Below are 71,280 nucleotides of genomic sequence, written 5' to 3' on the forward strand. Positions count from 1 at the left end.
AAACCAACTTCTCAGGGCAGAGTCAAATGTTCCCATGGTCTAAAGCTGTCCACACTTCTCTAAACACATCCCTAATTGGTATTCAACCTTAAAAAATGTCTTTCATTAAAAATATAATTTGACCAAGTAATTGACTTGCATTTGATTAAGTCACAATCTATTGGATTAACTTGATTAATAGATAAAATTATAATCAAACAGAGCAGCACAAAAGGTGAATTAAGTCATGGGTCACAGTAAAATACTAAATTTAAGAAAGATTGATATTGGCAGGAATATTCATTTCACAGTATCAGGCTGTTCCCTTACAGACAGTGATGTCATTCAGATGGATTTGGGTAGTCAGGGCTGCTTCAAAGGGCTTTGAAGTTGGTGAGAGTTAGGCCAGAGTTCTGTTTACAGCACATAACACCCACAGTGTACATATTCACTGCTCCCATAATGATAGCAAAATGTGGGGTTACTAGTAGAAGAATTAGTTCTGAACTGCAAAAGTGAAAAAACAGTTTAATGATCTTAGAATCAAAAAAATCACTTAGCCAAAGAAGAACTGCTGTAAGACTCCCTGTTCCACAGCACTGGAATACAGTGTAGCATTTCATTGTACATATCTATTAGGAAGATAACTTAAAATTTGTTATGAATTTTGACCCACCAATACATAGGACACTGCATTGACTGAAAAAAGGTTATTCAGAATAAAAATTCTAGTATTCAAGTCTTTTAAGTGAACAAGTAACAACATAGCAACTGACAGCAGCCACATCTTAAGATAACTGTAAAGTTGCAGGTAAACCATTAATGCTGCATGGTCCCCACCTGGATAAACTGTCAGCATTAATGTGTGTATCTGGCTTGTACTTTACTTTGAAAAGGCAAAATAAATTAATTAATTTTTGTCTAGCAACTAGAGTACTCCTTTTCTGAAGCTAAATGTTTTCCTTCGTGCCCACCATGGCATGTCATTTTAGTGCTCCCCTTTTAGGAGTGCCAAGCTAACAGAATGGTCTGTGTGTGGTGCATTAAAGTAGTCATGGCTTGAAATGCATGGAATGCCACTGGGTGCGGTGGGCAGCTAGCTGCACCTTGATTTTGGAATTATCTAAAGATAATGTTTTCTCTCAACCTCTGTTTTATTTCAAAACCATAGAGCTAGTGGAAATAACTGTACTTACAGTTACCTAACCTTCTTACACTGACAGCTGGTCAGTAATTAGATCAGATTAGTTAGTAATTAGATCAGCACTTGGTCTGCTACTGAAGTTAGTGTGTGTGTGGGATCTGCTAAGTTCTTTGAAACAAAAAATTGATGGCTAAACTGAAGATACTGGTAAAACATAAGCAGAAAATTCCCACTATTGGAAGACAGACTACTGACTGTTTCAAATTTAATTTGCAATAGTCGTGTTCATTGAGGCGCCTGTAAGATAAGGAGAAACAGGTGAATTACAGACTTTATTATAAGCATCTGAGTTCAGGAAGCAATAAAATCTTTAAGCTGTCTTCAGCATTGTCTCAAGATTCACTAAAACAGAATCTAAGTCCAGTAAATATATTGAGCATCTCAACAAGTTCAAAGTACCCAGGGAGTTATGGGATCTAGTTGCCTATGGAGCCCATCCAGGGAGTGACTTTGTGTTTAGAGTCATGATTGCTTTAGCCTAGTCAAGTGGGGGATGATGATGCCAAAGCTGTCGCTGCAAGTAGTTTTCTACTGGTTGGCTCCCAGTATCCCAAATACAGAGACAAATGAGAATGTTTGTTGCCTAAAGGAGAATTTCTTGTAGTCTAAGTTCACATGCTCTAATAAAATGGAGTGCAAAAAGACTGCCAAATATTTTCCTGACTGTTCCAGCAGGTGCCAAATGATTTAGTTGTGAAACACAGCTGTATTTAACATCCTCTAAATAGTTCCACAAAGTAAAAAAGTGTTATTGTACCAGTGACACCACACACCAGAAAACCTGCAGTAGGTTGGAAGTGCTCATAATAACCTCCACAGAGACTCCATGCTCAGATGGCACAGGTCCCACTGCAATTGTGCCTTTTTTTTTGCATTTCTTTTTCTTTTAGTTAGAGTCAGCTCTAGTGCTGTTCTGAGAAGAAATGGCATGCTTATTTTTCTTAACTGAGGATTCTGTAATTGCAGCCATTTAGTGGCTGCTGCCTCTGATAGACCGGATTTCTAAAATCAGGAAAGTGGAATTATAGAAATGGCACAAATAATGCTCCCTTTCTCCACAACAGCTTCTGCTGCCTCAGGAGCCTACTTCCACCATACTGAAATTTGGCTTTAAAAGAGCCACCAAAAGCAGAATAGTTATTATTGTTTGGTCATTCTTGTTCAGCATTAGACAGCATGGCTCAGCCATATGTGTATTTGCCTATTAAAATACAAAATAAAAGAAAATCTTATTTCACTTCCAACTTTACTTGAAATCTCTTGAACAGTTGGCACATGATATCAGTGTTTTAGTGCCAAAGCTAACAAATTTTGTGGTCCTTATGACAGGTTTGGGAATAGCTTTAGCATTAGAAATGGAAGGGCTAAGCTGGACTCTTCTCTCTATACTAGGATGGTCAAAAATTAACAAAAATTAAGAAATCAATAGAATTTAGCAGACGTATTTTTCAGTAATTTCACTATTGTTTTCTGGATACCCTGAATTTCAGAATGTGTCTGAAATTACCTCTGTCCTCACTCATGAAGCAGAGTACTTGCCAAGGTAAACTTTCAATTAAAATAAAAATTAAGTTAAAAAATTAAAATTAAATTCTACACTTTTGTACAGTGCAAAATGGAAGAAAACAAAAGAAAAAGGAAGACTATGCTGTTTCCAATGTCATTAAACTTAGGCAGGACACTTTACATAACTTTAAATTGTTGTTTTGAAAGCACTTGTTCTGTTTACTGCAGAAACAGTGTTTTGTTATGGATGAACTTAGCAATGACCAACGAGGGATCCCTGTATATTGATTTTTTTTGTTTTATTTAAGAATAAATTTAGATGGATGGATGAATTTGGAATGCTGTTGCTTCATCTTTATCCCTAATTGAGATAGTACCATGGATTGTAAGGCTCTGGAGTATAATGATTTGTCAGCACAGGACACAGAGTGGACCAATTTAATAGTTGCTAGAGGGGTTAGGATTCCTAGCGCCTTTGATGAAATCTTTTTTAGGTCAGTAACATTTAGAGATATAGGGAAAAAAAATGAAGTAATTGGAGAGAAATCAGATGGTTTGTGGCTAATTTGGAAAAGTACAGATTATTGTTGTGCAGCATCTTATTCATTAAATGAAAAGGCCTCAAGATTTTATAAGGGATAGATTAATATTGATATCACGTTATGATTCACACTGTTTAGTGTGCAAACATCAGCCATCCCTTATGTTTTTCTGCCCATGCTCAGTGCTATCACTGAAGCCACTGTATGAGGAATTGCCATGGTGAGTCAGTAGGTGACAGCCTTACATGTATATTTTTCATTTATGTTTTCCTACTATGGAAAAAAACCCACATTTGCGTGCTGTAAAACACATATTCAAGTATTACAGAAGCAGTCAAATGTATGCTTATCATGGAAGTACATGGGTGAGTGAAGTGTCACAAGCATAAGCTGATCTCTGCATTCCCTGCCATTTTTTCAGAGTATCTTGCCTTGCAATTTGCACAGGCTTCTCTTCATTACAATTACATGATTAAATATATGTTAATTTTTAAGTTTCTTTATTGTTCCATTCTGAAGTAATACAGGCACACCAGCTAGGAACTGAGGTGTGCTTATTTTAGGATAAAGGCAAAATGTTTACCCATCTCTAACTGGGTAAATATTATTTTACTCAGATTTATTACAATAATGTGTAGGGACTCTAAAAGAAATTGCTGAGCCATTCATAGGTACTGCAAGGGGCAATCTTTGCCTCACACACTTTGTAGCAAAAATTAGCAAGACAGAAAAAAGATGAGAGTGCGCACACAGCCTGGTAAGTGACTCTTTTAGAGACGCTTTATGAGAGAGAGGTGGAATGCTTAGGAACAGTGTCTGCTGACTGAGCTGAGAGATGCTGATCATACACACGAAGGGCCCACATGGCCCAAAAGATATGCAAGTGAAGTATTTTTAATTGAGGAGCATGTGTCATATAATATATATTTAATACATGAATATATTTTTTATTTGTGTATTGATATATATCTGTGTCTAATTTTGTCGTATTTCAAGATGTCATTACAAATTGTTCACTGTATATTGCAACTGGTATAGGGGATTTTTTGGCTCCCATTAGCTTACACAGTGTTCTTAAGGCCTTAACCTTCTGTTGTGGGATGAAGAGATTTAAACTTCACAGCCTCTTGCTGTCACTTGCTGGCATAATTGAGAATATTGTCTCAGATTTTTGGAGAATCCTTTCCATTTGGCAGAGATGTTTGGACACGCTTGTTAGGAACTGAACACTACAAAATAGATGGTCAGCTCTGGAGGGGATTCTTCAACAAGGGAATAGCTGTAAGAAAACAGTGCCAAACAAGCAGCATTTTGCTGAGAGGTTTTCAGAATAACATTCTTGACTTAGAGCCCATTATCTAACAGATGTGTATTGATTTAATAAGCCTCCCTACTGTTTCACTGTAAGCACTTAGTTCTCTCATCTTCAGTGGAGGACGTGAAACAGGAATCTATTAATAAAAAGTCTCTTATTCCTGCAAAACATGTTGGTGACCATATTTGTCAAGGACAGTTAAGTATTTCAAAGTTAATTAAAACTTCATTTTTTTGATTGGGACACTGTGGGCAAGACCCTTAGCTGGATATAGTGCATCATATATATACACTGCTGTCCTTTTTCTTGACCAAAGAATAACATTGCAAACGATTTAATCTACAATATTTTTTCCTGGCACACCTCAAAATGATCTTACAAAATAATATGATTTCCTGTATCTACAGAAGAAAGAACTTGATAACTTGCCACTGTCGAGTCGTTAATTCATTCTCATTTCTTTTTCTGGACACATTTTAATATTTTTTTCTTGATGACTTTTACTGACCAAGAGCAAATAAACAGGAAAGATTAAAATAGGTGTGATTTGGCACAAAATCTGTTGAAAGGATGCATAAGTGTGGGAGGGAAGAGGGAGGGCCAGCTCTACAGCAGCTGCAGAGTTCTGTCAGGTTTAGCAAGAGATTTGGTTTCTGTGACAAGGCTTTGGTAGTGGGAGGCTCCAGGAGTGGTGTCTGTGAGAAGGTGCCAGCAGCTTCCCCCATGTCTGATAGAGCCAATGCCAGCCAGCTCCAGGATGGACCCGCTGCTGGCCAGGGCTGGCTCAGCAACAGCGGATGGGATACGAGTTTATTTCAGAAGTGGGGGAACCTGCACAACAGCCATTGCAGCTGGGGAGATGAGTGAGAATACAGGAGGAAAACTCTGCTGACACCAACTTTAGTGGAGAAGGGGAGGGAGGAGGTGCTCAAGCACCAGAGCAGATTTTCCTGCCACCCACGGAAGTTCATGGTGGAGCAGAAATCCACCTGCAGCCCCTGGAGGGAGACCAGGTCAGAGCAGGGTGCCTGAAGGAGGCCATGACTCTATGGGAAATCAGGACCAGCCTGTCAGGACCTATGGAGAAGAGCCCACGCTGGAGCAGGTTTGGTGGCAGAACTTGGGACCCTGTGGGGACCCACACTGGAGCAGGATGTATAGAACTGCAGCCTTGGGAGTGGACTCATGTTGGAGAAGTTTGTGCAGGACTGTGTTCTAGGGATCCTATGCTGGAGCAAGTGAGAAGAGCGTGAGGAGTGGTCCCCCAGAGGAGAAGAAGCAGCAGAGACAGATGTCTCTGTCTCCTCAGCCTCTTGAAGAGTACTCTTAATGTTTCCCCATGCACATCCCAAAGCAACAAGTCACTTTGAAAGTCTTGTTCAAATGTTATATCCTTTCTTACAGATGCCTCAGTTAAAAACACTGGATTTGCATTCCTGTATTTCATGTTTCTGTCATGCATACAATGTAAAGCACTCTAAGTCCACCAGAGGAAGCATTCTATACAACACAGCTTTTTGGAGGTAAGGTGTGAGTAGTTCAGCAGCTGTTTTGAACATCGGATCTCTTCTTTCACAATCTATTACTACTTTCTGTAAAGTTTCAAGTAATTTGCTTCTCTGAATCAGGCTATAAAATCTTTAACTGTATAACTGATCTCCTCATATGTTCTAATGCTGTAATTACCTGAGGCCTGATCTTCCAACCCTTGACAGCCTAAGTAATCTGTACTTGTGTCTAATCTTTGTGATTGAATACAGGGAGAGTCAAGTGATTCCAGAATATCTACTAGGTCTCTACTCAACTTTCCTAAATCACATTTTGTTTTCATACAGATAAGTGATCTAAGTGAAGGGTTAACAGTGTTCTGTCTCTCTTAATTTGAGATTTGGAAGACAATTATAATTCAAAATGTTTCTTCTAGTTGAGACTCCTTAGGAAAGACACATGCATAGCCTAGAGCTAGAAGTCCAACTTTGCTTTTAAATGCAAATATTTTAACAAGTATAACACACAGAAGCACGAACTATCAATTATTACTACTAGGCATATGTAAAACATCTTGTTTATCACAAAGAGACCAAATTAGGCTAAAAATAAAATAGAAATTTGTAATTGAAATGTTGCCTGTTCTCCTTTAAAACTGCCCATTGTTCTTCTCAGAAGTAGCCTTCAGGTTGTCTTGATGCATCTAAATAGATCTTTCAATAAGAAAAGATGGAAACTGCCAGTGTTGGCAGACTGTTTGTCATGCAATGAGACTTCCTGGGAATGGTGTTAGAACAGTGCATTATTTACAGCACCAGCCTGTCATTTAAGAGTTAAGGCTTTGTTTCCCCTTACTTTCATTCTCTAGAGATCTTACGGTACTTACAGAATGACAGGAGGAAGTTTCAAGTCGGGGAGAGGGCATTTCCCAGCTGAACTACCAATACAGGAATGTAGACAAAAGTCCATGGAAATTTTGAAAGTGTTAACTTCAGCACATATTTTGAACCCAAATTTAACAGCATTCAACTGAAGATGAAACAAGTGCAAGTTTCAACAAATGTTGGATTTTTCAGTGTAATACTGTCTCAGCCTCAGTCAAGTCAAATTCTACTGTCTATCTCCAATGCCCAGAAGACCTTGTTCTGAGGCAGTAATACCTTGAGGGTTTGGTTGATTTGTTTGTTTGTTTGTTTGTTTTTCTAGGCTACGACTACTTATCTTTTAAGCTTATGGCTGCATTGAGCCCTAGAGGTGATTTAGTCGCATCACTTTGTAGACATGACAGTTTTACCAACACTTTCCCTTTCTCCAGGGTAGTTGGTAGGTTTTGACCAGAAGATAACTGTCTTAATCACCCTCAGTGCACTTTCAGGATGTTCCCTTGAACAGCTGGATATGTGCTCAGTGCTGTGACTTGTGTGCTCAGGGAACAGGGCCTGAGGAGTTATTCCTGGAACCGCTCTGGGAAGTCAACCCTGCAGTGCAGCAGGCTGTTACTTCCCCTGTCCCCATGTCTGTGGAGCTCCTCTGGGACTGGAACTCTCTAATCACTCTTGGTTACTGGACTGTCTTGTTTTGTCCTCTTTAGGTTTTGGTACAAATTTCTGTACATTGGCCTCACTATGGAGTAAATTCAGAGCTCCCCGTTGCTACTGGGGTTCTGTATATCACACCAGGCCCTCTGATTTGCTTGAGGTATTTATACAGGTTATTTCTACTACATCAGATACAGTTTCACCTGGGAATTCACAGTGGTCATAATTGAATCTATTTAACGTTGACAAAATTGGCATTGTTGTTTAATACCTATTTTACAAAACAGTATGTCTAAGTACTATTATTTAAAGATGTATTGTCTGCATTGTTTCACGGTCTCTTCTCTATTACTGATGACTTCTATGCTTTTTCAGGTTCTGAGGGCTTAGATGTCAGAACACAAACTTTTTTCCACTCTAGACTTGTTGGAATAAAAGGAAGGCTACCGCTAAACAAGGCTGTCTCAAAAAAGTTGGAATATTTTTGTTTAGTGTACGACCCCCCCCCATCATCAGCTGCTTCTAATTTCTCTAAGAGCATACAATTAAGGAGACTTGGCTCAGCTGCAGAGACTTTCACTTCAACTCATTAAGTGGATAACAGCCCAAATAATATTTACCTCTATCAAAATAATTGGTCCTCTACTAGGTGGTGATACATATTTCTGGTGGTTTTATATATATACACAGCTACTTCTGTATTTATCAGACACCTTGGACATGTATATACAGCATCTGATTTTGCATTTTAGTACAGTCCAAGAGAAGAAGTCAGACCATACCCTCTGTGTCAGTCCAGCTTCAAAAGGACATAAAATAGCCCTCACATCTCCATATCACTACCCCAAGTCTCTTCTTTTTTGTTTGGTTTCTTGCACCAGAGAGAAAGGAGTGTACCTGAGGCAGTCAGTTGTTTCTTGTCTCTGTATTGTTTGATGTGTGATGAGCTTGGTTATCAGATCTCAGTGTGCAATCAAATATGGCTTCACTTGCTACAGAAAGTGCTTATCTACAAGGAGACAAATATGCCCTCTACTGACTTCATCTGTGGCTAGAGTTTAAAAGCTGCTGTCAGAGAGTACACAATGGAACTGTTTGCAAATAAAGCAAATTAAAATAAACATCTTTTATCATAAGAAAGCAATTAGTGTTGACTCACAGCTTCACTTGGTTTTCTTTCCTGACCTTGACTACATTGTGATGGTTTTGTGCTTCCTCGGACAGTTTCTACTTGCATCTGCATTGATTAAACCTTGATCTCATTTATTATCTCAGGAAATGGTCTCAAGGTCACAGGGCTGGAAATTTAATTATGGTGGCAGTATATTAAGTGGCACATTTAAAGATGCTGAATCGTAGTAATTAATTTTTTGGATGGTGGTCTCTAGGGAACAGGTTTTCTCTACACTGGGTGTTTAGACATCCATCATGGCCATTCAGCTTGGCAGCTGTCTTTTAGCTTTAAACTGCATCATTATTCATCTTTTATGACTGACTTTAAAAACACTAGACAACTATATCCTTTTTTATTGTAATATATGTCAGATGCTTGTATTAAGCTATACTTCACCTTTGCTATAAAACATTAACAGAGGTTGCTAGCAGCTACCTAGTCTGGCCTCTAAATTGAGACAACAATTACCCTTCGCTGACATCTAGTGTCAAGACATGAGATATAGCTGGAGTGCCGAATCCATTGGCCTGGAAATCCTGCACTTCCCCACTGATTCAGGCTCACCCAAGAAGCTGCAGCACTGGACATAATTAGTGGACACGAGGGATTAACTTGGCACACAATGTTGACTTTGTAGCAGCACTAGGTTATAGGATGAAATGCAGCACTGTCAAGGTCTTAAAAAGCTTGTAATGTTTAATGAAGGAATGGTCATTAAACTTGCTGGATCAAATATTAGGCAAGATGGAACTGGGAGGTATTTAATAAAGAGGCCTGAAAATATGAACTAAATCACATATATTCATTTAAACTGCTGGCTAAAGCCCAGTATATTTCAAAATAATTCACTGCTGGTTTAAGCTAGATGATATGAACTGGGAAGAAGAGTAAGCAAGTTTTAGCTTTCTGCATAACTTTACAGATTTTTTTTCTACTGTAGATTTATTTTTCGTAAATGAAATAAAGTTCACACATTCTGTTGGGACTGCAAAAAATAAGTTCTCTAGGGAATGGGTGTTAGAGTTCTCAAAGTGAACAAAATTTTCAAGTGAGGCCTTTCATACCCTTTGTCAAGCTGAATCTTCCAGGATCGATACCAAAATATTAAACAGTGGATTTAAAAAGTATTGTTACAAGAGTTGGTCCTAATACCAGTATATTAATAACACTATTTTTTTACAGGCTGAGGTGAAGGTGATCTCTTAAAGCAGCTGGGGCATGGAACGGAATTAAATTCTAGGTACAGAATACTGGGTGTAGCATTCCTCCTGCACCTTGTCACCGCCTGAATTTTACTGGAATAGTTTTTCAGCTGTAAAAACCTTTGAGCTTTACTGTTGAAGTATTTTACCTTCTCTTTAAATTTGTATTGGGAACCCATCTTGTGCTATTTGGCCTTTCTGGTACAGTAATCTTCTGGAGAGATGAGCTAGATCTCCTTTTTGTGCTGTGTTTTGTCATTAGAATTATATGATTGTGGGTGAGATGTTTAAATGCAGTGGGGCTGAGAAAGACTCATCTTCCCAGGTGTATGTGTCATCTGAGTGCACCTTACTTCCCTGGGCAGTTCCATATCCTCAGCCCATGAAGGCACACAGTGTTTCTCACTTGGGTTTGATCAGAGTGACTGCAGAGGACATCTCCCAGCAGTGTCACACAATGTAGATGGTCTCAAGGCTGGAGAGTGAGCACAGCAGACAATTTGGATCAGGTCAATCAAGCCACAGACAAGCCTGCTTAGAAATGGAAATGAGTGATACCACAGTGAATTCTTACAGAGCTGCATATGGAGCTTTGGAGGTGTCCACATTTCATTGAATTGAAGAGGTGCAGAGAGGTGGGAGATGGCCAATATCTAGTCAAGAGTCAATTTAAACAGGAAATGTTTGCAAGTATAATGTTCAGTCTGGTTTCCATGTGGTTGAAAACTCCTTGGTAATTCCCTTATAAAAACAGACTATAAGCTTGTAAATTAGCTCTCTCCTACTTTTAAATATTGCAACAGAACACAGAAATGGGAATAAGGTATCCTTATCACTCCCATGGATCATCATGGTTATGTTCTAAGTGCCCTAGTCTGTTCTAAATTATTAAAATTGGATAAATTGCAGGTATGTATGGTTGCACATCTAGCCAAGCAAATCAGCAAAAACCTGAAAAAACAGGGTAGTTAAACCAGCTTTTTTTCCCCCGCACAGGTTTCTGAAGAAGCCCCTTTGTTCAAATCCACTGGATTTTGTGAAGAAACGAGCAAATCACAATGTAGGAAATATCGTGGAATTGCAGTATTTCATGGATATTGGTGGATACTGATACCTGGAGCATAGTAAGTGCCAAAAAAATTCAAGAGGATATATGGATATTCTTTTTCTCAAGTTTGTTTTCTGTCTTCTTGTAACCCATTTTAACAAAGACCATGTAGATATTTGGGTTGTAACTCTCTATGCCATTGGCCCACTCACAAATGGTTTGAATATATCTGCATGTAAATATTGCTGTCCATATGTACATATGTGAATATTCACAATGGAGTGTGGACCAGCTCTTTAGAAAAGTTTGAATTTTGGAGCATGTAGAAGAGATACAATCAGTATAGCTGAGGCAGCAATGCTGGAAGAGTGATAGGTGTAGAGTGATAAATAATCCATAGTTTAAGATAAATTAATACAAGTAATTAGATGAGTAGCTTTGAACAACAAATAGAGAAACAGAATAAAAAACCCATTAATGCTAACTTCAGAAGAGGCTTATGATACCAAATCACATATTCACCATGACCTGCTTCTTCTGCTGCAGTCATGACACATTCTATTCAATTACCTTACTGCTCGATTAAGTCACCAGCACTGCTATTGAAATCAAGATAGCAAATGTTTCCATAAATCATTTGCAATTTATAAATAACAAAATTAGTCTGTTTTGTTGGTTTTTATGTCAAAAAGCTCAATAAAACCACTTCTTTCTCCTGTCTAGAGAATTTTTAAAATAAAATGCTACAGCAGAAGACCAGCAGTGAGAGAAAATTGTTGCACTTCAGCACCTTTTGCAACAGACTTGCAGATGTTTGGTAAATTAGAACTTCTGCTGAAAGGTCGGATTTATAACCAGTCATGAGAGGTTTGGATCCAATCTGTTGTAAATCATCTGAACTTTCAAATGACATATCAGGGTTTTTCCTCTGCTTTGAAAGCCTCTCTTACATTAAAACATCGTGTTATTCTTGTACTGACTTCTTGCAAATGCCTCGTTAGAGTAAATATTTTTTTAAAACATTTAAAGCCATTACTCAGTACACTTGCTTTACTTTTATGGTAGTTCTGAATGCCACAGTTTTAGCCCTTATCAGAGAAAGTTCCTTTCAGATGAGGTAGGCAATAATTGGATTTCTATTTCAAAACTGTTTCGGTGCATACTCACATGACTGATATCCTCATAACCATCCACCCTGAACTACATTCAACTTTCCTAAATGAGATTTTATTGGAACTGATTATGATTAGATAAATGGGTGACTTCACTAATGTATAATACACTTTTCAATTATAGCGTATGTATGATAATTTACATTTCTTGTTTGATAGTATGATATTTATGTGACATATTCTGGATGAGATCTGCTGCTGTTTATATAATGGCCTTTTCTTTTAAATTAAATCTGCTTTCAACTTCTTTCAATATATTTAATTTTTTAGGATAAACAAAGACATTACAAATCCACCTTAATTTACCCTTCAGTGGAATTAAATCCCTTGGTGGATAAATTCTGATCCCCAAATTTGTTGCCTGAGGAGATAAATTCTACCATCAGATGAACATAATGTGGCTTGGAAGTTCCCCAGTTAAGTGACTGCAGAATCAAGCAGCCATTATCAAACTAGCAGCTGAGAGACTGTTAGAGAAAAATGGAACTTGATGGAGAAACAGGGTTTCTTCTTTCTTGCAATAAATCTGATTTATGCTTCCTGGGTTAACAGTTTTCTTTACATGTAGAATGCTTTGCTAATTTTGAGGTGAGAATTAGAGCATCTTCCCTGGCAAAGAACCTCTGGGCTGGGGAAATAAAAAAAGTTTGTAATGTACTTTTTTTCCCCCTGCTAATAGCCTTTACAAGTTTTTATCTGGTGTGAACACCCAAAAAAATAGCATTCAGTCAGAAAAGAGACATTGTCTACAGGTATATCAATAAATTGTATTGCTAAATAGTTTTTAAACTTTGTGTTAAAAAAAAAAAAAAATTATCAATGTGCTTTTTTTTTTCCCTGCTAATAGCCTTTACAAGTTTTTATCTGGTGTGAACACCCAAAAAAATAGCATTCAGTCAGAAAAGAGACATTGTCTACAGGTATATCAATAAATTGTATTGCTAAATAGTTTTTAAACTTTGTGTTAAAAAAAAAAAGAAAAATGTTAGAGTTGTGGTTCATATATGTAATAAAGAATTTTAAAAACTATCATATCACCAAATTTAAAGCGGTCAACATACTAGAGGAATACATTTTTCTAATTTAATATAATCTCTCTGAATGTTTTCAGGAGTTCGCTGATGACACAATGCTGGGAGGAGCAGCTGATCCCCCTGAGAGCTGTGCAGCCTTGGGAGGGACCTGGACAGGCTGGAGAGACAGGCAGGGTGGCTGAAGTTCATCAAGGGCAAGCACAGGGTCCTGCAGCTGTGCAGGAACAATCCCAGGCACCAGCACAGGCTGGGGCCGACCTGCAGGCAGGCAGCTCTGCAGAGAAGGACCCGGGGCTCCTGGTGGAAAATGAGCTGTCCCTGAGCCCTGTAGGCCAAGGAGGTCAATGGGATCCTGGGTGCCTCAGGAAGAGCAGTGCCAGCAGAGCAGGGAGGTGATCCTGCCCCTTCCTCAGCCCTGGTGAGCCCACTCTGGAGTGCTGTGCCCAGTTCTGGGCTCCCCAGGACACAGAGATGTGGAGCACCTGCAGCGGGTTCAGTGGAGGGCACAAAGGTGATGAAGGGACTGATGCACAGTAAGTTCCACTTCAACATGGGGAAGAATTTCTTCACTGTGCCGTGACTGAGCATTGGAACAGGCTGCCCAGAGAGGGAGTGGAGTCTCTCTCATATTCCAGAACCCTCTGGACACAATCCTGTGCCATGTGCTCTGGGATAATCCAACTTGAACAGGGAGGTTGGACCACATAACCCACTGTGGTCCCTCCCAACATTTAATTGTTCTGTGATTCTGTGATCAACAAGATTTCTTGTTGAAAGAAAATCACTCAAGATGTAATAGAAGTAAAAGAAAGTTCAGGATAGAAGCTGATATGTCAGAAATCCATTAATGCCCCACAGTAGCCTTCCCAAAAGGAGAAACCCCAAAAAACCAGATAAGCTGTGCAGTTGTAGTGAGGTGATCCCTTTGTGTTCCACTGCTCAGTACTGGTTTCTTTTGGAAGTGATAGTTTTCCAGTCAGGCACTATGGCCAGTTGCTTACATGGGACAATACTTACTGATAATCTCTTTGTGTATTTTTGTGTGTGTGTACATATTTATATATCTATATACAGTGTGCATATATTTACATGCACATAGAGTGCCCTAAAAACTGATAGGAATTCCAGCATCTCTATGAATTTATGTTTAGTCAGTATCAAACTGTCATCTGATACCAATACTTGGCTTTTAATTCCTCAAAGGGTTTTAAAAAAACCCAAACCTGATGTTTTTGCAGAAGCTTTGCAAAGAACTGAGAACTCACAGATGTGTTCTTATGAAACTTTGAAGACTGTGACAACATTTTTCTTTTTTTCCCCCTCCCTTCATGGCAACCAACCGAGGCAATTGGTAACAAACCTATTTCACATTCCAAATTTTCAATTGTTGTCCTTCTACTTTAATCATTCCTGGCACATGTCCACTGCACTTAGAGAAGGAACAAGGCCAGCTCTGGGGTAAGCTCAACAGGGGCATTTAATATGAGCACTGAAATTTCTAAGGTTAAGAGTTTTTTAATAAAACATAATTATGTGTACTTTTTGCTTCCATAAAATGTTTTATAACTTTATTCCAGTTAATATTCTTGTTGTGAGATTGCTGCCATGGGTCTGTAACTTGTAAAAATATGTGAGTTAATGAACAACTTTCACTTGGCTTTTGCCAAGTTAGTGAATTATATTAATTGCTAATTGCAGCCTACTCTTTTATTAGAACAGTATTTTCTTAGCTACTGGCAGATACATTAATGACAGTGATGAACAACTAGCAGTTTTAGATTGAATTTAGGAATTATTTTTATAGTGGAAATTATTTTTTTCCCAATTTAAAGTTTAGTAAGCATAATGGTTTTAAACTAGAAGAGGGCTGATTCAGGCCTGATATATGGAAGAAATTCTTTATGATGAGGGTGGTGAAGAACCAAAGCACATTTACCAGAGAGGCGGTATGTGGTAGATGCCCCATCCCTGGAAACATTTAAGGTCAAGTTGGATGGGGCTCTGAGCAACCTGATCTGGTAGAAGGTAACCCAGTTCACTTGGAGAGGTGTTGGGCTAGATCTATGAATGTCCTCTCCAAGCCAAACTCTTCTATGACTCTAACTCACCATAAGTAATTTGAAGGAAGATATCCATATCAAGCTTTTTGTCAAAGAGGGAGGAGTAAGATAAATACTTTCGGATTTCTATTTCTTTAACTCGCACAGCTCTTTGAGGAGGGGCATCTTCTTCCTTCTGTTTCTTAAAGTTCCCAGAAGTGTGAGGACAAAGCACAGCCAAAGAAGTGTCCTTGCCTTAAAACTGATGAAGCATGCTGGCTATGTAGTCAGCAATCCCTGAAACGTTTCATTATGTAGGATTGGGAAGCAGGAGCTACAAAATGTTAAGCTAGAGGGCAAGCTATGCTATAAAATGCTGTTTTGGAGGCAGTCTGCATCTCAGTTAGGGTGACTATTATGTCTGCTAGTCCCTCACTTGAAGGTCAAAAGGAGGAGCCGGTGACTCCAAGCTCCTCTGGTGTGACATGGGGATGCTGCCCTCCAGAGAAGAAACAGGAGGTTAACAATCCAGATGGTGCTTGGAGAAGCCCTATGGAAAGCTTGCAGAGAAGGCTGGATCCCATCTCTGTTCTCTCGCTGTAAGGCAAATCAAATGGCAGAAATTATGTCACTTTAGACTTCAGTGAGTAAGCATATGTAGGCTGGAAACAATACAGTTTCATGCATGATGCAATTTGTACAGTTAGAAATGGTAGTGCAGAGGAGGGAAAGCAGACCAGGTTGCTCAGAGTCCCATCCAACATGGCCTTGAACACTTCCAGGGATGGGGCATCCCTGGGCAACCTTTGCTGGGGCCTCACCACCCTCACAGGGAGAATTTCTTCCTAATATCTACTCTAACCCTACCCACTTTCAGTTTGAACCCATTTCCCTTTTTCCTCTCTCTCCATGTCCATGTCTGAAGTCCTTCTCTAGCAGCCCATTTGTGACCCGAATCTGACTCCTCTCTCTAAATCACTTCTCTGCCTTTCAGTAGCAAACTACTGAAAATGCAGGTAATTTGATTAGGAAAAAATCAACCCTTGTGTAAAAGTAGCCTATACACATAAACCTGTATGAGGCAAAGCAGCTATAAACATAATTCTTCTCCTCCTTTAACAGGACACCACCCGCTATTTAAGTCACTAACCATTCTGATTATTTTAGACGAATTTCAGTGTGCATTTTTTTGTGCCTCAGTAACAAGGTCTAAAATCACCCTACTACAGCTAAATGTGAGAGCATGTGTATTTCATTCATATTGGGCTTGGAGTTTTGTTACTGAAACAGAACAGGAATACTCCCAAGAAGTAAATACTTAAATGAGCAATAATGCTGATGCAAATAAGAGGAATGCTGAGTCTACAGAATGCATTATTAACAGAGTACTAGTACTCACATTGGCTGAGACATAGATAGCTGTCTGTGCATGCTGTAAATAACTCTCTGGCTGTCAAAATAGTAGTGCACAAGACAACTGAGCCCAGTGCAGGCAAAATGGCATGAGCCACTTTATTTTCTTTTAAAATCATGACTCATTCATGAATCAGTAGACAGCTCTTAGATATCTGTTAAAGCTGTTGGCCAAATTCCTTTTCACTGGAAGATTACTGATGACCTCTGGTCCTGTTCTCATCTGAACTGGGGAGTGTATATATACATATATGACGCCTTTATCATAACTTTACATTTCCTTTTAGAGATTTCAAAGTGTAGTTGTTTTGCCCCACTGTCTTTAATATTGTTCTTGTGCTTCTCCACAAAAATAACTTTTTTAGCCTATTTTTGACTCTATAAGAATTTCCCAAGGAACAACCAAAAATAAATTTGCTTCAAATTAAAATTTTTGAATTCAGGTATGATCATGCAAACAACAGGCAGAATTTATTTAACCTTCAGCCAGCTGCCTAACCAAGTTGAAATTATTGATAGCCCATCAGCAATGATCAAGACGGAGAACCTAAATGAAGAGGTGCCTTTTCTTTTTCTTTTCCAGCCTTCCCTGCATTCCCCTCCCCCCCCACCCCGCCCCCGCTTCCTTTTTTTTTTTTTTTTTCTATATAAGAGAACCATTGAGCTGGTAACAAGACTTGAAATTCCATGTCAGCTCAGCCAGCGTGGTCAAGGAGCTCAGCTGTAGAAGGGAAATAAAACTGTTAAGTTATGACTGCCCTCCAATCAGTCACAGGGGTAATGATGTTTGGCTTTAGTCAGGTTATATGTCAGTAAATATACATCTCTCAGACAGCCTTTAAGACAGCCTTAAGATCATGCTTATTGTTTTATACAGATAGGGGTCGGATGCTGATATATGGTGGTCATAGGCCACTGAAATAAATTTCTCAGCATTCAGCAGGTAAAGTTAATCTCAGTAGAACAGAATGTGGCAGCACTTTTGATAGAATATTCATTCAACAGTGATGGGGCATTTTTTCTTTCTCTGTTAGGTTTCGTGCAAATCACTCAAATGCATATCCCCCCCCCCCCCCCCCCCCCCCTTGATTCTAAATTTGCTGCTACCTGAAGTGCCCATTTCCATTTGGTCTTTAGTGTAGAGCTGTGGCAAGATCAAAAATTCCAGTTTATAAACAACAATGTGTTCATCCTGCTCACATATAAATCACTTTCAAAGGTAAGGAAATCTCAGCATTCTATCCCCCCCCCCACCCCCCCCCGCCTTGATTCTAAATTTGCTGCTACCTGAAGTGCCCATTTCCATTTGGTCTTTAGTGTAGAGCTGTGGCAAGATCAAAAATTCCAGTTTATAAACAACAATGTGTTCATCCTGCTCACATATAAATCACTTTCAAAGGTAAGGAAATCTCAGCATTCTGCCAATGAAATATCAGTCTTGTTTGGGTGATAACAGGAACTTTTGCCTCAGGAGCAAAGGGTTGAGACAAGACCTTGCCAAGAGAGACATTCTAGACTTACAGCTCTGTGAACTAAAATTTTACTATAGACTTAGACAAAAAATTTTTACCATACTCTTTCTGATAATGATATTTATGTTTTCACTTAAGCTTACTGCTAAGGACTTCATATCATTTGCAAATATTGGATCACACCTTTCATTCCTTAGACATTAAATTTGCTAAGTCTCTCCATAGCATTTTTATAACATAAATGTTATAACCATCCATGTTATAAAAATGAGAAGATTCCCATGATACCAGCTTCTGCTCTCTTATTATTATTCAGCATTACTATCACACAGAGTAAGAAAATGTAAAAATACAGCCTACATGCATTTCATATAACAGCAGTGCAATTAGCTAGAATTTGATAAAGCCATGTGTAGTCTTACACCCTAAGTAAAATGTGCTTTGGGTTTTTGAGTATAATGCAGTGTCCATTTTTAAATTCAACAAAATTATGGCTGTAGGCCTAAGGTTAAACTGAAGCATCAAGCTGCCCTTTGGTGTTGGAGCCTTTAATCCAGATCTAGAATAACAAAACTGTTTTAGTTTAATTTAGCAGGATTTATCAGAGCAATGGCTTATTCCTAAAGTTCTATTTTATGTTTAAATTGTCAAATATCAATTAAATTAATGGAAAATAGGTCTGGGTAAAGACAAAAGTGGAAAAACAACAGGCAATGTCTATAACTGAAGGCAGATGTTGTTGATAAATTGATTGTATATCAGGCTTTCAATGTTAACCTTTGTTGATGTTGTTTCACCAGGTTTTTTTTCAAGCTGTTGCAGTCAATGAATAAGTTAAACTCAGAAACTGTAATATTCATACTATAGCTGTTTATATTTGCTAAATGCTGATCCAGGTCCTAAGAGTAAATTATTATAATGTCAGTATAAACATACCAGGTTTTACCTTTTAAATCTGCCATGAGAATTTTTATGAGACTCTGAAATATTAAAAAGCTTTTTTCTCCTCTTAGATGGTATTAACTAGTCTATATTCACAAATTTAAAATTTTCTTTCCTAATATCTGATTTTCTTTTAAAGAAGGTGCTCTAATATTCTGGGCTTGTACAGCCCTTTTTAGACAGGCACCACAGACATCACTGAATGATGCTTCATAAGCTTCTTGATACAAATGTCATCAGCTGAAAAATTCCCACTATTACCAGAACCCCATAGTTCAATGAAATCCTTTACATGTGAAAACTGAGTAAGAAATGAGAGTTCATGTTGTCTGAACTATAACTAGGCATGAAATTATTCAGAGACTCTCCATGTGATCACCACATGTTAAGTTTCAGTTAAGGGGAAGGCCCTTGCAGGGAAGTGCTTAGGCAGGTATTTCAAGCTATCAGCTACTGTAAGCTGTGATTAAGAGCTTTCCTCAAGAGTGACCCTAATTATCATTCTCATGTTTTAAATAAGGTAGGCTATGTCTGCAGACCGACTTAATTTGGGGAACATAGGTTCAGCTTTTCAAATTAACATATTAAAGTTTTGTATTTTCCTCATTTAGCATATTAAGTTCCTTCAGAGAAAGAAAAACATTTTAAACTATTTTTGAATCCTTTTTTTCTCTCCTAGTCACGTTTAAAAAAACATTAAGTTCCAGGTCTCTGAATATTCTGTAATAGTTTTTACTGGCTAGTTCTGACTGTTCTTCTGCTTAATATTTGATCAGTGTGTGGAAAGGCACCGATCTGAAGGGAACATATGATCAGACATGAGTTTGATACTTCCTGTCTTGCTGAGAGTTGGCTCTCTTGTAGCAATGCTTGAAAGGCTATGAAATTGCTTCTGTGTTTTGCAGTAGTGTACCTTGTACTGGGTTTCAAAAGCTTTAAGTCCTTATGGGACATGGTTAACATCAATGTTATATTATGTATTTTTATTTACCTTTTTTACCAGTACCATAACCAGTGCTCCTAAAAGCTCATTTTTCAGATTTCATTTTTTCCTTGTTTTTCTGTCATTTTTAAAGCACATTAAAATAATTCAGATATTCAAAGCAGGTCTTATTTAGGATGTCTCTAGCTGAAATAAAATTTATAACCTACTGCATCTTTATAATGATTTAATGAAAAATAAATGTTTCCTTGATGTGGATAGGGATTAGTATGAATTGTTTTACACTGATAAAACAAATTCTTACAAAGGAAACATAAATCCTTCAAAATCTTTAAAAGCACTTTTTAAATCACTGTACTTTCATGTATGCCAAAAATTTTGCTGGCATTATATCAGAAAACAAGTCACAACCTTTTGTGTAATGACCTTGGTGTGACTGGTCAGTATCAAATATTACTTCTTTTCTGTTACAGATTCTTCATTGCAGCCTCGTGATCTGTAGAGAACCATGGAAATAAATATTTGCTTTGTTTCTCACAAATTATTTTTCAAGAAGAAACTAAAAATTTTTCTAGCTGTTTTTTCAAAGTATAGTCTTTTCCAACACAAAGATACCATCAAGAACTACTAACATATTTCTTTAACTACTAATCTAATTGTTAAAACTCCTAATGTAATTGTTTAACATTTCATAATAGGCTACCCAAGAACTACACTGATGCCCAGAAAATTGAAAGCAAATGGTCACGTAGTAAATTACTAAGTTTACATAAATGATCTGGTAGTAAAAGTTCAAATCCATTCAAAAATTATTACTGCAGCATTTTAGTTAGACTGATAAATAAGATTTTAGCAATATTGTGTGTGGGATTCTGAATTAAGCTTTTTCTTCTTCTATCTTCACTGAACAGATCTTCAACACTTGTACATAAAGTATATTTTTCTTATTTTTCTTACCAAGGCTTAACAAAGTACAGCTTATTCCCATATGGGAGGTAGGGAGGAAAGAAAAAGTATTTTATTACTGCACTGCATATGCAGTGTTCAGACACCCTTTAAAATGATGTGATGTTTTTTTGTGTTCATGCAGCTAAGGCAGACATTATGCCAAGATATCTGAGAATAACTTTTCATACTCTCTACTTCCACACACACAGCAGATAGGAATTTGTTAGCTAGTTAACACAGAAGTTAATCAAATCACAGCTGGTTAGAGCCAAGACAGATATGCCAGTGCTCTTTTGCCAAGCTGTCCATTGCAAATGCAGTGACTGACACATGGATTTATCTCTTGCCTACGGAGATCATCAGCTGCAGCATTAAAAGGAGGCATTTCCATGAGTTACTCCACAAATTCAGTGTGATTGGTTTTAATACATTCACTGCACTGAATGCTTCTGCAGCCACTGCTTAAAGAATAAATTGTGAAGCTTGGTTGATGATTCCCAGCAATCACTTCCTAGGCTGTCTTTGCAATGAGAATCAACTGTACCACAAGACACAATTTCTGATTTTTGTTTTTAATGTCTACTGGTCCATGGCAATTGGCATAGATTTGGCTTTTAAAAAACACTCTTAAAACATTCCAAATGGAGCACTGAAAAATACAAGTAAATGTAAACTGCAGTCTTTAATCACGTGGCCATCGCTGCGCACACAAATATTCTGTAGGAATTTAGTGGTTTTCTAGAACTGACCTCTATTTTTCTTGTACTTGGTTGCTGAAACATAGAAGTATTTATCTTAATTAAGACAAATTATTCTGATATTTTCCATAGGCACAATTTCTGAAGGCAATATAGCATTAATTTTTTGAGATATTTGTCTTGTCTTATAGGAGGTGTTTCATCATTCTCAGAGAAGCTCCCTGTGTAGTTCCCAATGAAGCCTACAAAAATTTAAATCCCCTACTGGAGGGGAGGTGGATTTAACTGTGAGTCAACATACTTCTTAAACCTCACTACAAACAAAAGAATACCAAAAAAAAGAACACAAAAAAAACCAAACAGAAAAACCCCACCCACAACTATTTTTAATCAACTCTGCTCCTGAGTATGATTAACAGGAAGATTTCTCTTACAGCATTACAAGGAATAATTAAGCTGTAAATGTAGTCTCTGTTTGCCAAGTGGGAAACAATATTTTTACCACAGGCTTCCCCAACCTCAACTTTATCTATCTAGATAAACATAATTAAGTAGTGGATGATGGTTTGTTAGCATTTTATTACATGTGTTTGCAAGGGCATTAAGAATAATCATAAAATGCACAACAAATGTTATAGGTATTGAGGTTTTCAGCAGCAGAAAACGTGACTTTTTAAAATCTGGACTGGAAACATGTACTCCTACAAATTAACTATTCCTCTATGCAGAACAGCCATTGAGATGTTGCTGTCTTAGTCGATTTACATACACTAATTGCTAGTTCCTATTCAGCACTGAGTGGTCACCTGCTCAATAGTATAAATAAATTAATATTTTCAGATAGCAGTTATTCACAAGTAGTATGAAACATTTAATTTGCTTTAAATTTTAGCAATGAAATTGGATTTTCCTTTTGTTTAGGATCTTGTTTGCTGCTTTGCTATTCAAACAAAATAACCTAGTGAAGCTGTTAAAATCTGCAATATTTTGTATGTGTATATTATGTAAATGTATGTCTATGTGTGTAGTTATATAATGGTGAAAGTTTCAAATAGGGATGAATTTTTTTTTCCCTGCACTTTGGCTAAATAACATGATCTAAATATCTGTACCTGGCTGAACCTTGAAAGTGAATAGAATTTTCTACAGACAGAACCTACAGGAACAATTCATATTTACAGCTTCATGAGCTAAAGGAAAATCTGACCTGGCAGATTTAGAAAAAACACTTCAAGTCCAGGACACACAACCCTTGGAGAGGTGCGTGCAACTTCTGATTCATGATGAAAAAACATGCAGGAATTCCATATGCTGCTTTAGTGACAGTGTGGAGGGACTGTTTTGGGAAAAACAAGTTCCTCAATTTTGGAGATTCAGTTCTGTACCTGACTTCTGAAGATACTTTTTTTTTGGGTTGTTTGTTCTGTTATAACAACACTTGTCACTTAAAAATGTCCTCATTTTTCAAAACTAAAATACCACAACCATCACAATGCCTTTCTTTTATGGAATTCTTGATTCTCTACACAGGTAGTTTAATTTTCTAGAAAATGAAAAAAACTAGCAAGAGAAATAGATTCTTTACCTCTGTTTAATTCTTTGTGTTTTGAGGAGTATGTTCAGAGACAAGAGGACCTTGGTGCTCTTGCTGAAGGTATGAGCATATAACATAGGATGGAAGGTAGCATTAATAGCCTGCCATAAGAAGATGGCAAATACAGACCTTAGAAAATGCTTTTAAAGTCAATCATTACTTCTGTTATGCCACTGAAGAGGCTTGGAACTGCCACTACTGGAGTTTCAAGTGAAACCTCAATTTACTCTTGGAAGTTACTGATTTCCAGTCTCATGTGCAGCCTAACATCCTGAATTCTGCTTGTGTTGTGTTTCTACTGACTCCACTGAGAGCACACTGAAATCCAAGAGGCCATAATTAAGGAGGAAGGGCAGAGCATCCGACTGAAACACTCTTAGGACAATACTGTTGAGTATTTCTGCATGGTTTTGATGATAAATATTGTCCTGCATAAAGCAAAATAGTTCATAACTCGATCTGATGGACGTAATTAGTTCTTTTTACTCTCTGTGTCTTTCTAACAGCTACTTGTTCATTACTGTGATACTTCTAATATTAATTACTAATAATTGTTAGCTTGAACAGCACTTTATCCCAAAAAGGTGTGTAAAAGTGCATTGATGTTGTCCTTTTGAAATGCTTATGTGATAGTGTAAAGGCTATAAATCATTCCTGTGAGCCAAAATATAATTTGCTACTGTCAGAAGGCAAGTTAACAGTATTACAACTTTGTTGAAATTTGAATGCATTCCACATTCAATTTTTTTTAATAAGAACTGTAAATAACAGGCCATTTTGAAGTATAATAAATGATCCTTTCCAAAGCCTAATGATAGCTTACTTTAGTTACAGCCATTCTTTTATAGCAATAGACAGCTTTAAAAAATCATTGCCACATACACATAATTTTAAGGAGCTGGCATAAAGTTTTGGAGTTAGTCCATTCATTTAATTTACACAGGTATGGCAAATATTAGGAGTATCTTTGATGACCTAAATCTCATCTTACAAAGAAAGCTGCCTTATCTTCTGGGTTTTGCACATAGTATTTTCTTCCCAGGTATTTCATATTCTAGAGATTTCCTTTCTACTTAGGGTATTGCTTATCCTCATTGATAAAACTCATCAATCAGAGGCTAAAGATTTAGTGTGCCTCTGATTTGGTATGTTCAAAAAATAAGATTAAAAAAAATTAAGGAAGTATCTATTAAAAACTTTCCTCTGAATTTGCAATCTCTGAAGAATATATTTTCCAGATATTAACTGGAATCCTAAATATATATAATATATTATATATATATTATATGTAATATATATATTTTTAAATTAAATAAAGGACCAATTCCAACTTAATCACTCAGATTTGGAAGCTGCAAATTTAAAAAACCAGGAAGATTTATTATATCACTCAGAGGTCAAAATAATACAGCATATTATTAGCATTAACTACTGGATTATAGTATTCTTTACCTACATAATAACAGGTAGCTATTTTCAATTGAACTAAACTTCAAATGTTCTGGAAAAAAATAGGGTAGAAAAACCTATTCAAGTCCCCTTCAAAGAAATCCATGTATCTTTCTGGCTCTGGTGAGGCTGTGATTTTGTTTGAAAGCAAAAAGATAAAAAATACTACAAGTATTAATGTATCATGAAAAGAAATTATAGCCATAAACTTCAGTTTGAAACCACAAATATCTGGTGTGGATGAAGAATACAAATGGTTTTTTACTACAATGTTTTGACTGCTTGTTGGTCCTGCTTTTACTACAGATAACAATGCCCCATCACCACAATATGTGAGCACATTATATGGAAAGTATAGCCATGGAGAACTCTCCAATTGGAATTGTGTCTGAGGAAAAAAATAATGAAAATTATTTGAGTGGGTATTTTTTTTCTTCAAATTTTGCAGGTGGTCACATTCATTCTTGAAGAGAAAGATGTGACCTTCTTGCTTCCCACCTTTGTTCCACAGGTCAGTCATCAGCTGGCACAGCCTTTATTGTCCTTTTTGCACCACTTTATTTTTTTACAAAGTGTAAATTTCATGGTAGTTGAAAAGATGAAAAGCTGTTTCTGGAATAAACAGCAACACAAACCAGCCAATTCTGCACAGCATAATGGGATTTTAATGTATTCTTCTTGTTGGCATAGTGTATTTCTGTGATAATTTTATGTGACAGCATAATTAAACTGGAAAACAATTCCCATTTCCTATGTATTTTATCTATTTATCATAATTTATTTCTTTACTTTCTTGCTCTGCTATAAATATTATTGTAAGGAGAGTTAAATAAGTTAAACCAATGCAATTACTTTTACAGATTGAAATTAACTTCATATATCAATTTATACTGGTTTGTATACAGCACCTACTATTTGCCCTGTACAAATAAATGCATTTGTTGCAGTATATTTATAGTGTCACTATGGTTTCCATGTTTGCACTCCTTTTGACTAATGTTCTATATGTTAAAACTTGACATTTTAACAGTATTTTCAAACAATTTCATTCATTATCAAATAACCATTTATTACATTGTGGCAATTTCAAACCATTTACTGGACCCTCTAGACATTGCTAAACAATGATTTATCAAGGAGCACGCAAATTTTACTGCTTATCACAGCAAATACAAAAAGTAACATTAAATACTGACTTGACAAGAGCCGTGACTAAATTATTTTCCTTTTTTAATCTTGATGAGTCATAGTTAGTAACAGCAGTTTGTAAATGCACTGGAAATTGAGGCCAATATTCTAGATTGCTCCATTATATGAGGTTCTTTCTGGTTTGCTCAACTCTTTTGCATGCCTGAGGGATAAACTGAAGATTGTGGTACACAACACATGCATCTCTTACTGTCATTTTATTTTCTAGTGGTGCTTATGATGCCCCAACATTGTCCTATGTCACAGTGCTTTTCACATTTCATTTGACCATGAATCTAATAAAACTCACCTCTAGCCAAATCTGTATTGATTTTTGCTCACCTAGAGTGAATAGCAGTGAGGCAAAGGATTTTCAGGAAAAGTCTTCTTCCAAATATTCTAGCCAATAAGTAGAACTGATTGAATTTTCTATGTGGACACTTGGCTGCAAAATGCTGCACTTGAACAGCGCTCCTTATCTCTCCCCTGTTTCTACAGAATTTGAGATCCGCTCCATGTCTGTGAGAGAACTGACTGATACCCACAAATGACAATAAGGTCTCTGCAAGCACCTAGGTGTAAAGCTTACAAGAAACAGTATTTGATGGAGACATCCCCATTCTCAGAGACCTCATTAATTACAGAGCTCACACATTCAGCTCTACACAAAGTAAATAAAAAGGCTTAAATATTCCAGAGGATATTCACAGAAGGAGTTTCAAGGACTTGGGAGTATTCCTCATTTGTGGGGTTCATATACAAAGCTGAACAAATACTATTAACACTGAATTTAAATTATCCCTATGATCCCTAAATCAATAGTTTGGCATTGTTGGTTGATGCTACGGTAACATTAAATAGCTCCAGAGAAAGCCAAGGCTTCACTGTGCAAAACTAACAGCTTAACATCATCCTGCACAGAAGAATTTATAGCCTACGCTGTTTGTTTGTGAATTGAGGTAATAAGGAACCACAGAGTAGATTGTGATCTTCTTTGGCCAAGGTCATGAAAGGAGCAGAACTGAAAACTACACACAGATTTTCTACATATCAGTCTTAATTTCAAAGGCATCCAAAAGGTTTTGTTTCATTATCTCCAATTCAGGAATGGTTATGAGGAGCCTTGTTCTGTTACTGCTTCCATCCTAGAAGCAGCAAAGACAGCTTTTATTCATTAATCTAATAATGTAGTCATTTAATTTAAATTGCCACAGCTTTGAGCTGGTTCTGGTAAGTCAGGCTGTAAACTGTGGTAGAGGAGAAATAGCCAACTTTCTGCTCTGCACCCCGTGTCACAGGGGGACAGCCTCTGCCAGAAAGGTGCTGTTGGGCTGGGGCACTTCGACAGCCAGTGCTGCAGCAGCCAAGGTGCAGCACAAACTGGGGCCTTCACAGCTGCAGAAAGGTAAAATCTTGTTTGCTTGTTGAAGGGCTTCCAACCCCCAGCATAAGTACTTCAGTTCTTTAATTTTACCCACATGTATCTGGTATGTTTAGCTGTAGCACCTCAAAGCTTGGGTGCTCTCCTGTGATGTCAGTAAGTAATGTTTGGGGGGTTAGACTGCTTCCTTGAGGCTTTATGTTTGTTTGGTTTTTGGCTCTACTAATGTTCTCTGGGAATTCTGCTAGACTAGTAGGGTATGACCAAGCCCAAAGTATGTTTACAGAGTACACAAGGAATGTTCATCCAAAAGCAGTAAAAATTATAATTAATTTTCCCCCAGGAGAATTGCTTACTTGTTTTCTCAAGTTTAACAGATAATTTCTAAAAATTATTCATCTATTCCCAAATTTTAGTAATTTTAAACATGTTACTACTTTAAACAAAACCGCCCCTGAATTCAGGGAGGCCAGATCAGGCACAAAAAGAAAGTCTTGACTTTAACCAATCATTTAAGTGATGTCATATGATGCCAGAATAAATGAACCACTACGTCAACGTCCCTGCCTATTAAAAAACCCAAAAAAGTTTGTCTTAGAGAATGAAAGTGTTTGAGGACCCTGAGCAGCCAGGAGTAAGCATTTAATCATTGGAGAAACTGAAGCTGAGTTCAATCCCAGGACAGAGCAGAAGGGCTGCTCAGAACCAGCTACCTCACATTACAGCACTTGGGGCACAGATGCATCTACAGCCTCACTCCAGTGACCCTAATGCAAGTACAAGTGCATTTACTTTCGTTTTGCTCAGTCTAAATTACAAACTCCTAGGAGTCTCAGGTACTTTCAGATCCAAGTCTTGTTAATCCAGGAATTGATCCTAAGATGTCTGGTTTTGTTAATCCATTTCCAGCCTCATTTTCTCCACTAGTTTGCCTACTGGAGACTACTATTTCTTGCTTTCCACTGGTCAGATTAATCATATTACTTCTTTTCACCTACCCCTATGAAATCAAGCTTGAGGAGGATTTTTGAGTGGGTTTGGTTTTGTTTTTTGGTTTTGTAACATTTTGTGGTGGATTTCATATGTTACAATCTTCAGCAACCATCAGCTATCAAGCGCCAGAGATAAGGCCTGATTAAGGCAAAAATGGTTTTTAATATAATCAGGGTTACCAGCACTCCCTCTTAGAATGCAAAAATGGAAAAAGAATTATTCTCTGTGGCCAGCAGCCTGGGCATGAGGAAGGAAGTCATCAAGGCAAGCTCTTTCCTCACTTAAGGAGATATTATACAAAACATTAAACCCAATGAGGGTATCTGTCAAAATCTAAGAGACTTCATCTCTGCTGTTATCTACCTTCCATTACAGATTAATTTGACACTAATTGCAAAAATGATTTAATTTAGCTAATCTTCAAAAATACTGTTAGAAAATTAAAATTAATGGCCAGGATAAAATCCAAGTATTCTACCTGAATAAAAGCTTGGACACGAAGGGCCTGATGCAGAAAGCTTAGATAGAAATTACCTCAAAAATTGCATTTAATACATGAAGCAACAGAGAGCTAAAAAATAATTTAAAGATCATGACAGGTATCAGTGGAGGAAAAGTCAAAGTTATGTACCAATGGAGAAGGATGGCAAAAACCAAATGTGGAGCATTTTAACTTTAAAAAGAACTTTGGTACTATATTTTTTTTAGACCTAAAAAACCTCAAGAAATTACACACTTTTAGTTATCCAAATAGCAGAACCTATTAAATCAAGTACTTTTAAACTATGTACTGGACAAACCAGAGAGTGTGGTTTTTAGAAGTAGTTTTGTAGTTCAAAAGTCAAATTTGTACCAGCAAACTAATCACAGCTTTGTGATGTTCTTCCAAATTCCTATTTCTGATAAAGGCACTATGTAACATGACAGATTCTCATCTGTACCAGATGGCACAAGTCCCTGAAGAATCATGTGCCAGCTGTTCACAGGCAGAACACAACACACTTCAAGCACACTTGCTCTTTCCTCTCACAGCCTTGCTGCGCTGGCGCTGGGGCTGGTGAGCATTCAGAGCAGCAGAACCTGTGTGTCACAGGCTCTCTGTGTAGCTCGTGTGTGACAGGTGACAGCTCCATACTTTGTGCTCCTACTTTGTTTGTTTTTGTTGTTTAGTTTGTTCCCCTGCATTGCTTTCCCCTGTTAAGTTTAGCCATGACAGGCCTGCCTTGTCCAGGGGTCAGAAGGGAAATATTCCCCAGCACACACAGAATGTAATTTCCTTCCTCCCATTTGCATTAAATGAAAGGGTACCATTCCAACATCTTCCCAGTACCACCAGTACAGTGGGAAACACAACTGCCCCAGCCTGCTTCCCTTGTGCTCCTGTGTGCCTGCTTCATGTGATCAGCAACGTGTACAGCTTGCAAGGGAGAATAAGGTTGATTCTAGCACATGGTTAATTAAGACATTACAGTTAGCTATTTGCTAGGCAGACTCAGGGGAGTTGAATAGGATATGGAGTCTTTCACCTTAAGTTCAGTCATTCTTACCCCCAAATTCCCAGGTAGTGATCAGTAATTTCTCATTACCCCTGACACAGGCTGAATCCGACTGCACTCAGGCATGTAGTTGAGTTCTGAGCACATGTCTGACAACAAGGAGTGTCAGTATCTCTGACCATTAAATTTCAAAGTGAAGAACCCCACTGCTGTAAGTGAGCAGCTGAAGTTGATGTTTCCCTGTGGCATTATTTTAACTCCTCTGTTGTTGTTGTTATCTCCAAACTCAACAGCTTTCATAAGATGTCATAATATCAGCAGACACAGATTTAGGTTTTGAAGGCTACAAATTGACTATTGTTCTTAGGTTCTACAGCAAGACAAACAGTTAATAGTAATATCACATAGAAGTTGGGAAAACATAGTTTAAAAAATACCCAATCCAACACCTAAATTATAATGAATCTCCAAGAGGCTCCTAATTTCATGATCCTACCTGCTCTGCCAAGAATGTAAAGAATCATTGGCTCTTGACATCATTCTCTTGCCAAAGGGCAATTACCTATTCTGTATGCATTGCCTTAATCATGTCAAGTTGTGTCCCATAAATTTGCATGTCTCCCAAGGAAGCACAGTGCATTGCCAGCAGCCCGATAGGCCAGATCAAAACAATTTCCTGGTGTGTGTTTACATCAGCTTTTGGCTTCGGAGCTGCTTTAGCTGTAGTTGCTCTGCAAAACAGCACAAATTCCCTCTCTCTGAACTGAGCTGCATCAGGGGTAGAGGGGGGAGTAAGCAGAATTTGGATGGATTGCTCAGTTCCTTCCCAGAACTGAGCAATGCTTTCTAGATTAATGAACGGCAAATCAGCTACACAAATGAAACCACATGCTAGAGATAAACACAGTCCTCTGAGATGGGCTTGTTGTCACAGTCAGAGAGGGAGAAGGAGAGAGAGCACACACGTGTGACTAGGGGCGTAATGAATGCCAGCTTCCCTCCTGCCTCTCTGGGATATGTGAGAATGACAAACTCTCTGAGGAACAATTCCTTTGACTGGTTCATTGAGGAAAGGAAACTTGTCATGCTGCCAAGAATAAAACTGCTCCTGGGCTTAGTTTTGAATTTTATAAAGTGAATAAGTGAAAAATGTATACACATTCACTTCAGACCCAAGTCATGAATAATTAAAAGAATATATAATTGTACCCAGTTTTCCCCTCAAGCTCAAGCAGCAAAGACATCTTCTGTCCGTGTAACAGGGCACTTCATGTGTTTTGTGTTTTTTTGCAGGAGCTGTTGGAAGTGAGCTGAACTGAATGCATTCTGCATGCAGGTAGGAATTACAGCCTGACCATCATATCACACAGATACACAAATTGAGAACTCAACGCTTTCGTATCAAGGAAGCTGCAGATTTTTTGATTACACATAAATATTTTCCTGGTGTGATTCATCCACAATTGATACTAGATTTAGACAATATGATAAAAATTATATTAATACAGCATTGTTGTAAACTTTAATACTGCAAACGGCAAAGATCAGACATTTTTTATAAGGCACAGGAAGGTAAAAATATTTACCATGTCAAAAGTAATTATGCAGAAAATAACTTCAGAAAAAAAAAAGTTATCTGTATCTATTTCCATTTTCTGAGACAGGTACACTTCCCAGTGCAAATTTAGGAATGTTAAATTAACAGTACACAACCACACATTGGTCTGCAGTTCTATTGCTGGAATTATCTAGTGGTACCTACCTGGAAAGAGATGCAAGAGATCTATTGCTTTTATTTTTATGCATTATTCCCACAATTAATAGGTTCCCCAATTCAGCCAAAATGAAATTCAGGATTAATATTCACTTTTTTTGAGGGCATAGAAGTTAGTAAATATGGTATGAATAGTCATGTATTTACTACATTCACTTGCAATACAGGAATCTTATTTAAAGACTAATGAAAAACATGAACAAATTCTGTAAAGAAAACAATCATTATGCATCCCCTCCCTTCCAAACACGGACAGGAAGTTTCTCATGGGTAGCAAGCTGGCCCTTGCTTCCTCTCACACCAGGTTGTTTGTAGCCAACACACTGTGATGCTCTCTGATAGAGAAAAAGATATAAAACCCCCTGAAAATCATACACAGAGAGGATCAGTAGATTGTATGTAGGTAATAGCTACATCCTTGAAACAGCAAATATGTGGGATTTTGTTTGACTCTTAGAAGGATGCACATTCTATTTTTGTACTCCTGCAGCTGAATTCCAAACATAAGTTCTTCATGTAGACCTGACTTAGAACTTGGCTTCTTTTCAACAACCATGCATTTGTCCAGAGATGGAAAATACAAAACACCAGAGGGGTGTGTTAGGGGATGTGAAGTGAAAGTCTGCTTAAAAACTAATCCACCACAGCATGGTGAGCTGCACCTGAAGTAGCTCAGGAAGCTTGGGAAGAGAGAACACAGGGACACAGACTTTTGGATCAATAACTTGCCTCATGATATGCAAAGGCTGTGAAACTCAGCTATCATTGCAGTGGGACAACTGAGTGCAACAGAATGGCTTTAAAGAGGAGATGACAGAAATATCAGAAATTAAGCAGAATATTACACACCACCTACCTCTTATCCACATATCTGAAAGCTGCTACTCTGTAACATGTTGATCTTGTCACTTCATATCACTGTTGTCTAGGGCAGGAGCCAAATTATTTTTATGAACCACGAAAGCAAAGTAAACTACAACCCAAAAACCTTACCATCAAAAAAAGGCAAAATAAAGCTGCAAAAAAAACCACACTAAAGTAGCTGGATTTCCTGTAAAGGGAAAATGGCAAGGAGGAATTCTGTACAATGCAGTCTCCACATCCACCCCCACTGGGACAGACTTTCAAATTAATGTTTCCAAGTTCCAACATTTCCAAGCTGTTGCTTGAACCCCTTGAAAGGAAGACATTTCCCATCTAGTTGATGGGTTTTTTTAGATTACTAGAAAATATTTTTCTAATACATAAAATGTGAAAGGACTATAAGAAAGGGGAATGTTTTGTGTTCTGCTATTTTTGATGACTAATTTCTGTTTAAAGGTTAATTGTCAATTATGTCAGACCCCAAAATTGTGTAACAGTTGATATTCCCCCCACACAAGACAAAATGCACATAACAGAGCACTATTCCTTCAAGCCTGCTCTATTTGGTAACTCTTTCATGTCAGAAACTGCTTATACTTGCAATTATCTGATGTTTAAAAATATAATTATTCAACATTCCCCAGTAGTTGGCTCTGACCTTTTGTTTGCTTATTTTCTCGGTTCAGTGTGAACACTTGGTGGATTTCCAGCTATCTTGTGCCACCCCGTGTAAGACATGGGAAATTACACAACTTTCTGACTGCTGTGACCTGAGTTTGGCACTGGAGTCCTGCAGATGAGATTTGTGCATTTTGAATACACTTTTCAGTTTATCAGCAACTGAAGCGCATTTCAAAAAGCATTGAAAGTATTTAACATGACAATTTTTCTTAAAACGTGATTTCTTTATACTTAAGCTAGCGCTACCTTCACATTTGTAACTTTTATATGATAAAGTATACAGCCCTCAGGCCATCTGCTGTGCATGCTATTAGTTCTTTATGAATATATTTTCAATATTCCAATTAATATGCCTTCATAATTGTGCTTTTTCCTCTGTTATTTATATATTTTTTTATTTGCCGGTTGGTGGTGCTTACTTTTTCTTTAGTGGTATTTTTCTTTCTTATGTTTTCCTCCATGCATTTTTTGCACCCTTATATCCCTTTTTAATTCCTTCCACACTTCTGCATATGTCACATTCATTCCAAGTTCATTTAGTACCCTACAATAAAACAAACTTTGCTGCTATTGTTGTGTCTATTTGGCAATAGAGCAGCTGTGATCAAGTCGGTAGCTGTGTGTATGTGTTAGTGGAACGTTCTAAACCTTAGCCAAAACTTTAATTCAAGTTCTAAACCTAGTACCATTCCAATTTGGCATGTGAAAGAGAGAAATTAGATTTTTCTACCTTTCCATGATTTTACTGTGATGAAGCTCTGTATTTTGAAGGTCTGTATTTCGTATTTATGCACGTGAAAGTGTAGCTGAAAATGATGTGGCGATTCTGAGGTTTCCCTCGGTACTTCTGCTACCGCTGTTAGTGCTGACATTACCTGTGCTCTTTTCCCTCATGCAGGAGGTTCCCCTCGTGCTTTTGACACTCATCTTACACCTTCTTGGGCTCCTGAAGCATCAGGCGCGGCACTCCAGCCCTGCACGCACAACTCCGCGCGTGGATTTGACTTTTTCCATCCCGTGTCCCGTGTGGGGCGACCCAGGATAGGAGCTCTCGGCTCAGTCCTGTGACAAGCGGCACGGGCATAGGGGGAGGGCGGTACCGAGTGCAGGGACAGCAGCTAATTAGCGTTAATCACCTCCAGCCGAGGGCTGCGCGGTGCTCGGCCCGGCGCCGTCCCGCAGCCACAGCAGGGGCTTGGCCGGCTCAGCCTGGGGGAGGCTGACGGGCGAGCTCACTGCGGGCTGCGGCGCCCAAGGGGAAGAGCAGGGGCACGCACTGATCTCCGCTCTGTGGCCAGACACGGTCCGAGGGAATGGCGGGAGCTGGGGCAGGGCTGGCTATCGGGAAAAGGCTTCCACCCAGAGGATGGTGCACTGAACAGGCTCCCCAAGGCAGTGCTCACAGCAGCAAAGCTGACAGAGTTCCAGGACCGTTTGGACAACGCTGCCGGGCACGCGAGGTGACCCTCACGGACACCGGGAGTGGCTCTCCGAGCTCCGTCTGGTCCCGCCCTCACGGCGGCCGCTCTGTGGCGCTGCGCCCCGGCCCGCCCTCACGGCTGCGCGAGCCCCGCCCCGCGCTGTTCACGCATGCGCGCGAGCGTCCGGACCCCGCGCGGCCCGGGCTGTCACGTGACTCGGGCGGCGGATGCGGTTCCGGGTGAGCGCGGGCGCGCAGCGCAGCGCGGCCCCGAGCGCGGCCCGGCCCCGCTCCCGCTCCCGCCAGGTACGGCCGCGGAGGGGCGTGGCCTGGCCGGGGCGGCGGCGGCGGTGAGCGGGGACCCCGCGGCCGGGCAGCTCCTCGGCCCCGCTCGGCCGCGCCCGCCGCTGAGGGAAGGGCTGTGAACACGTAAATGTCCGAGGGGAAAGTGCCCTGCCCTGGCCCGCAGCATTTCGCGTAGCGCGGCTGTTCCGCTGCGGGCGCAGCGAACGCGCAGTACGGAGCCGTGTCGCGGAAGTCAGAGTTGCTGTCTAGCGCCTTTTGTCTTAGTTCCTCCTGCTTCCTGTTACTAATGCAATACGCTAAATAGTGGGTGATTATTTCGGGTTGACTTGTATGCATGTTTAAGTCTGACAAAGGAATATCTGGGCAGGGTATAAATCTTTGGGATTGTTTGAGAAGTTAGTGTTTACCTTCAAATAAGTTTGAGTGGTGCAGAAATACAGACCCTCTGTTGCTCTGGATGTGGAATTTAAAGTAGTATCCTCGGGAGGAAAGCAAGAGTTTTCAAGACTTTTCTCTTTCAGCTGTCTCACTTTTGTGTGCTTTGATGCTGAGAGAAAGGAGCAAAAGGAGACAATTTATCTGTTATTAACTACAGTCCTTGCATTGTCCCATTTGGATATTTGCAAGTGGTAAAGTCTGGAGGGCCATCTTCAGCTTTGGGAAACTTGTCCTGGATTTATATGGCTAAGCTGGCCACGTTCTAAAGACCATTGGAATTATAGAAACATTTAGAATTGAGCTGCATCCTGTGGGTTTGTGTACCAGAAGATGTGTCTGTTCCTTGCTTTAGGCTTGCTGTAAATGTGAAAATTACTCTTAAAAGCACCTCTTTAATGCCTGAAACCTGGAATTAACTTGACACTCAGTTAATGTTTCTGTTGATGGAATAAAGGTGAACTATGGGGAGGGAGAGTGTAGGGTAACCTTGTTTTGAAGTTGATTTTGACTTTTTGAGATGGAAACAGCTTTCTGTTCTTTGCCTATCAGGTACATTGAAAAAAAAAATGTAAAGATGTAAATTTTCAGTAAAAATGCTTGACATTGAAATTGTCCTGCAAAGTTAAACTTTGTATTTATTCTATTTTAAATACGGGAGTGCTGATCAAGTACTGAATATAGGTGTTAGTACTGGATAGGTGGATATGACCATGGAAATGTCTGGCTTGTAATTATTTGTGTATTTGCCTGAGAATTCAAAGGTGAAAACCTAAATAACAATTTTTGCAAGCAGCCTTTAACTTCATTAATAAAATGATCTCATGCTTTCTGTTGTCCTTCTGTCCCACCCCTTTTTTTAGGTCTTTGGGACAGACCCGAGTCTCTCTTTAGCTGTACTGTAAATTTTTATAAATGGCAACTTTTAACAGGCTTCTTAACACTGTTTTACTTGATATTCCAGAACCTACCAGCTAAGGCAGCTTGGTATTAATGAGAGAACTCTGAAAATTATCTATTTTTCTAGGAAAAAAGGATGAAAACACTGATGTTTGACCTCTGGTGCAAGCAGTGACATTCTTCAGATGCAGACTTAAGTAGGTTTAACCTGCTGTTCTGGAATGGAAATTTGTTCATTAGCTGTAGTGACAGAGCAGTGGGTTTGAGTGATGTGTTCCCTTTTTGTAATACCATAACTTGCCTGTTGAGATCCTTAAAAATATAAAAGGCATTGTAGAGTTCTAAAGTCCAGTGGCTCCAGTAAGAGAGCAGAACCAACCCTGCATCCAGATATTCTTTGATGTGCTGAAGTTTCTGACCTTTAGAATACTCTCCATCTTCCATTTCTTTGTGCAAAATAGAAAGTAATGAGCAATGGAGGATAAGATCAGGCTTGCTGTTCTTGGAAACCAAACCTTTTTGAGCTGGTCATGAAGAGTGCTAGGATCAGGTAGAAATTATTTGCCTTTTTTTTCTATGTGACTGATAAGTGCTTGCATTATTAAAATTTACATTTCCCAAGTTACATTTCTAGATTTACAGCTGAATTAAAAAGGCTTTGGCATTTTAAAAACATGTCAGCAGTGCCACAGCAGGGGTAGAGAGAGTATTCTAAACTCAGCTTTATTTTGCATAAGCAGAAGTAGATTTTTTTTTTTTGCCTGCTAGTAAGCATTTATATTAGTTGATGTAAAATAACTGATGTCATCACTTTTCTAACTTTCTTGAAAAGATTACCCTTCCTTCTTAATTTCTCATTCTTCTAGTTGACAAATGATAGTGCTTTTATAGGTGAGACTTGAAGTCAAAACATCCAAACCAGCTACTTAGTCTGGGTATTAAGTAGGATGCTGAAAACTTAAATTTGGTCATATCTGAAGTGGAACTCCAAGCTTGCCTTGTAAGTTGCTTTCAGGTGTCCTGTGTGGCACTTAGCAAATGATTGCTTTATAATCTACCTTAATGAGAAACTGCTGATGAGAATTCTGCAAGAAGTGTGAGGAGTGTTCCATAAAAGCACCTTAAGCTTAGATAACAGCACGAGTATCTCTTAAACTCTTGGCTTAGTTCAACAGGTTTACACCAGTGTGATGAAGTAAGTGCAGGTGGAAGTGTTTCTGCACTGAAAGGCTGTCCATTTGGAATTAACAGGTGTTACTTGGTGTTGGTATTCTTCAGAAGTGTGGGAAGAAAACTGTTCAAATCTTGGAGCAAACCTCTGCTTTCAACTGAACTGTGTAGGGAATGCAGTGCAGCTCAGCTCAAGGGGAGCATCTTACAGCCACCAGCACAGTCACAGGCTGGGGGGGTGAAATTTGGATGTTTTGACTGCCAGTTTTTTGTCCTTTAACAGTGAAGTCATGAGTTAAGATTTTCTTTCAGGTTTATAGTCACCTGCATGTTTGCATCAGCTGGTTTGTTCCATGCTGCTGGAACCAGTAGCCTTCCTCCACCTCTGCCTTCTCCTGACTGCTGAGGGCCCCTGGAGAAGCTCCTTGGGCTTCATCTCAGTCTCCTGACACAAATGCATAGAGAGCTCTGCACAAATTCACTGTTACTACACATCCAAGTGTGAGCTTCCTCTGAGCAAATATTTAAAACCCACTGTAGCAGCCAGCAGGTTGGTGGCCAGGAGTACCCACAGCTCGTATGCAGAGAACATCACAGCTTGGTGAGAGGCAGGACTTGTTTCCAAGCAGTGCTTTAGTCAGGACAAACAGGGAGAGCTGGGACAGCACTGGCTGGGGCAAGGTCTTCACAGTGCTGAAGAACAACAGCTGAGAGGTGCAGGTGCTGAATGGCTCAAACAGAGTCTGGCCCTTAAGAGGAACTAGGTTCCTACATTCTAGAAATTTTATTTAAATTTTCTGTGTGAGGGAAGCAGGGAAATGTCAGTAAAACAGGCTTAAATTGAGATCATTAATGTTTAATTTGTACTACTGCAGTTTTACAAAAAGATCACAATGTTTCTTGATTAATCAATTTGGATAGCGTAGCTTTAAGCATTGCAGGACATTTTAAAATCAGGTCAGGAGAAGAAAAAAACTGGATTTGCCATGAAAGGAAGGCGTGTTTAATTTGTACTACTGCAATTTTACAAAAAGATCACTTAATTTTTCTTGATTAATCAACTTGGATAGCGTAGCTTTGAGCATTGCAGGACGTTTTAAAATCAGGTCAGGAGAAGAAAAAATTGGATTTGCCATGAAAGGAAGGCTGGTCCTATGGAACAGTAAGTGTAATTTGGTTTCCAGCCATGTTAAAAAAATTGTATCTCTGGGTTAATAAGCAGTATTGGTTGCATTCAAACTTTGTACTTACTGCTGTTCTGTGTTGATTGGTTCTTTGCAAAATACAATGGTTTCTTGTTTTCATGGATGTTGGTTTTCTTAATACCTTCATTGATAAGTTTACCTGTTTCTGCTAATCTTTAGAGCCAACACAGCCAAGAGCTTCCACTGGTTTGGACTTTTATGTCAGCAGAATGGTTTACCATGTTCTGTTATTGGGGATTACTCGTTGCTGGTGATGGGTGAGCCTGAAAAACAACAGTTTTACTTGCACATCATAGGGTGAGTTCTCCAAAAACACTGTCTTAAATAATTATGTTTGAAGAGCTTGGGTTATTTGGTTTTGTTTTTTTTTTAATGGCTTGTAGTTGAGATCTGACCATCTAGACTTTTTCTCAAAATATACACTTACTAATCACCTCCTGCAGAATCTAGAGACACATCAGGTTTCTTGCATTTTGGAATGAACTGGTGTAATCATAAATGATAGAACAGGTTGCCCAAGGCCTTAATTTTAACTGAGGGGTTGATCTTCCTTGACTGCATTAAATCCCTTCCAACCTAAATTATTGTATGCTAAACCATTCCACAAGAAGTTTTGCATGGAAAAAAAAGTAAAATGGAAACAGACACAAAACTTTTCTCTGTATTGTTCTGTTTTTACTCTGCATAATACCTCAACTTGATGATAAATTAAAGGATGTGTTGGAAGTATGGGAGTTACCACAGTATTGAATAACACCTTCTGTTATGTTCCTGCAGCTCCTCTTTAGCCCGTTGTGCTGAAGACCAGAGGTTCTGCCTGATCAGGAGTCTCTGTTAGCAGCTGAAGTTAGCAGGAGAATGGAAGGGGTTGAGTTTAAGGAAGAGTGGCAAGATGAAGATTTTCCAAGGTTTTGAATTCTTTTTTAAAGTAATTTGGATCAGACACACAACATCAGCAATAAGCTACCTCTTGGTCTTCCTAGTGAACTAATACTCAGTAGTAATCTTGAAGTGATTTCCGTTAATATAGCAGTTTTGAAAAGGTTTTGTGGCATATTTCTTCAGGATTGCCACTGGTGATGTTTCCAGTGTTTCTGAAATGAAGATTTGTAAGCTTGGCTTTGTTTATTTCCTGTGATACTATTTTGCAACTACATTGTTTGCATATTACTCCCAGTGCCTCATGGCCCAAATATTTCATTAAGCAAAATTTCTGAGGAAAGGCTTTTAAAGTTAATGCTGCTTGGGCCTACAAAAAAAATTAAATCAGCTTTAGATGTATTCTATGATAACATGACTAAACTACTTCTGTAATTTATTTCATGTCAAATTTTGTCAAGCAAGACTATGACAAGTTTTCTTAAGGATGACACACTGGTAGTAGTCATTGTTTTGGTATTTGTCACAGGATGGGATGGTCACTTGAATGCTGCAAAGGAATTTTCTGCTGCCTTGGTGTTTGTTAATTGAAAGCTTGAACTTAGGCTATAAGTTAATTCAGCACTAACTTTACAGTGGGTTTTTGTAGGAATGTGTAAGTCTTAATATATGGCATTAAAAATAATGTCAAAGCAGATTTGTAACAATAATTTCTTTGTGTCCCAGGCCCCTGCCAGAGGATGACCCTGTTGAGTCTGATGGATTGGCTGCAGCTGGAACAGAAAATGAAGCTGGTAAGAACATTCCACTCCAGCCCAGCTGACTGCTTTCTACTTAAGTGGCTGCTTTAAAGCTCCTTGGTGTGGGGGGATTTTTTTGCTTGTTTTGTTTGGTTTGGGGTTTTTTTGTTTGGTTTTTTTTTGTTTTGTTTTGGTTTGGTTTTTTGTTGGTTTGGTTTGGGTTTTTTGGTTTTTTTGTGGTTTTTTTTTGTTTGTTTGGGGTTTTTGGTTTGGTTGCTTTTTTTGTTTGATTGAAGTTTTGGAGGTTTTTACATGTAAAATTTGTTTGGATTTTGTCTGTCTTCTTTACTTGTGACATTTCCAGTGCTGGATTGGTAACCTGATTTTATTCCTTGCTTTCAACTCCTGCCTAAATCATGCCAATATTTGCCTTGTACCTCAAAGCATTCTGTGTACATTCTGTGTATTCACAGAAGAGATTCGTTAATTTTACATCCTCACTGTCTGTCAGTCTTCTTGGTTTTTTTCAGCTTGTACATAATTTTCTATTTTATCAAAGATGGTTTTGATGTCACTGAAGCCTAACAAAAGCAAGTGCTAGGGACATGAATCTGTTGTATTATTTACAAGATTTATTCAGTGTAATATCTGGAGCAGCCCCTGGGACACCTGGATGCAGCAGACAGGGGTAGCAGTGTCTGCCACCCTGCTCAGACTGTGTGTGTGCAATGGGTAACTTGAGAACTTCTACCTGCTGTTCTTTCCATCCCCTATTAAGTCTTATTCCAAAGATACCTTGTTTCAATTATGGACATTAATTTATAATGCATATGAGAAAGAACTGTGCTCTTCTGTCTTGGTAATATGCTTATCTGAACTTGCTTTAGCTTTGAAAAGAAATAATTTGCTTTCTTTAGATACAGAGGGTAATGGAACCAAATTGAGGAAGAAACTGATGGCTCCAGATATTAGCTTAACTTTGGATCCCAGTGAGGAATCTGTTTTGTCTGATGACTTGGATGAGAGTGGAGAGATTGATTTGGATGATTTAGATACTCCTTCAGAAAATAGCAATGAATTTGAATGGGAAGGTGAGTATTTTGGTTCTTTTGTGTGATACTCTAAAATATTTTCTTAGTGTAGGTCAACTGTTTCCCTAGTAAGAAATAGCTATGACTCAATAGTACCAGAGGAGAAATACAAAGGGATTGATTATATTAGGAATGAGAAATAGATGCAGTTACTTTTTAAAGAGCAAATCAGACCTCATCTGATCAGTAAACAGGCAAACAGTTACTAGCTGTATCTGCAGGTAAACTTAGGTGAAGATCATGTACATATGCATCTATAAGACTTGAAATTATGGAAAATCCTCTATTGCAGTAAGTTTTTAAGAATCACCCAACAGAAAAAAGTACCCAAGGTATTTTACATGTGTTAGGAATGAGTTTTAAATAGAGGGAGCCAAACAAAGGGATATAGATTAGCTACTTAGAAATTGCTGAATTGCAATTTAAGGAGGACTGAATAGTATTTTTAAAAATACTAAATAATACCTGATCTCAAATCTTCCTGTGGTGAGAATGACAAAAGCTCAGTAGCCTTAGAGAATGCATATTTCCAGACTGACTAATAGAAGATCCTCTATTTTATGTCAAGGAACTCTGAAATGACTTCATAGGAATTTAAAGTAGCTATAGCCACACTAGTAATGATCTCAGTTTTAAGACATTAATAGGTGTTATAGGCAAAACCTGGAGATTCTAACAAATTTTATTTGAGATAAATGTTTTGTGTAGGAGTTAAAGCACAAATTTTAAACTTGGAGTTTAATGATGTCTTAAGGCCCTCTTTATGGAAGCCAAGAACAGTTGTGTTGGGCAAATTGTTGGAGTCTCTAACATCTGTAAGCTTCGTGATTTAGGAATGTCTCTAACAAGTAAATATGTAAATTCAATTATTATTTTCTCATCCTGAAAATAAAATAATTTAAATTCCTGAATAAAGAGAAAGTTCTCTTTTCACTGTTATGCTTGAAACACTACCTGTGGAGAAAGAAACACTTAAGAATAAGGGGGTGGTTTTGGTTTTTAAATAGCTAAAGGCATATTGCAGTGGAAGTTTTCTTAACAGAGACTGTGTGTTTAAATTTGTAAAAGGATTTTCACTGTTTTAATGAAGAAGAATTGGTATTCAGGGTTACTTTTGCAGTGATGCGAAGGAAATGTTCCGGATGTTTGTGTCTTGTTTTTAAAAGTGGCTGAAAAGGGTTTCTGTCTTTTCTTCCTTTAATGCTGCTGCCTTCATTTTCCTGGAAGGATAGTTTCAATTAACAGCTTTGTTTCGGGAACAGACAACTAACTTGCAGTAGGTTTTTCTCGCTTTGGGTAAGGTCCATGCAACAAAGTCAAGAATCATAATTTCATCAGAGCAAATTGTCTGTATACAGATTCCTGTCAGCACAAATTTCATATATTTTGATTGCACACGTGAATTAGATTTAATTTCCAATAGATTTGTCTGCATGTCTGCTTGCAAGGTACCTCAATGTTTTAAATCATGCTTCATGTAAATCTGTGATCAACCTCTGTAATTCTCATTGGAGTTAACCACTTTGTCTATTTTGGTGAAATTCATTAAGGTCTGTGTTCTGAAAGCCTACAATTAATTAGGCTTCTCCATGAATTGAAATTTTTCACATATTTGTAATAGAGAAAATTACAGTCAACAGATAACTGCCAACATGAGCATGTGAATTGAAATATCCATGACATCAGCTGGTGTGTCTAACTGGCTGAAGAATACCAAAATAGATTAGATAGCAAAGTGGTTAACTTGTGTCATAGCTGATTGTCACTATGCATGGTATTCATAATGGGTCTTCAACATGTTCTCATTTTGGCAGATGATCTTCCAAAACCAAAAACTACTGATGTGATTAGGAAAGGCTCACTGGCTGAGTACACTGTGGCAGAGGAGAAGGACGATGGTCGCCGCTGGCGAATGTTTCGGATCGGAGAGCAGGACCACAGGGTGGACATGAAGGCAATTGAACCGTACAAAAAAGTTATCAGTCATGGTGGTAAGGATTGCTGACATGCTCTGGGGAACTGCTGAGCAACTACTTCTTTAAGCTGACTTGGGGAGGCAGAGGAAGAGCTTTGGGCATAAAGACTTGTGGCAATTCATTTGCTGCAGTGTTAAGACAATAGTTGATAAAATAATTTTTCTCTATTAAACTAAAGTTCCAAAATGTACACATGGTCACGTGTGCCAAAACGCACCAATGTAATAATATATATTTATCCTACAGTGTTACTGCTACCAAATTTTTTTCCTAGACTATTGAAAACTTTAACTATCGATCTAGTAAGGCAGAAATCAATTCATGACTCCTTCCAACAGTCTGTGAAGTTTAGGTTGGAAGAAAAGCTGATTAAACTTTAAGAACATTAAGATATTAAATGTACTGAGGTTCTCTACTGAAACATTGGTTATAGGTACAGTGTTTGATTGACATGAGCTTCAGCTGTTGCTTGAGAAGTAGACAAACTTGAAAAAGAGACCTTATGTTTTCTGTAATTGTATGAATGTGTCCATATGGATGTGTGTACATCTCTTTAAGGTAAATAATGAAAAAGCTTACTGAATGTGCTTGACTTTGTGTAAATGTAATCAGTGCATTGTCACCTTTATAACTGCTGCTGCTTATTTCTTTGTTTTTAGGTTATTATGGTGATGGGTTAAATGCCATTGTAGTGTTTGCTGTTTGCTTCATGCCTGAGAGCAGCCAGCCTAATTACAGATACCTAATGGACAATCTATTTAAGTAAGTCATCCTCTGCTTTTCTGGGATTTTGTTATTTTTAATATATTTGAGCACTACTAGGAGTTACTTTCAAAAGAAGATTGTGGATATTGAAGTTTTCTTTGCTTGTCTCTCCAGGTATGTAATTGGCACTTTAGAGCTGTTAGTAGCAGAGAACTATATGATAGTTTACCTGAATGGTGCAACAACACGGAGAAAAATGCCAAGTTTAGGCTGGCTTAGGAAATGTTACCAGCAAATTGATAGAAGGTAAGAAGCTCTGCAATATTTTCTTACAATATTCTTCTGGTTAAGACTTAATGGAGGAAATTGGTGTATTGAAAACCTCTTCCTAAGCCAGGCAATGTGGGATGATGCTACAAACATGCCTGGGTAGTGTTGTGTGTTGGATTTTTTTGATTGGTTGGGGCTTTTGTGTATGCTTTTTGTTGCTGTTGTTCTCAGGGTGTTTTCTTAGTGCAAATAATACTCTTAGAATACTGAATATTGTTATTCTGTAGAATATCCTTACATCCTTAGCCTTATAATTTAATGTATTAGCATAAGGTTAATAAGAGAGGTTCTTTGTGTACCACTTGATCATTAGTTCTGTAAAAAGATTCAAAGGAGCTTCTCCTTGGAATGTTATTTCCTTGGCAAATTGATACTGTATCTTTAGTTTTTATTTTACAGTTGTGTAGTACTTTTTCCTCTGATGGAGGCTGACTTCTAATAATGGGATGTTAGAATACTGTGTTTGTGTGACAGTTGTGCTCTTCAAAACATACTTCTTGCATATTCCAAACCCCCTGGTCATGCTGCCTTTTTGTTCTAGTAATTATCCATTGTTTAAATCCTTCAGGTTAAGGAAAAATCTGAAATCATTGATCATAGTTCATCCTTCCTGGTTCATCAGAACTCTCCTGGCCATCACAAAACCTTTTATTAGGTAATGCTCTGGAAGCTTTTTCATAAAAAATTCTAACAACTGTTTGCTTTGATCTTAAAAGACTGTTTTAATATTGACCTAGTGAAAAACGTTTAGAGTTGTAACTGTACCCTGCATTTGTTCTTCCACAGCTCAAAATTCAGCCAAAAAATTAGGTATGTCTTTACCCTGGCAGAACTAGCTGAACTCATCCCCATGGAATACGTTGGCATCCCAGAATGCATAAAACAGTACGTTTCATTATTCCAACATCTTCTACATTGATTGTGGTTTAGGACTGGTAGATGTTGTAATCAGTGTTTGGTTTGAATGTAACACTTGGCACATAATGACTTAACTGAGATTATTGCTCTCTGTAGGAGTGTCCATGTTTGACCTCATTGCTAAAGGCAGTTTGGAATAGAGTAGCATGGACAACCAAAATGTTAATGTATAGTCATTTTCACAGTGGAGTTTTGTGCAATTACTAAGTTGTGGTGTGTGAATTAAGCCTTCTAGAGAAGGTTTCATTCCAGTTGATCTGCACCTTGGTGTGTATATTAAACTGGCTTGTGAGTGAGAAACTGTGGGCATGTTGATACTGAAGTTATTTATAATGTCTTCTAAAGTGTTTAAAATGTGGAACAAGTTAAGTGTTGAAATATCACTTGGATTGGATTCTCATTTGAAAGAAAAGCAGTGATGGGAAAATGCTGAATCCCTGCCCACTACAGTTCTAAGCTATTTTGGTAAAGAAATGAAGACAGCATCAGTGTATTTTTTTTTCCTTCCCATCCAGATAAAAATAGCCATTTTAACATCAGCACAATTCTGCTGTCAAACAAGATGATCCTTTTGTCAAAAGCATTTGTGAATGCAGTAATAGAGTAGAAACCATAAACTTGGATCTTAAGAAAACCAGGTGAAAACACTAACAATCCTGATGACAGCCTGTTAGAGGGTATGACACAAACCCTGTGTTGTCTGCATCCTAATAGGTGACACAAACTGGGGAAGGTGGCCCAGTGTCACTGAGGGCACATCCATGCTGGACAAAGCCTTGTGCCCCCTGCAGATGGCTGGCTATTTCAGTAGACATCCAGCTGCTGTCAGTTCCACAGTTTAACTCTGTGAGACAGAAAACCAGTTTTCATGGGGTGGGAGTGAAACACATGACAAAGCTGAGGCAGCATTGTGCTGTCTTTAGAATTTTTTCGACTGGGGTTTTATGGGTGTGTTATGAATATTCAGACTGTCATTCTGAGTTTTAAAAGATTTTTCTCTGTATTGATGAACCTTCAACTGTTTTGCAAAGTCTGGACATGGTTAACTTAAAGAGTTAATTCTCAGAATTCTGTCGAGGATTATATCTGGCTTTAAACTATTATGGATACAGACTTTAGATTTTATTGATGAATGCTAACACTGTGCAAGAGGTTGTACTGAATTCATTTATTATGTCGTAGTAACTAAATCTTAATGGTTTTTGTTTAATGCTGATAAATGTTGGAGGTACAGTGGTTTTTTTCTTCATTATATCAGTTTGAAAATTAAGTTTCTGCAAACTGTTGACACTAATACTGGTTTGCAGCTTCTGTTGATTTTGGCCTCTGTGTGTTATATTTACTGAAATAAAACTTTTCCTCACCAAGGTATGAAGAAGAAAAGTTTAGAAAGAAACAGAAAAGGTATATTCATCTTTTGATTAGGGTTGCATCTACATAAGACAATTTGCACTGCAACTAACTCCCAGTTGATTGGCTTGCATAAAGGAATAAGCATTGGTAAATATAAACATGCACTAGTGCCCAAGTGTTTATGCATGACAGCAACTATACTGTACTTGGAGGCAGTATGGAATCTCTTAAGAACTCACCCTGGGTGTTCAGACAGCTATTTGTAAATAGTTTCTATTACATTTTTATGTGAGATGCTCACTATTAAGGGGATACATGGGTTCTCAACTTGAAGTCTTTAAGAGGCAGAAGTAGTGCTTCTGTATGAACCCATTAAAGCAAATGTCGTTGTTTCTAACAGGAATTATCTCTGGAGATGAGCTGTATTTAGTCCTAAGCTGTAGCTATGCATTAGCAGAGATGCAACTCCGTAAGAAGTTTTAATACTGAGTCTTGTATTTTTGGTATTTGCTACCTTTTTAGTTATTAACTTGCATAGATGCAATCTAAATTAGTATTTTAGTGCTGTTTGTATTTGCAGTGCCTACATTCCTTCCTAATAAATACTAGATTTCCACTTTGTTAATTTCCAGTCTCCTGCTAACTATTCAAGCTATTCCACAGCTGATTAATTTTTTGAATTGACGTGTTATTTTTTCACTCACTAACATATAGACTGAAAGATTTTGCTACTAACGTAGGAGTTTTTTTAATTACTTTTCCTTTGTGTGCCTAACTATTAAGAAAAGGCTTATTGTCTAAATTGGGTAGGGGAACACTGAGATTGAAGTAAAAGGAATTTAAATTATTTCTTGAAGCTCACATGTAAATCTAGTCATGTGTTGAACATTCTTCAGGAATTACTCCAATAAAGGGACAATTTAAAAAAATCTCCAGTAGAACAAGCACTTTTTAGTGTCCTGTTGACAACTTCACCTGTACTACCATCACTTTTGTAAAAAGTAGTATGTACTTAAGTGAAAATTAGATATAGAGATCACAGGCAGAATTGGATACTGAGCCTTCAATCAGGTAGAAAGCAGCTCCTTTTTATGGATTCGTGGCCCAAAGGAGCTGTCACTGCTTCTGTCATTTTGAAAAACTGGCTGGTTATAGTTTGACAGACTGGACAGGTATGTTAGGCAGATTGTTAGAGATACTCTCACTTTAGAACTGCTGTTGGTTTTAAAATTAATTTACCTCCATGCACAACTTACTTGCCAAAAGATGTTATCAAGACTGTAGCTTGTTCTTACTGTAAAGAGGAAAAGTACATTTTATGCAGGGCTTCCAATCCAATGATCCCCTGGTTTCTGCAAAGCAGCATTTTGTTTGCTGGTCCCAAGGCAGATAGTAAGAAATAAGGTACAAAATAAAACCCACTTTTATCAGCATGATGGTGAATTTTTCCAGGGTAATTGCAAGAGTTTTAGAACATAACAGAAAAATTATTGCAGTTAAGGAGCCTCTTCACTTTTGTTAATTCAACTAGTGCTGTTATCTTTAATGTTATAGTAATTAAGCCAAGAAGGTAATTCAGTGCTTATGAATTCATCAGTGGCAGTGCTTGCCAGTATTGTCATGTTACCTGTACTGTTTCTGCTTGCATTTGTTGTTATGAGCACAGGCCATGCTTTTTTCTTCTGTAGTCAGACTTGACTTGCACTTTTTAAATGCTTCCCCTCAAGTTCTGTAGTTACTTAAATGATTTCCTAACAATTTTAATTAATTTCTAGGGGGTGGTAGGAAAATAGATATTTAAAAGAACCCAACATCATGACTACATTAAATAAAAACCTTAATTTAATATTTATTTACTAAAACTATTCCCATATAAAAGCTTTGTGTTTTCCTGTTAAGGTTAATATTTTTTCTTAATAAGATGAGCTGTCAAACTGTGCTAACATAGTTTAATCTTACTACTTTCTTTGCTAAGCAGAGTTGACCAAGAGCTGAATGGAAAACAAGAGCAGAAAAGTGAACAGTAAATTTGGAGTCCAAGCAAGACTGAAGAATACGCCGATGGAACGATGCTGTTTGTGCTCCATTACAGTGCATTCTCTGTGTGTATGTATTATATAATCTGTTGCAAAAGGTGCTTTGGACTAGCACACAATGAACTGCTTACTGCTGTATTGGTTTGTCTTGACTTTATTTGCTGTTTATGTAATCGTTTTATACTGCTAAATGGCAAAGAACCCTGTTTTCAGAGGATGTTCTTGCAACTGTTTATCTAAATGATGCATGTTCTTCAGTAAAATATTTATATACCTAAATGTTAAAGGAAAGAGATAATATATATATTTTTATGACTGAACAATATATTGTGTGTACCTGCTGAAGGAATTCATTTGCAGGTAGACAAGGCCATAAGTTACTTGTTATTGTATAAATCTGTTTTGCTGTAAATGGTCAAGTGCATTTCTTTGTTGTCATGAAAACTTGTTTGGATATTAACAATCAAATTAACTTGGCTTTCACAAATACAGAGATCGTTATTTTTGTTCATTTACCTTACACCAGCTCACTCCTTTACCTCACCAAAGTGAGCTTCAACTTTGGTGTCTTTCAGTCCATCACTCTGGATGCAGAGCTGCAGTTCTGTGGTGGCAGTTTGTTGGCCAGGAGGTTTAAACCTAAGCCACAAAAGCTGAACTGTGACTGGTAAGATACCAGACCTTTTTCAGCTGAAATTGTGAATTTAGATTCTGCTTCAGTATGTCAAGACTGTCTCAGCTAGCAGTAGGAAGTGAGTTCGTTGCAGTTCTTTGTGGATGAATCCTGGTTGTTACTGGTGGGAACTCTGGTCATGCTCTGTAGAACTGGGGAGCTACACAGGTATTCTAGGCACAATACCATTTTCTGGGCAGAAATATGAGAAGTCTTACGCTGCCTGTGTCATTCCTGTAAATGAAACCTCCATTTCTAAACCTGTTAGGCACATGTTGCCAGCACTAATTTAGTTTTTAAGAAGTGTTTTAAAGGTTGGGGTGTTTTCACTCCCCGCAGTGATGGTAAATCTGTGTCTGCAAGAGGTCTTCTTGGACACGTAACTAGTGTGTCTAGGCTTACTGGGACAACAGTAATGCACTGGTTGATACCTTGTAAAAGTTTGTAACATCTTTTTATAAACATTGCATTTTCCGTGCAAGGGCAGGTGTACGCAAATAAATTCATTCAGGAGTTGAGCAATATAATATTGTAGCAAGTATATTAAATCTTTGCTTTTGGTGTTTACTGTGCTCACAATTTTGTCTTAATGCTACAAAAATATCACTTTTGAACTATATTTAATGTTACTTAGTTACCTTATTAAAAAAAAAAAAGTTATGTTCAACCAGATTATTACATGACACTGATAAACAGCAGTAGTGAGATATTCCCTGGTCAAGACTTACCAAATAACAATTAATCCACTGTATCCAGTGATACCTGCATGGACTCTGAGAGCATATGGATGTCAGGTGAGGGAAAAGTGCTCATGTCTCTGGAGGTTTACTTAAGTCTGCAGTTCAGATACTTTCATCTCAAGATCTAAGTCCTTTTGTTGCAGTAGTTGCTGTATCAGAGTTTCAAGGAGAGTGATAGGCAGGATGTGTTCACACAACAGACAATATCAATGCCAAGCTGCCTTGCATCCACGCCATCAGGTTTGGATCTTGCTCTGAAGCAGAACACAAATGCACTTTCTTTGGGGCTGTCTTATCTCCTGCCTCAGTTTTGATGTTGCTGTAAAGTTCAAGTCAGTACATGGAGCACTTGCAGCCTGCTCACTTCTCATACTTTCAGTGTGGTCTGTACAACCGTGCAAATCTGATTTTTACTGGGTTTGCATGTGCTCTAAGCTAAAAAGGAAGCATTCTGATTATCTCATTTCCATTTTTTCCTAATGGATAAAAGGGTTAGTCTCAGTAAAATTATATTCTTAATGGAGGGAATGCAGTTCTCTGTGTCCTGTGGCTTCCTGTGTGCATAGTGCAGTACAGTGCATGTGTATATTCCACATTTTCCAAATGATGGGATTGTTATTGTGTTTCCTGGTGGCCAAGGATTCTACAGTTTCATGCTGCAGTAGTATGATTTCTGTTGGAAATGTGTATGTGCTTATAAATGGTTTATTTCTCTAGTATAAGTTGTTCTGAATGAGTATACAGCACAGCAGTTGTTCTGTCCCTAAAGATATGCAGCTTGAGAAAGAAACGTACTAAAGAATTATTCCCTTCTGCCTCCTTGCAGCTCATCATTTAGTGGTGAGGTGGATGTTTACAAAAAGCAAAGTGGTCCCAAAGCTATGGATAATGTTTTGTCAAACTTAACTTTTTTGAAATCTATAATATAATGTAATATATTTTAATATTTAAAAACCTGAGAAGTTGGAATGTCATACTTAAATAAAAATTATTTCAAAACTTGAATCACTTTGTGATAAGATAAAGTATTGTAGGGAATTCACCTTTCAATGGCACTTCCTTCTAAAAGTATGAGTGATTTTGCTAGAATTTGGTGAGCCCTGTCAAGAAAAAAATTCATGAGTCACTGATTTATGTCTGATTTGGAGGTTCTTTAGTTATATATGTAGTAATAAGTCATTACCCATCTCATTATTGCTGTGCACAGCTGAAATAGAGATATCTGGGCCAATGGCCTCTCAATGTGACATTTCTGATGATTTCTGCAACGGGGTAAACTCAGAAGTGACAAAGAGATTCTGGAGAAAGTGTCATTAAAAACTGTTGAGTAGACTCTGGATTTGCTTGAATGTTCTTGATCTGTGTAATATGGCAGAGCCATGTTCTGATGGAGGGTAATGGGAAAGGATTTAGTGCTGAAGCAGATTTAAGAACTTTTATTCCAAAAAGGTAGAACTAGTTAGAACAATATATAACCTTGTTCATAGCAACACCATTTGGCATACTTTTTTCCTTTACTGTCAGTAAAGAAGTGAAGAACAGTTGCTGTGAGGAACACTGTACTGAGAGACAGCAGCCCCACTCCAAATCGAGTCCACGAGGATACTGGAGCCTGTGTCTGTTCCAGCAGCTTTGTGCATCATACCCTAAGAGCTCTAATGACAGTGTAAAACTTTCAGCAGTTAATTGTGTCACACTTCAAGGTAAGATTACATGTGCTAGTAATGGAATCTTTTATGAAGGACCTCAAAGTGTCATGGGCAGGAGAAGGTGTTGGTGGTGCCTGGTCATGTCAGCTTCACTGATTCGTCTGCTGAAATGTCTGTAGATGACTGAAAAATATTGAAGCACATTGTGAATAGGCACTTTATTAACTAAATCTGTCACAAGGTGGAAAGTTTCTTGCTAAAAAGCGTATTTCTTTCAGTGCCAAATTTTTGTCAGTGTATCCTGCAGATTTATGCACTACTTAGTATCTAAAAAGATGGTTTAAATTCATGTCTTCTCAAAAGCTGTTGTCTTTGAAAATGACTTGAATTCTCAAGTCATTCCAGTCTCCTTCAAAAACCTCATATGAGGAATGGAGAGGAGAGGGATAACAGCTTGCAAGCTTTTTGTAACCACAGAAGCCTTACAAATCTTGCAGTCAAAATTCTCACTCAGTCCTTATGGATGCAGGTCATTCTCAAGAGAATTTGTTTCACTGACTGCTTGTCAGAAACATTTGAAACAAGTGCTTTAATTATACTTTTTAAGGACACCTTTTAGTCAGAGTAACACTCTGAAAGGTAAGGAATATTTAAATATTCATATTCTGAAAGACATCTTGCAGCTTTCCTAGCTTCAAAATTCTGTGTTGAACTACACTGTTTCTTTTATCACATCTCATTACCCATATTAAACTAACAGGAAGAAAGCATTTGTGAGGAGGGTGCACTCATGTTAGTTTTTCGTCATTCCCTTCAAGCATGACTGAGATCAGTGAAATTAAAGCCATTCTTTGCTCAACTAGATTTTTTTTTCAGTTTTGCAATTTGAACTGCCCAGATTACTCTGATTTACATGAATTTTTTTAGTATTGAAAATGATCTGAAGAGAAGCTATCAAGAGTGCTTTCCGCAAGTCCTTACCTTACTCTAGCTTGTTCAACTGCTAGTTAATACTGGTAAGATTGAATTCCAGGTTAATAATAACAAATAAACAATCACGGAGGACAGATGCTTAGTTTACCAGTGGCGCTGCAGTTCTGCAATGTTTCTTTTCATTAACAAAACCTTTTTATTAACAAGCAAGACCTGAGCAGTAAGGTGCTCTAATGGTTGAGTGGTACACTGCAGGGTTAAGATAGAATGATTACGCTGCCAATTAGTGTCTGTAAACCTTAGTGTGGGTGATAACGGGAAACGTGCAGTGTTCAGCCAAGTGAAGCTGCAGTAATCATGCAAAAGCACCGGTTGTGAGTCATGGATAATAGAGCGGGCTTCATCGGGCTAGTAACACTTCACAGATGTGACTGTTTTCCTTTGTCCCTCTAATAGAAGAAATGTAAGTAGAAGACTCTTCACCTACCTCTTAAGAACATATTTTCTTTTTAAACGAGCTTGTTCTCTGGCTGCAGGCCGTGGCGGGCAGTGCGCTGTGCGATTGCTGAGGGCGGCTGCCCGGCGCGGGCCTGCGCGGGAGCGCTCCGTGCGCCCGGGCCCGCCCGTTCCGCTTCCGGCCCGGGCGGGGCCGCGCTTCCGGCCGCGCGCGGTGCCCGGCTCCCGCCCGGAATGGCTCCGGCCGGGCTGGCTCCCGGAGCCGGGCCGGGCTGTCGGTTGGGCGGTCCCGCCGGCGGGAGCGCGCCCGCGGGTCGGGCGGTGTTGCGGGGTTGTTTTTTACGCTGTGTGTGCCCGACGGGCTGGGCTGCGGGGCGTGCAGGGTTTTATTGTCACCTTTGTTTGTTTCCGATGAGAGCGAGGACAGCCCGGGCGCGCAGCCGTGGATGAGCAGGACGTGTCCAGCGCTCCCAGCAAACCATGGCGTATCAGCTCTATAGGAACACCACGCTGGGCAACAGCCTGCAGGAGAGTCTGGACGAGCTCATACAGGTTGGGGCTGGGGTCTGGGCCAGTAGCTTAATAAAGGCAGAAGTTTTTATCCAAACGGCTTTGTCGTTCCTGTGTCACGGTACTTACGGCCAAGGTTTGGGAAACTTCCTGATTGAAATCGTAAGGGTTTGGTGCTCCATTCACTTGTGGTGTTTTTTTCTTTACATTCTAGGTAAAGAAATGTGTTTTCTGTAAGTGGCATAATCTCATGTGGCTCAGTAAATTAACAGCCAGCTTAACTGGAACATTGGAGTCAATTTGCTGTTCCTCTGGTTATTTCCAGTAAATATTTATTATGAGAGATCTTTGTGTGATACAGGATTGAAATACAAAAATGGAAATAAATACAGGAACATAATTTTTTTGTAGATTGTTCTTCTAGAGGTCTGCTTCATTGAAGTGAACTTTGTTTTGATGTTTTTAACTTAAACTGCATGCTTGAGCTTACTTTGAAACAACTCAAAACTTTTTTCTTTTCAACTACTTCAGTCACAGCAAATCACACCTCAGTTGGCCCTTCAGGTGCTCCTTCAGTTTGATAAAGCTATAAATTCAGCACTGGCACAGCGAGTCAGGAACAGAGTCAATTTCAGGGTAAGGAAATGATATCTTAAAGTTTTACATGAGATACAGCAACTAAGTGTTGATGCAGAATGTCATTTGAAGCTGTGTGCTCTAATCAAGAGCTTAAGAGGGTTGGTTTTGGCTCTGATAATGACTGTTTAACTGTACATTGTGTATGCAGCTGTAAGGCTCGTTACCTTGTTCTGCCAGGGATCTTTTGAATGAATGCAGAAATCAGATGCTGAAAACAGGGAAGAGGGAGTTGCTTTTTTGGTGGATAACATTGCCATCCTCAGTGTTTTGCAGATGAGGAGGGAGACTTCTGCTTCTCACAGCTGTCCCTAGCAAAAGTGAGATGAGGCCAGATTTTCAGCCACATGGGTAATGTGAAGAGAGACTAGAGAGTTTTAGATCCACTCTTTTCACTGGATCATTTTGTAGCTATTTTCTGTAGGTATCATAGAAAAATAAGTTGGAAAATAAGTGTTGCCAGCCAGCCACCCTAATTGATCCTAGATAGCCAGCAAGTTGTTGAATGTCAACTTGAATGTAATGCTAAGGAAAAAAGCACAAAATCCACATTCATGTTAACTTTTGTTGTAATACTTCTCTGCAGTCTATGTAGAACACATTCATGATGTGGGTTGCTAAAAGACTAGATTTTTAAACAATACAGAGATGTTAAAAATAGCATAATTTCTCTAGCACACCTAAATTGTTTTGTATATGTAGCATGATATAAAAAACAGTTTAGCATGTGTTTAGTGAATAAACTTTAAAAATGTTACTTGGAGCTTAAGTTCTAAGTTCAAGAATGTCAATTTAAAATATGGAAAAGTGAAGGTCAGAAGTTTTCCATATTGTCATCCTCAGTAATACTTCAAATAGGAGGGATACCCCTTTCTGTCACATATGTCAGTTTTGTCATGATTCTTTACTTAAGCTACCACTTAGTTTAAGCAATTGCTGAATTCACATATTGTTATGATCACTGCTGTATCTGATTTTTCTAATGGCCCAATATTTTAAGAAATGTTTCCTGCTACTGATCCTTTGTATACATTAGAAAAATTGTAAAACTTCTTTGCCTACCTGAGGAGCCTCCCCTTGGATATCCTGTAACTCCATGGTCTTGAGAATTTCAGCCACTGGAGGGCATTTAAACTCCAGTTTTCCTCAGAGCTGCTTGCTTGCCAGTTTCTATGTGTTCAGGTCCACTGTTGGCTTTGTAGCAATCTGTTCTAGAAGGGACATAGTTCAGTAGATACTCATCATTTTCTGTTGCTTTTGAGATGCATCCTACAGAAAATGTCTCTTGTGTTTTTATAGGGGTCTCTGAACACATACAGGTTCTGTGACAATGTATGGACATTTGTACTGAATGACGTGGAGTTTAGGGAGGTCACCGAACTTGTGAAAGTGGATAAAGTGAAAATTGTAGCATGTGATGGAAAAAGTAAGTATGAAATATGACATAACTAGGCTGAGACATGAGACTTGATTGTTTTTAGAAAGCTTTGTCTAAATGTCTTACTAAAGCCAGGTAGACTGTATGACACAGACGGAAGTAGGGCTTTGTATTCCCTTTTACATCTGATGAGAGATGAAACAAAAGCCAGCTAAATGCTTCCCTGAGTCACAGGCACTGAGGTAGAACCGTGTTAGGGACTGCTGTGCACCTGTTGCTGGGAAGTATATAATACTAGAGCAATTAGAAGTCAGAAGTAATCTTTATTTTCTGTGTAGTGAATTTTCTAGTACTAACTTATTTGTTGGGATAGCACCGTGTTTTACTGAATCCAAAGAGTGCTTCAGCTGTCTGAGCAAGGAATTGTCTGAGAAAGTAATATGCAGCACTTTCTGGAGAGAAGCATGGAAAGGGACTGATCATACTCAATTCCTGTGATGCAGATGTGAGTTAATCCATACTAGAAAGCACCACAGAATGACAGTGGAAGAAATACCTGTAGCATTTCTTCATTTCACCTTATAGGGCATGAATATAATGTTACCTTTTTTTTAATTACAAGAGATACTGTTTTTTTTTTTTTGTTCAAAATAATTTCTGTAATAAACTTTTATTTAAAAACTTTTGAAAGAGTGATCATTGGAAAACTTTGTTTAAAACTAGCATTAACATACCCTATTTCCCCAAAATTTTCTAAGTGTGTTTACAGCAATGTTGCAAATGAAAAAGTCTTTCAGTTACAGGGTTCCAAGTGTGGTTGCACTGTTAGGTATTGCAAGAAATGTCTGTTGCAGAATGCTGGAGGAGGACATCAGCAAAAGCTTAGCAGCTCTTGCTGGGCAGCATGTTTGTGTGTTTGTGACTGCATCTTCCTGATTATAAATAACTCTGCTACGTGCCCTGCCCTTCACTGCACGCTGCAGATGGTAAGTAACCATTTTTGAAATGAAAAGAACAGACAAGTTCCTTTTATTTCAATTGCACAATAAGTATCTGTTTTTGTCTTAAGGGATGCAAATGTGTATCTGTACCATGGTCTTCTGTTGTTCTACATCAGACTCAATCTTCTAGGTTGAAACTTTTTTTGTTCTCTAATAATCATGTGGTAAACGGAATTTCAACTCATACAGGTATAAAAATTTGCTCTTCTGACCTCCAACTAGTAATATTTTCCTGTCTCTAGACAGACTTCTCCGTTTCGAGTTCCCTGTAGCCTTTTGACTCCTAATGCAAATAATTTTATCTTTTATTTTGTTCCAATTAAGTGTGCATTAGAACCATAGAATGGCCAGGGTTTGAAGGGACATTAAGGATCATCTCATTCCAGCCCCCTGCCATGGACAGGGACATTTTCCACTATCTTGGGTTGCTCCAAGCCCTGTCCAACTTGGCCTTGAGCAATTCCAGGAATGGGGCAGCCACAGCTTCTCTGGGCAACCTGTTCTAGTGTCTCATCATCCTCACAGGGAAAAAATTCCTCCTATTATCTAAACCTACCCTCACTCAGTTTGAAGGCATTTCCCCTTGTCCTGTCACTCCAGGCTTTAACTGTATTTCTGGGATGGTGTTTGTGCTGGATCTGCTCCCTCTGTGGAGGTTTTCTGTTCATGGAAGGAGCAGGGAGCAAAGGGAAGTTAAGCAGTCTGGTGCCAGGGTTCTTTCTGCTTTTTGTTGCTTTGCTCTCCACAACTTTCTTTCCACTTGCTATTTTTTGCTTTGAATTTCAGCTAATCCTGCCAAGTTCATGTGATTAATGTACTTTGTGGTCTTGGAAGATTGAATTTACAACTAAAAGCATCAGCTGCACTTCTGCTGTACTAAAGTATTGTAATATCTAGTGGAAAACACATAATTTCACTTGCTGGAGCATCAGCACGCTTGCTGCTGCGTGTCTGGTTCTTCTTTGCCTTGTAGCGTTCCAGACTTACTCATTTATTTATTTCATTGTTGATTTTCTTTAGAAGGATCATAATTGCTTCCACTTCTCGGCAGCAGAGAGAAAGTAAAATATACCTTTGCACCTTGACATTGAACTGGAATAGATGTTTCTATTTAGAAAGTAAATTAACTTAAAGAAAGTGAAGGGAAGAGTAAATACCAGTGCAGAACTGGCTGTGGATGACTGCCTGTTTAAACATGGCTTACAAGAAAAAGGATTTTGTCAATTCCATAGGTGTGCAAACCAGGATGTTACCTGATGTAACCTGTTTGCTCAGTCAAGGATGTTAATACCTGACTTCAAACGTTATCATAGAGGCACAAATTTAAAGTGCAGAGCAGGAAGAATTTATGATGAATTTCCAGAAGACAAGTTTAATCAGGGTCATTATGTACGTCTGCATGATGACTAGGCACAGTGAGGTAGAGGTTACTCAAAGCACAGATACTTGTCTTTAAGGATCTTGGCAGCTTAGGGGGTAGGATTTCAGTCAAGGTCCTACTGACCTGGGTTTGCTTCTTTGTAGTCAAAAATTTTGGGTGGGGAGGAAAGTAGGAGCATGTTACAAAGCACTTTAGTAAGACTGTACTAGGAGACGTGAGCTTTGTCTTTGCTGTAACCTACAGGGTGGTTTTTGTTGGGATTAGCCATTGTGGACTAGGAGGTAGTAATTTACAGATATGTTAATATATGGGTTTGCATCTTGTGCTAAAAGAACCTGCATCATTCAAGGAAGTGGAATATTGTTCACAGAGGCTAGTTAACATTTAATGGTCACTGCTGTTGCAGTCAGAAGAAAAAGAACACCCTAACCCTGCTCCCTGAATCAGTTTTACTCATGACTGCAGATACCTTTATTTTGTTCATGTTGTTCATGTTTACTTTTTGTTTCTTTAGAATTTATTACCTGTTTTCCTCCAAATTCATTTTCATTGACCCATCTCTTTATTATAGGGTATCTCAGAGATGATCATATAAAGTATCAAATGTCAAGCAAGAAGGAAATAGATCCTCCTAACTAAAGCTAAAAAGACCTGTTGTGTAAGTATGTAATAAGCCACATTGTTCTTGTAAAAATAAAGTGAAAACCATTGGGAAATAAAACATAAAAAGACAGGTTTAAACCAGAAAAATAAATCTGTTGTTACATCTCAGAATTATAGTTTCATCTGCCTCCCGTGCACTTCTTGAAAGGTAGATTTGCAGCATATTACCTCCTTAAATAACTGGTGGCTTATCTGGAGTTCAAGTTGTTGGTTAACAATTGTAGACAGAAGTATCAGAAGTAGATTTTTTACTACATAAAGTTAATATTTCTGATATGACTTCCAATTGGACAGCCCATGATTTTACTGATGAATTTCCTATGGGGTTTAACTGATTTTTGGAGGTGGTCCTATAATCTGATGTGATTCTGTTACTTTGGGCTGGTCCTACTCTATTCCAAATTCATTCTTTTCTCATTTCTACAACTAACTGGCAAGTTACATGATCTCTCTGTGCTCTGTTGCCAGCTTTCTAAGATGCCAGCTATCTGATTTCTAACATCCTTTGAGATCTCTGGAAGGCAAAGTTCTATATTAGAGTTGAGTGGTGGTTTTTACTGCCATTTCTAATGGCAGAGACATATCACTGCTTTGATGTATGACTGCACTCATAAATATGACATTCCTAATGTCTTTGAAAGGAGGATATGCTGAGAACATTACTTTGTAAGAGTCTTTTTGTCTTAGTTCACCTTAAGCACTTGGGAGTAGGCTCATTCTTTCAGAAGAAATTAGGTCACTGCTAAAAGAAGTGATTTGAAAATAAATTTGCACAAGATAGCCTTTGTTTTTTTCAACCAAATAATCTGAGAGGAATTCTGGAGAGTAACACCATTAGAAACAGGAAATTTCCTCTGGATCAAGTAAATTGGACGTTGAGGTTTGCAGGTTGTTTGCCTCAGCAGGTAATGACACCAGAAGAGTCATTTTCACCCAAAGCAATGATCTCTGAATGGGAGGGCTGCCGAGGCTGTGTTGTTAGATAACTGCTGTCCCTCCAACTGAGTCACCAAGCTGCTTTATGGTATGCTGGCTTCACTTGATGCCTTCCTATTCTGTGAGCAAGCTCTTTCAAATCTGCATAAATGCTTAGATTCTCTGTCTTCAGGTCTAATCAGGAAGGGCAAAGACTGCAATGAGTAACATGAAAAGAAAAAATATTTTGACGTTGCTGAAAGGGTTACCATGGAACAGATATGAAGTGGCACTTTGCACCCCCAATGTTGTCTCTGCCTCTCTGTTTATAACATTTTTGTGTCTGGCAACAAATGAAGCACTGTTATTACAGCGTGTATGAGCAATACTTCATGTTTCTGAGAGAAGGAACAGCTGAAGAAGTTCAACAAAGTAAAGGGGATAAAAATTACTGTTGACAAGTCTGTAAGTAACTTGTAAGTATATATCTTTCTGTACAGGTACATTTGCAAAATAATAGAGAGGACCCTCATTCAGTGATCTTTCACTATTTCAAGCTGGGATTCCTTCCAGCCCCTCAAACACCTTTGTTCTTTAAGAAATAAATTATTTAGTGCTTACAAACATCCATTTCATGGATGGATTTGGGTTTGATGCAATTTCTTACAACTGTTAAGTATGGGCATTTTTCCTCCATTTTCTAAGGGAAAAAGACAACACTGTGCCACAGTTAGAAACATGGTGACCCTTCTCTGCCTGTTTCAGTCCAGAAACCTGAACGTATCCCAGCCCCCAATAAACCCCTTAGCACTAGTTTGCCATTTTGAACTAATATGTATTAATTTAAAGTAAATGAAAGAGTTCTAAGAAGTAAAATCAGGGTAGGCAGCTGTGGTTTGATGCAGTCTTCTATGGTGGGAGACTTGAGTTCTTACCCTAAGTCACCAGAGAAGTTTTGTTTGTTCTAAAAGAATGTACTAGACATGGAGATAATTTCTATTTAATGTTGAATTTGCTGCTGAAACCATTTCAAAAGCATATCTGTTACCATCAGGTTAGCATAAAGTTTTAATCTCTTAAGCAAATGTCTGCTTACCTAAGTTGGAAACAGCTCCCCCCTAGATCAGTAATTCTATTTATTTGCTCTTTTTGCATAAACAAACGCCCAATGATACATTGAGTATTTATGTTTGACAGCTTTTCTTCCCAGTATTTGCTGTTGCTGTCTGTGAAATCACCATGGCGTTTTAAAAATCACTGTTTTACATCTAAGTTCACTTCATCTTCTCATCCTATTTAAATCAATGTTTTAAAGATGTGACTGCAGTCATAACTTCATCTAAATGTAGCCTGGTGTTATGGAATTGCTTCAAATGTTCTTTGTATAATGCTAATTCTCCACTGTAGACCTTAAATTTGTAAAGGTGAGTGTTTACTTACAAGAAATTGACTTGAATAGATTTTTTTTTTAATAAAGACAACGGCATTAATCCCTTAGCATTACAGGTAGTGAAAAGCTGATTGATCCATGGAAAGTGGCAAGCTTTAATACGAGAAGGTGAGAAAAATACATGGGTGAAATACAGAAGTTTGTAAATGTTCCTTTCAGCTACTAGAAACTTTAAAAAACCCAATGTGTTAAGTGATTGGTTTGTTCATTGTCCATTACTGGATATGGTAATTACAGTATCACCAAAATAGCTTTTTTTGGGGGGGCGGGAAGAGAGATGTAGATTTTAGAAAATGATGGTTTAGACACCATTGTGTGCCTGTGTTTCAGACGGAGAAGTGGGTGCACAAAGGTTAACTGGTTTAATGCTGCCTGCTTTTTTGTCAGCAGGAGCACAAACCATTCTCCTCAGAGGACAAAGAACACCGAACCGCTATGTATTTTACTATCTTGGATTTTATTGAAGGTTGTCTTTTAACGATTAACGAGTTTTGATAGAGTAAAAGTTTAAAGTGAGGCAAAACCAGCAGCCAGATGTTCAGCTGAGCAGCTCTGCGGGTGGCTGCCAGGTGCTCTGTGGAAAAGCAAATTAATGATTGTTTCAGCTCTGCCCCTAGCCGGAGCTGGGGGCACCGTGACTCGGGCCTGCCGGAGCAGCCCGGGGGTCCCCTTTGCCCATGGACTCAGAAGGGGCTGCACAAGGCCGCGCCCGCCTCCTCCGGCGGCTCTGGGGGAGAGCGGCGCTCCCGCGCCCTGTGAGGGACCCGCGGCCGGGGCTGAGCCTCCCGCCCTTCCACACCGGCCCTCCCTCCGCCGGGCCGCCCCGTCCGTCTGTCCCTCCGTCCGACCCTCGGCGGGGCCGCAGCCCCACGCCCGCCCGCGGGGCTTCTCCTCGGGGCCGCGCCGAGGCGTGGGCCCCTCAGGGCCCAGGGGATCCACTCCCGCTGTCCCCGAGGCGCCGTCGCTGGACTCGCCCACGGAAGGCAGCAGGTGCTGGCCAGTCTCCGCGGCTCCCCCTCAGAGCCCCCGGCCGTACAGAGCCTTGTGGCGCAGGTACTCCTCGAGACACTGGACGGCCGCATCGTCCACCTCGGGGTCGAACTTGTTGGCCAAGAGGTGGTGTTGCTGCAGCATCCAGGGCACGTCGCCCACCCCGTAGATGCAGATGGAGCGCTGGTGGCGGCCGGTGCAGGGCGGGTAGGGCGCGCCCTTGCTGATGTCCCCCTCCAGGTACTGCCACTTGACCAGGCGGGGAAGGGCGTTCATGTCCGAGAGCTGGAACTTATCGCTGAGGGGCGTGCCCCCCGGCACGCCCGGCATGCGGTTCAGGGTGGCCCAGACGTACTCGTCAGGGCTGTAGGTGTCCTTGGACCACTCGAGGAACTTTTGTGCTGTGGGGTTCTCGAAGACGTACTGCACGAAGTCCCGTGTGAGGGCGTTGTACGCGCTGCCCGTGAACATGGGGTAGCTGTGGGGCGGGGGCTGTTTCTTTTGGGAAGTGCGAGAAATGGTCTCCCCCACCGTGTAGTGGTACTGCCAGCGCTGCTGCTTGGCGGCCGAGGGCCTCTCCGACTCCATGGTGTTCTGGCCCTGCAGCAGCTGCAGCGCCCGCACCATCTCGGCGTTGGTCTTGATGGGGAAGTCGGTGCCGCAGGTGTTGATGAGGTAGCGCCACGGCACGGGGCTCTGCAGGAGGTCCTGCATGCAGTTGAGGTCGGCCTGCACCCGGGACCAGGAGGCATAGACCACGCTTTCCAGGCGGCTGGCCACGAAGACATTGGGGAAGCAGGCAGCAATGGCCCTCACGGCCTCCTGGAAGGCGGCCGGGGCTTTGCTGTCTACATGGACACAGTACACATTCTGGGGGGCGTACACGGACCGCAGGAGCCGCTCAAACATGTCGATTTTGTGGTGGATGATCATGGAGTAGGCGATGGGGAACTCCTCCTCCTCCTGGCTGAGCGGGAACTCGATGTAGCGCCGGGTCTCCTTGAAGGCTCTGCAGTCCTTCGTAATGTTCAGGTACTCGCCGGGCGTCAGCGAAGCCCTTCTGTTCGCCACTTCCAGGTTGTTGAGCTGCGCCTCCTGGATGGCCGTCTGGTCCCCGCGGACGACCCCCGAGCAGTTGATGCCGCGGCTGGGGGAGAGCTCCAGCCCCCGGTAGAGGCGGGAGCGGTCGGCGGGGTCGGGCCGGACGGTGCCGCGCAGAGCCAGGGCGGCGGCGAGCAGCGCCAGCGGCCCGAGCAGCAGCGCCCAGCGCCGCCGCGCCGCCGGGGCCCGCTGCCACCACTGCATCCCGCGCGGGCTCTGCCCTCGCTGCCGGCTGCGCGGCCCTGAGGGAGCCCGAGCCGCTGCCGCACGGAGCAGCCCGGCAGCTGGGCACCTGCTGCCTCTGGGAGGTGGGGAGGCAGTGCCCGGGCGATCCCGGTGTGACCGCAGGTGAACAACAGTCCCCTCCCTCCCCGTGGCGTGGCTCTGTGGTTTTATCAACACTGGGGGTGGTTCTATATCTTCTGTGTCTGTTTAAAAGATGATATTTCATCTTACCCCTGTCCAACACGTAATGCAAGGAAAATTCCTCTAGGATTCAACCCTCTGTAATGCACTTTTTTGAAAGATTTTACTAAATTACTTTGGTGTCTAACCTGCTTTTCCAGTGTTCTGATTGATAGGGAGGATGTGTGCTAAAGTCTTCACAAAAAATTCGATGGGTGTGGGTGTTAACGTCTCCACTAACTTCAAGCAGCAGGTTTGTTAGAGTCCAGACAGCTTGACTCCTGGAACAGGCAAGGGTCTGCACAATCTGAACTTTTGTGGTTTAGGTAATGTGTCAGAGACATGTAGATATGCAAGTTTATAGGTAATAGGTAAGCTAAACTCATGGTGAATCAGCTTGCTGCCTCTCTCCAGAGTTATTTGGATTGGTTATGTGAGAAATACCTAACCCTGCACGAGGCCTGTAAAATTATTTTGCAGGCCCACACCTAAAAATACTTAGGGCTGGCTCTGATCTTCCTTTAATTTTTGGTTATGTAATAAAGTATTAAGCAAAATTAGTGATACTGTCACTGACTACTATTTAAGCAAAATTTTTCCTAGGTATACTTTGTATGTAATTTGCTGTCAAGTACACATCTTGTAGTAAGATACAGTATCCTCTTGTGAATCACTTTTTTCATTTGTGTTCACGTAAGGAATGTTATTTGTGTCAAGTAGTAATGGCTCTTTTCAAAATAACTATTCTTTTAAAAATCAGTGTTTCCTGTGAACTGTGACAGAAATTGAGAAGAAATTACACTTCCACCTTCTTGGCTGTTCAGATTTTTTTTTTACTGTCTCTGCTGGTATTGTGATACTTATCTAAAAATCATAGGATTATGTTTGGTTTATAGTTTTGAGATTTATAGTTTTAAAATTACCAATAAACATTTGGAAAATTTCATGATAGATTTCTCATTATGTATCTTCAGACACCAGAAGTTCAGTGTTCTTTTTATATGGAGTATTTGGCACATACTACAGAGTGGGAAAGTGAACAAAGCACAGGTGGGAAGTGAACAAGGAAGTATTGAGGTTTTAAAATAAATAATATGCAAATATAAGTATATTGTATAGGTACACTTTGTCTGTAAAACTTTAACATGATGAACCTTATGCAGGTTCTGCTTTTTGAAACTGGAAACTGTCTGTTTATAGACTTCCACTTCTGTTTGCTTTTGTTTAATTTCAGCTGAATTACATGTCAAAGTCCTGTACTGTCTAACAGTTCAAACTGTATTGTTACAAGCTGCTGAGATTGCATGCCCACTAGCAGAGTCTTGGGTCAGTTTGATGATAAGATAGAGGTCAAGTTCATCTTTGAAGAAACTGTTGGATGTTAATTTTCCTTTCAGAGTTCTGCTTCATTGCTGGTTTGTGACAAATGGTTTGAAAGCACTACATGCAGTACCTCTGACCCTGATTCAGAAAGGACATGAAAAGGTACCAGGAAAAAGCAGTAAGTAAAATATCAAACCACAATAATTTTTGTAGCATGCATACCAGTTCCTGTTATTTAACTGAGCACTGCCTGATGCTATTCACCCTACAGCTGCAGACTCATTGCTCTGCTCTTTCTGTACCTCTGGTGCACTTTCACTGAAGTCAGAGGATTTCTGCTTTGATCCAAGACAAAATCGCTGGACTGAAGAGCATAAGTGAGTATGGCTTAGAAAAAAGCCAAAGCAGACAATCATAATTGACATATAGTCTATAGGATAGGATAGTATTGGTCACTTGAAATTTTACACAACAGCTGAACACTGCTCATAAAGTATAATGAGTTCTCTCAATTACATTTTGTATAATAAAACAAAAGAGGGCGATAAGGCATTACTCACCTTATACAGATTGCTGAAGAGACAGGCAAGTAAAGAGGATGATGCTGCTGAAGATATTTAAAAGAATTTCCTTTAAACTACTCTTAAGACTGGGACTGTTTCTGACTGTGGTGCCCAACACTCTAAGCTGGACTGTGTCCTTGGGCAAGAAAACCTGTTTTTTTCTTGAAGGATCTAACACAAAGAAAACACAGTGATACTGAGGATCATAAATACATTACCTCATGCTGCATTGTTTCTAGAAAAGGGTTGCTTCATACATCATGGGAAATATAAACAAAACAGAAAATAAAACTCTTTTAGACAGATGATAGAGGAGTTCAAGGCTACAGGAATAAAGAACCAAAAAGAATGGATTTAATTTTGTACATTTCCACCAAGGAAAACCCCATTATAACTGTCCCATTGGAGAGATTGTTTCTTAAGAGATAAGGGACTTCCTGAAATAGACACAAATGTTACTGAGAGAGGTTTTTGTCTTTTACCCTTAAAAGCATTTTAGTTTTATTTCTTGCTTTGTTTTCAGCTGTCTAAATAGTATTCTGAACTTTAGGTGTTTCTGTTCTGTGGTAGAACTTTTATCAATTCATCAATGTTCTGTGCAGTTCGATTTGGTCACAAGTGGAGAGTCTGCCACAACACACAGACACATGCAGAGTGAGGGCTGGCACACAGATCATGTCCAAAGCCTTTGTGTAATGGAGATCATTGCTTTCATGTCTCTGTGGATGCCCAGAAATATTTGAATATGTTTAGACCTACAGCTGGTCTGGTTGCCTGTAGGTAAACAGTTCATGGTGATTGGGAGTGGGGCTGTGGCCCTTGTCCCCAGTGGGCACAGCTGTGAGCAGCAGGTGAGCAGCACTGACAGCAATGAGCCATGGAGTGCCCAGGGGCACTGACCAACCCCCAAAGGGAGCAGAGGCACACAGGGGCAGTGAATCAGCATGAGGGGTGTAAAAGGTTGGGCTGAAGAACAAGAATGGCAGATGCTTGCAGGCTTCTGATGTTGTTCTGTATGGTTTGAAGCTCTCTGGAATTGTGTGGGGATACTCTGTGTATTGTGGCCCTCTTGACTGCGAGGTGTGCTGTGAAGTATGCTGTGACAGTTTGCCCTTGAATGTCCCACAGCTGGCTAAGAATACTTTGGGCTGGGACTTTATCCAGTTCCTGGATGGGTATTGCTGAGTTCAGTAAATTCTCCTTCAATGCTTGGAGGATTCACACAGAGCACTCCTTACCTTCACACTCATAGAATGCATTACAAGTGAAGGAGAAGGAATCAATGGGGGGAAAGTGATTGTCATCTAGAACTGTTGTGGGCTATTCAGTTCTGTCTGAAGTTCCTGACGTGTGCTGCCCTTGTTCTGGCTGCAATTCTGCAAAGAAACCCAAGTATTTAATAACAGCTTGAGTGCCCTGCTTTTTCTGCCATATGTTCACAGCAAAATTAGTATGAAATTACTTTGTAGGGTAAAATGCAGTTGTGGGGTGTGTAGTACCATTTTTTCCTTATTTCAGGTGATCTATTTCCTTCATATTTTCACCCTTTAAGATTCTCCTATACACTTGACACTTCTGCTTCCTTATACAAAGCTAGGAGAAACAGTAGCTGCACTTAAGTCAGAGAAAATCCTGAAGGTTTTTACTGCTTATTGTTTCATTCTTTTCATGCTTATAAGATGTCTCTACAGCTTGTCTGTCTGTGATGTTTTCACACTGCTGTAAACTATCTCCAGGGAAAAAGTTAGCAATAGCAAAAAAGAAGCTTTCTGTACAGCAGGTAAACAGCTGAGGTCTAGAACCACTGAGGTATTTGAGCATCCCACCTCCAAGTAGTCAGTGCCTCAGTATGTGGATCTGTATTCTGGAACAGTTCTGTGCTGCATCTGTGGTGCTGATGCAGCAGACAGCAATTGCATCTTTCCTCTGGCACTATTATGTGCTGGTGTGTCCTGCCCCTGCAGAGGGGGCCAAAGAAGGAGCTGGGTTTTGAGGAGCATTTACTGTCCAAAGACTGAAATATTGATTTAGCTGACTGAAGGTCATGCTCCTCAGTGTGTGCAAATGAGCATGACTGAGCTTATCTTTGTGAACAAAGATGGTTATGGTAGTGCTAGATGTCAGTAAATCAAAGATTGGCATATGTATTTCTACTTACTATTCTTACTAAAAAAGTATACAACACAAAAACTCCCAAAACAAGCCAAAAAACCCAATAGCTTCTAACCTTCTGGTGTGAATTTTCTGCCTACAAAGTGATGCCATTCTCCATGGTTTTGGCACTTGTTTTAGGCAAATAGTGTGCTTTGAAATTCAACAGTGGGAAGGGGAGTAGTAGTTCATTCTTAAAAAGACACAACACTGGCATGTCCCTCTCTTCATGTTATTTTCAGTTTTAGATTTGGATGAAGTCTTTTTTGCTACTTCTCCTTCTTCTGTGTTTCAGCAGTGAGGGTGTTAGAAGTTCAGTTCTAACAGTGGCAATAAATCTGAGTGGGACTGTGTGAACTGAAGAACTCTTTCTCATTGAAATCAGATGGAGAGGAAGAAAAGAAGTGTATTTGTGTTTTACTTCAAATGGATAATTTCATAGTTTTTACCTGAACCTTTGAGCTCAGCTTTGCTCTGATATTAGCTAAAAATGTGCAGTGTCTTAACTTTTCTCGTTGGAATAGTCCATATACCTAAATGAGAGAATTTCAGTGATTTGCTGGTCTTTATGTTACTTCAGTATTGTCTAATTCTGCTATTGTGAATAGCTGTTTCCAGGATATTTCACCCACCTTTTTAAAGCAATTTTGCTTGTTGTCACAAGTAGCTATTAATCACTTAATCTCTGGACTCTGTTGGCCATTGAAAGTCAGAGAGCCAATGTCTTTATGATTATGAAATAAAAATAACTATTTGAATATTTGCATCACTAGTTATTAGACTACTTGCAGAAGGGTGACATGGTACTATAAAATATATTTTCAGTCAAAAAATGATGCAGGTCATTTTTCTTAGTCACAACCGAGATGAAATTTTGTGGGCTGTTTCAGAGAAAAACCACCGGAATTGTCACTAAAACCATACCAGGCTCCTGAGTTGTATATGTAAAAACAGTTAGGCTAGAAAGATTTTGCCACATGCTAAAGCATAAAAATTTAGAATGTTTGCAAAATGTGTATTTGACTAATTATGGAACAGTTCTTGGACAATAAAGGCTGGGTTCATCTAAGCTGGTAATTTGGAACTGTTCTTCCCTCCCATCTTCCCCAAGCAAACTTACAAAAAACAAAGTTAAAAAAAGAATGCCGAGAAAACTGTTACCCTTTGCAAGGGTATAGTTCAGCAAACAATAGATTCCATACTGAAACAAGGTGTTCTTTAAGAGCACTAATGTCCCTTTATTTCAGGAAGGTTATGGTTCATGATCTCCTGGAAACTACTTGTTAATGATACAGCAAAAAGGGCTACACTGTTCCACATTGAAACTTGTGAGATCCCAGCACTGATGTGTAAATCCTGACTGGTACTGTGGCAGGATGCCCTGTGCTGTGCCAGTGTGGGACAGAGTTCCTAGAATACAGATGGCATTGTCCACCTGCTCCCCACACAAGGTGTTAGCCACCATTGCTAAAGCTAATGGGCAGGAGGAAATGCAGAGTATTGGCAAACAATTGCTTGGTGGTTTATTTCCTTTTTTAAAATATGTATTTATATTTTTTCTTATATGAGTGTTAATGTAGCAGAAACCATAAATCTGACCAGCAATATGGCTGTGTCTCTTTACTGCTAAGACTTGACAGGAACATATATACTCACTAGTGTGAATGTTTAACATGTAGAAAAGAATTGGGTCAGGAGATGTGGTCTTTGTGGTTGTGTTCATTTGAATAAAAAATACATATCACAGACTAAACTCTCTTCACCAAAAAAGAGGGAAAACCTTCACACACAGGAGGATATGAGCTACAGTCTGGGTAGTTTGGGCATTTTATCTGGGTAGTTTTGCCCTTTGAACCCAACCCATTCCATTGTTCTATTACCTCCATAAAAGGTGTGGTGAGCTGAAAACCGCGTTAGAAAAATTCTTGTTTGAAACAAGGTACTAAAAACCCAGAACAAACGCTAAATACTTGGTAGTCCATAGAGTTTTCTAAGACTGAACAAAAGACTATCTTTTCTAGGATGATGGTAGAAGTCCATTTTTCTTTCCTTCCTCTGTAAGAGGATTGGTTTAAATTACTTGTCCAATGTTTTGGTTTCCAGCTGTGTTTGGATCTTCCATTAATGATTAATTTGGGATTATCTTCAGGCCATCAATTTTGTTCAGTATTAATACTTTGTGTGTGCTTAAAACTGCCAATGCGGTCAAAGGCCTTCTAGATGGAGTGCCAAGTTTCAGCTGCAAATGTAAATAATACCTGCAAAGTGTGCAAGTCCCACTTTGCAACTCCAGCATTTTTAGTGCAAGGTGAGTAAAGCTGAAGGGAGGATATAGGCCTTCAGGAAAAAAAAAACAAAAACCAACAACTGAAAAACAACCAAACCCAAGCAACACTCTGTTTTTAAGTCACCTAAAAGGGAACACTTGAAGCATGTCATACTTGTAAAAAGCAATTCCTCTGTATTTCAGAGTCATCTCAGCATTGTCTGCTTTTCTTTTCAACTTCAGAATCCATGAAAAATTGCCAGAGTGCAGTGCTGGACTCTGCAACCATCAACACCAACTGAATGGCCTAACAGAGGGACTAAATTAGACAAGCACTTGAAGTAGATCTAGTGTTGCCAAATTACTGGCTGTGTCAGCAGCACCTTCTGTCTGACAGCTGACAGAGAGGATCTGGCAAATCCAGCATATTGCAGGATCTGCCTCTAATACTGTTCCGCTCTCACCTTGTGTTTCTAATGAAACTGAAGTTAATTTACAGCTCAGGGAACTGGCTATATTCCATTGACTAGCCCTGTTGTTCAACTCTGGGTGAAGAGTTCAACTGTATTTCAAATTCTTCTATTGTTTCCAGCAGATGATTCAAATAATGAGCATGAGACATTCTGCCAGTTACTAATTCTGAACTTCAAGTTAATTATGTTTGTATTGTGTACAAATAAAGATAATATGCCTCTTCTGAGCAGTGTCATGTGATAGTTGATAGAATTACACTCTTTTATGGTGAAAAAGCTGTATGTGTCTTATTAGTTAAATGTGAACTAGTAACTCCTTATGTTTCTTTATAGCTTGTCAATGATTTTCAGTGAGGAGCTGAGCAGTATCAACATGAAGGCATTGTGAGGGAGAACTATCATCCATAGTAACAAATCCTGTTCTGTCTCCTAGTGTATGTTGGGACTTGACACTGCCTCTGACACTTAAGGTATGTATAGCACATTGCCTGTTACCTTTTGGTACCTCAGCTAGAAATGACTGTTTCCTATACACACATACTCCCACCTGTCCAAATCTCTATCCTGCTGAGACACAGAATGTAAATTTTAATGGGAATTTATAGGCTAGTGCTACTGGAAGCAAAAGGAAAAGGAAGCTGTTCTTCTCAAGAGGAAAAACAAATAAAATATGACTAAAATAATCACCAAGACCAGTACTGCTGGTTAGAAAAAGAGAACAATTTTGTGTCAAAACTCTCCTCAAACATTACAGGTTCTGTGTGGTTTTATTTGGTTTGTGCAGTACTGTTTTTGAATCAAATCACAAAGTAATAGTGACAAAGTGAACTTTATCTTTGTAAGCTAAAAACTATTGTTTGCTGTACATAAACATGTCTGTTGTTCAAGCAATACCAGCTGTCTTTTCTCCTGCAGATTTCTAATTCATTTTATGACATGAGCAAATTTGGTTTTGTCACCTTGCAGAATCATAAATTACTACAGGATGAGTTTTATGTTTTTAAAATATGTGAATACAATGTTCTTGGGCAAGTGCCTGCTTAGTAATGTAAGAATAACTCAATGTCTCCTTCCTAAAGAAC

At 39.2% G+C, this 71,280-nt stretch overlaps 3 protein-coding genes and 1 long non-coding RNA gene across 8 annotated transcripts; 2 read left to right on the top strand and 2 right to left on the bottom strand.

Annotated features, from left to right (window-relative positions):
* Positions 1–34,698: 34,698 nt before the first annotated feature.
* On the top strand, positions 34,699–50,959 carry BNIP2 (BCL2 interacting protein 2). 5 transcript variants are annotated; one of them, XM_041418387.1, is made up of 13 exons: positions 34,785–34,803; positions 36,266–36,335; positions 38,673–38,810; positions 39,291–39,421; positions 40,119–40,186; positions 41,050–41,223; positions 43,038–43,214; positions 43,859–43,961; positions 44,079–44,210; positions 44,803–44,889; positions 45,021–45,119; positions 46,521–46,556; positions 48,484–50,959. In XM_041418387.1, exons 4-13 carry the CDS (start codon positions 39,372–39,374, stop codon positions 48,530–48,532), a joined length of 975 nt encoding a protein of 324 aa, XP_041274321.1. In that variant the 5' UTR covers positions 34,785–34,803; positions 36,266–36,335; positions 38,673–38,810; positions 39,291–39,371; the 3' UTR covers positions 48,533–50,959. The 5 variants fall into 5 exon arrangements, with proteins under 5 accessions (XP_041274323.1, XP_041274324.1, XP_041274321.1 ...); XM_041418389.1 differs by lacking the exon at positions 36,266–36,335 and having other exon boundaries at positions 34,699–34,803; XM_041418390.1 differs by lacking the exons at positions 34,785–34,803; positions 36,266–36,335 and adding an exon at positions 34,718–34,737.
* Positions 50,960–51,375: 416 nt separating this feature from the next.
* On the bottom strand, positions 51,376–53,150 carry LOC121343340. The gene is made up of 2 exons (XR_005953698.1): positions 53,024–53,150; positions 51,376–51,786 (listed from the first exon to the last, which is right to left on the bottom strand). It is a non-coding gene; the product is annotated as an uncharacterized LOC121343340 (long non-coding RNA).
* A 21-nt stretch (positions 53,151–53,171) lies between these two features.
* Positions 53,172–55,908, top strand: GTF2A2 (general transcription factor IIA subunit 2). Its single transcript, XM_041418393.1, has 4 exons — positions 53,172–53,206; positions 53,409–53,544; positions 54,034–54,138; positions 55,438–55,908. The coding sequence occupies exons 2-4, from the start codon at positions 53,473–53,475 to the stop codon at positions 55,579–55,581; spliced, it is 321 nt and encodes a 106-aa protein (XP_041274327.1). The 5' UTR covers positions 53,172–53,206; positions 53,409–53,472; the 3' UTR covers positions 55,582–55,908.
* Positions 55,909–61,943: 6,035 nt separating this feature from the next.
* GCNT3 (glucosaminyl (N-acetyl) transferase 3, mucin type) lies at positions 61,944–63,221 on the bottom strand. The gene has a single exon (XM_041418773.1). It carries the CDS (start codon positions 63,219–63,221, stop codon positions 61,944–61,946), a length of 1,278 nt encoding a protein of 425 aa, XP_041274707.1.
* Between the last annotated feature and the right edge of the window lie 8,059 nt (positions 63,222–71,280).

This window comes from Onychostruthus taczanowskii, unplaced genomic scaffold (genome assembly GCF_017590055.1).
Source record: "Onychostruthus taczanowskii isolate IOZ18803 unplaced genomic scaffold, ASM1759005v1 scaffold6, whole genome shotgun sequence".
NCBI classification, from domain to species: Eukaryota; Metazoa; Chordata; class Aves; order Passeriformes; family Passeridae; genus Onychostruthus; species Onychostruthus taczanowskii.

Bases quoted from the DNA above. Each gene is read 5' to 3' on its own strand.
- BNIP2 (XM_041418389.1), top strand. From the start codon at position 39,372: ATGGAAGGGGTTGAGTTTAAGGAAGAGTGGCAAGATGAAGATTTTCCA. The intron at 43,962-44,078 runs GTAAGTCATCCT...TTGTCTCTCCAG, and splicing joins CTAATGGACAATCTATTTAA to GTATGTAATTGGCACTTTAG. The intron at 46,557-48,483 runs GTATATTCATCT...TTTGCTAAGCAG, and splicing joins TTTAGAAAGAAACAGAAAAG to AGTTGACCAAGAGCTGAATG.
- GTF2A2 (XM_041418393.1), top strand. From the start codon at position 53,473: ATGGCGTATCAGCTCTATAGGAACACCACGCTGGGCAACAGCCTGCAG. The intron at 53,545-54,033 runs GTTGGGGCTGGG...CAACTACTTCAG, and splicing joins GTCTGGACGAGCTCATACAG to TCACAGCAAATCACACCTCA. The intron at 54,139-55,437 runs GTAAGGAAATGA...GTGTTTTTATAG, and splicing joins GGAACAGAGTCAATTTCAGG to GGGTCTCTGAACACATACAG.
- GCNT3 (XM_041418773.1), bottom strand. From the start codon at position 63,221: ATGCAGTGGTGGCAGCGGGCCCCGGCGGCGCGGCGGCGCTGGGCGCTG.